Raw genomic sequence first — 72089 nt, forward strand, 5'->3', positions numbered from 1 at the left:
CGCGTTGCACATCTGATGCGGTCTGTCAGTGGCAGGTCGGTGTCTGAGAACACGGCCATTGCCATGGCTGGAATAGCCAAGGTCTTGGTTGGAGAGGTGGTGGAAGAGGCCCTGGACGTGTGTGAGATGTGGGGAGAAACGCCCCCGCTTCAGCCCAAGCATTTAAGGGAGGCCGTTCGCAGGTTAAAGCGCAAGGGCCTCTTCCCTAACAGCAACGACAGAAAAACCATGTTCTTTTAGGCCCACGGCCAGAGGGACAGGTCTGTTCGTGAAGGAAGAAGTATTGCATCCATCTTCCCATGACAGGACCGTGTTTGCTGGAGCTTCTGCATCTCAGTCTACCCTGGGTTTACCTAGGACTTGAACATCTTTCTCAAACTGACATTTGTCTTCCCCAGATGAGGACAGTGACTCGTTTCATAATCACTTTAACTAAATATTTCTGCTTCCTAGGGCATACAGAGGCATGTTTCCGTGTGTGCCTACTTGGAAGAAGATGGGTGCACGCGCCTTCAGTTGTTTGTGGGCAGGAAGATGCTTTCAGAGGGGGACATGTCTTCCAGGGGACTTCTATGGTTTTATGCTGAAGCCTGGAGTTGCTGTGTCTTAACATTGATGACTATGTCTGGTTTCAATCAATGCAGCCTGCGGAGACTTTTCTGTTGTGTTTTCTGCCCTGGAGGCTGTGCCTGATCAGGAGCCCTGCAATTGTTGTCCCTGTATGTCGTTTACATTCTTGTATGGATTTTTTTGACTCATCATTGAACTGTTTCCAAACTGAGGAAATAAAAACAAAATCACAAAATGTTATTTTCTCTTATTTGACTCTTCTCATACATGTTCCTCCCTCCTTTGCTTTATGTCGGCAAGTGGTCATCTACATTACCGGCAATTAACATAGTGTAGGAGAATTTTATAAGACTAGAGAGAGAGGTACAGAGTATGAACCACCTGTCTGTGAACACCCATTTGTAATGATCAACCGCACTTTAAAAGACACGTATAGAGAGAACTTGTTGATACTTCAGGTTGGCTTCATCTGGTCACATTACCAGTGCTTGTATAGGCACCCAAATTTAGTTTAAAACACTGTCACAGAGCATTCTTGATTTTATGCTTTCTAGAGGCCATTTGCTCAGGAAATCGAACCTGAGTACCGCAACATAGAAAAGAAATTATTGACATATGGAACAAAGTAGGTTCATCAGTAGTTATAAAGTCATCCCACAGTCTCCTTGTATATACTCTACCTTTATTGTGTTCCAGATTACCTTTATTATATGGAACAAAGTAGGTTCATCAGGAGTTATAAAGTTATCCCAACGTCTGTTTACACATTACCTTTATTATGGCAAAGAAGACTTTTCCATCTTAAAAGAAAGATCTGAGATTTATTATCAAATCATTGTGAACATTCGCAGCACACTTTGTGAACATTCCCATTCACTTTGGGAATCCAAGGGAGAGAGATCACTTGAAGTCAGCATTCAAGACCAGCCTGGCCAACACGGTGAAACCTTGTCCCTACTTTAAAAAATACAAAATTAACCCGGCTTGGTGGTACGCACATTGATTCCTAGCTACTCAGGAGGCTGAGGCAGGAGAATCGCTTGAGGCCAGGAGGTGGAGGTTGCAGTGAGTTGGGATCAGGCCACTGCAATCCATCCTGGGGTGCAGAGCGAGACTCTGTCTCAAAGATAAATAAGTAAATAAATACATAAATAAATAAAATAAAATTGAAATAATATTTTCCTATTCCCCTCACCCAGCGCAGTTTGTTTTCAGAGTATCTCATAAATCACTTGTTTCCCTATGAGGTAGACATTTTTTTCTGAGACATTTAAGTGTTCTAATGTGCCACTTCATAAAATGTCTCATTTTTACTCTAAGTTTTTGTTGTTGTTGTTGTTGTTGTTGTTGTGAGATGTGAACTTTGCGATTCTGTGAGGAAGACAGAATTCTGAAATGCCCCCTGCATTTCCCGCCCCTCAGAGGCTCGCCCTACATCTGCCCCTCCCTTGAGTGTGGGCGGAGCCATGAATTGAGGAGCCGCCCAAATCCCTGATTAGATTAAGGATACCCTGAACCAATAGCTGTTAAGGGCTGGGTCTAATTCAATCATCTGAACTCTTTATAAGGGACTGAACCTCCCTGAGATTCCATTCCCTGAGGGAGATTCCTCAGCACTGGCTGTGCAGACTCAGGGAGCCCCACAGGGCAGACCCGGTCAACGCCTGCAGGAGCTGAGAGCATCCTCCCAGCAGCAGGCAGAACCAATAAGTGGGCCTGGGTCTCACAACCCTAAGGCATTGAATTCTGCCACCAACTCGAATCGGATCGAAGTCAGACCCTTCTCAGGTGAAGGAAACGACCGCACAGTCAGACCCTTCCTGGAAATCCGTCGTGTGACTCTGAGCAGGAGGCAGTCACTTGGCTCAGGAGAACTTCTGACCTGTGAGTTGGGGTTTATTTTAAAGACTCAAAATTTATGAGAATCTATTATGCATTGATCTAAAACTGGTATACTCTCCATCCACAAGTTTCTTCACATTGCGGAAGTGGGAAAACCAGTGTGTGTGTGTGTGTGTGTGTTTGTGTGAGCGGGAGGCAGGGAGTTGTGTCCAGTTGTGGCTACACTGGGACTCAGCAGAAACCCAGCAGCTGAAATCTTTGAAAGGTTCTCATTGCAGATCCGTAATCAAACCACCCCAGCCAGAACTTCTGCCTCTACAGCGCTGTCAGAGAGCAGACCTGAATCCCACCCATGGAGACGGGCAGGCCAGCAGGTGTGTCTGCTGAGATGTTCGCCCTGCCCCGAGGTCTGAAGGGCAGCAACAAGGTTGGGATCCCTGAGGACCTAGATAGGAACTTGGAAGAACCCAGGGATCAGGAAGGTGAGCTCAGGAGTCAGGATGTCATGGACCTCACGAAAGGTGACAATGAAGCCTCAGCCTCAGCTCCTCCTGCAGCCAAAAGACTGAAAACAGACACCAAAGGAAAGGAGAGGAAGCCCACCGTGGATGCAGAGGAGGCTCAGAGGATGAGCACCCTGCTGTCCGCCATGTCTGAGGAGCAGCTGGCCCGCTATGAAGTGTGTCGCCGGTCAGCCTTCCCAAAAGCACGCGTTGCACATCTGATGCGGTCTGTCAGTGGCAGCTCGGTGGCTGAGAACACGGCCATTGCCATGGCTGGAATAGCCAAGGTCCTGGTTGGAGAGGTGGTGGAAGAGGCCCTGGATGTGTGTGAGATGTGGGGAGAAACGCCCCCACTTCAGCCCAAGCATTTAAGGGAGGCTGTTCGCAGGTTAAAGCGCAAGGGCCTCTTCCCTAACAGCAACGACAGAAAAACCATGTTCTTTTAGTCCCACGGCCAGAGGGACAGGTCTGTTCGTGAAGGAAGAAGTACTGCATCCATCTTCCCATGACGGGACCGTGTTTGCTGGAGCTTCTGCATCTCAGTCTACCCTGGGTTTACCTAGGACTTGAACATCTTTCTCAAACTGACATTTGTCTTCCCCAGATGAGGACAGTGACACGTTTCATAATCACTTTGACTAAATAATTCCGCTTCCTAGGGCATACAAAGGCATGTTTCCGTGTGTGCCTAGTTGGAAGAAGATGGGTTTATGGGCCTTCAGTTGTTTGTGGGCAGGGAGATGCTTTCAGAGGGGGACATGTCTTCAAGGGGACTTGTATAGTTTTATGCTGAAGCCTGGAGTTGCTGTGTCTTAACTCTGATGATTATGTCTGGTTTCAATCAATGCAGCCTGTGGAGACTTTTCTGTTGTGTTTTCTGCCCTGGAGGCTGTGCCTGATCTGTAGCACTGCAATTGTTGTCCCTGTATGTCGTTTACATTCTTGTATGGATTTTTTTGACTCAACATTGAACTGTTTCCAAACTGAGGAAATAAAAACAAAATCACAAAATGTTATTTTCTCTTATTTGACTCTTCTCATATATGTTCCTCCCTCCTTTGCTTTATGTCGGCAAGTGGTCATCTACATTATCGGCAATTAACATAGCGTAGGAGAATTTTATAAGACTAGAGAGAGAGGAACAGAGTACGAAAACCACCTGCCTGTGAACACCCATTTGTAATGATCATCCGCACTTTAAAAGACACATATAGAGAGAGCTTATTGATCCTTCAGGTTTGCTTCATGAGGTCACATTACCAGTGCTTCTATAGGCACCCAAATTTTGTTTAAAACACTGTCACAGAGCATTCTCGATTTTATGCGTTCTAGAGGCCATCTGCTCAGAAAATCGAACCTGAGTACTGCAACGTAGAAAAGAAATTATTGACACACGGAACAAAGTAGGTTCATCAGTAGTTATAAAGTCATCCCACAGTCTCCTTGTATATACTCTACCTTTACTGTGTTCCATATTACCTTTATTATATGGAACAAAGTAAGTTCATCAGGAGTTATAAAGCTATCCCAACATCTGTTTATACATATTCTTCTTTACCTTTATTATGGCAAAGAAGATTTTCCATCGTAAAATAAAGATCTGAGATTTATTATCAAATCATTGTGAACATTCGCAGCACACTTTGTGGACATTCCCGTTCACTTTGGGAATCCAAGAGGGACAGATCACTTGAAGTCAGCAGTTTAAGACCAGCCTGGCCAACACAGTGAAACCTTGTCTCTACTTTAAAAAATACAAAAATTAACCTAGCGTGGTGGTGCGCACATTGATTCCTAGCTACTCTGGAGGCTGAGGCAGGAGAGTCGCTTGAGGCCAGGAGGTGGAGGTTGCAGTGAGTGGATTAGGCCACTGCAATCCATCCTGGGGCGCAGAGCGAGACTCTGTCTCAAAGATAAATAAGTAAATAAATACATAAACAAATAAAATAAAATTGAAATGATATTTTCATATTCCCCTCACTCAGCCCAGTTTCTTTTCAAAGTATCTGATAAACCACTTGTTTCCCTATGAGTTAGATATTTTTTTCTCAGACACTTCAGTTCTCTAACGTGCAACTTCATAAAATGTCTCATTTTTGCTGTAAATGTTTTTTTGTTGTTATGGTTGTGAGATGTGAACTTTGTGATTCTGTGAGGAAGACAGAATTCTGAAATGCCCCCTGCATTTCCCGCCCCTCAGAGGCTCGCCCTGCATCTGCCCCTCCCTTGAGTGTGGGCGGAGCCATGAATTGAGGAGCCGCCCAAATCCCTGATTAGATTAAGGATACCCTGAACCAATAGCTGTTAAGGGCTGGGTCTAATTCAATCATCTGAACTCTTTATAAGGGACTGAACCTCCCTGAGATTCCATTCCCTGAGGGAGATTCCTCAGCACTGGTTGTGCAGACCCAGGGAGCCCCACGGTGCAGACCCGGTCAACACCTGTAGGAGCTGAGAGCATCCTCCCAGCAGCAGGCAGAAGAAACAAGTGGGCCTGGGTCTCACAACCCTAAGGCATTGAATTCTGCCACCAACTCGAATCAGATCGAAGCCAGACCCTTCTCAGGTGAAGGCAACGACCGCACAGTCAGACCCTTCCTGGAAGTCTCTCGTGTGACTCTGAGCAGGAAGCAGTCACCTGGCTCAGCAGAACTTCTGACCTGCGAGTTGCGGTTTGTTTTAAAGACTCAAACTTTGTGAGAATTTATTATGCATTGATCTGAAACTAGTATACTCTCCATCCACAAGTTTCTTCACATTGCGGAAGTGAGAAATCCAGTGTGTGTGTTTGTGTGCGGGAGCGGGAGGCAGGGAGTTGTGTCCAGTTGTGGCTAAACTGTGGCTCAGCAGAAACACAGCAGCTGAAATCTCTGAAAGGTTCTCATTGCAGATCCATAATCCAACCACCCCAGCCGGAACTTCCGCCTCCACAGCGCTGTCAGAGAGCAGACCTGAATTCCACCCATGGAGACGGGCAGGCCAGCAGGTGTGTCTGCTGAGATGTTTGCCATGCCCCGAGGTCTGAAGGGCAGCAACAAGGTTGGGATCCCTGAGGACCTAGATAGGAACTTGGAAGAACCCAGGGATCAGGAAGGTGAGCTCAGGAGTCAGGATGTCATGGACCTCACAGAAGGTGTCAATGAAGCTTCAGCCTCAGCTCCTCCTGCAGCCAAAAGACTGAAAACAGACACCAAAGGGAAGAAGGAGAGGAAGCCCACCGTGGATGCAGAGGAGGCTCAGAGGATGAGCACCCTGCTGTCCGCCATGTCTGAGGAGCAGCTGGCCCGCTATGAAGTGTGTCGCCGGTCAGCCTTCCCAAAAGCACGCGTTGCACATCTGATGCGGTCTGTCAGTGGCAGGTCGGTGTCTGAGAACACGGCCATTGCCATGGCTGGAATAGCCAAGGTCTTGGTTGGAGAGGTGGTGGAAGAGGCCCTGGACGTGTGTGAGATGTGGGGAGAAACGCCCCCACTTCAGCCCAAGCATTTAAGGGAGGCCGTTGGCAGGTTAAAGACCAAGGGCCTCTTCCCCAACAGCAACTATAAAAAGATCATGTTTTTCTAGGCCCAACACCAGAGGGAAAGGTCTGTTTGTGCAGGAATAGGTACTGCATTCGTCTTCCAATGACAGGACTGTGTTTGCTGGAGCTTCTGCATCTCAGTCTACCCTGGATTTACCCTCGATCTTGATGTCTTACAATGTGAAGTTGGCCTTACCTAGATGAAGACAGCAGATTTTCATAGTAGCCTTGGCTAAATGTTTGAGCCTCCGAGGGCATATTGAAGCATTTTTCTACGTCTTTCTAATTGGAGGAAAAAAGGTGCCTGGGCCTTGAGCATCCTGTGGACAGGTAGCTGCCTTCAGAGAGGCAAGGCCTTTCCAAGAGATTTGTATGGTTTCATTCGGAAGCCTGGTGTTGCTGTGTCTTAGGTTGTATGCTTATGTCTGGGTTTCAGTAAATGAAGCTTCCAGAAATATTTCCCAATTGTTGTCTTTCTGTGTGTTTTCAATGCTCATATGTATTTTCGTGACTCATCACAAGAACAGTTAAACTGTTAAACTGTTTTCCAAACTGCAGAAATAAAAATAAAATCACAAAGCATTTTTTTCTCTAAGTTGACTCTTCTGCTATTCCTGCCTACTGTGCTTTATGTCAGCAAGTGATGCTTTACTTTTTTAATATGTAATATAGTATCAATGCTTCATGGAAGTCTAGAGAGACGGAAACCAATTCCAAAACCACCTTTCCTCAAGCAGTCATTTGTAATGGTCGTATGTGCGGTTTAAAAGACACAGAGAAAGCCTATGGATACTTCACGTTTGCTACACATGGTGATATTACCAGTACTTCCAGAGACACTGAAATTTAGTTCAAAACATTGCTTTAGAGTATTCTTGATTCTATTATTCCTTCTACCGATGATCCACTCAGAAAATCAAACCTGAGTACAGAGACATTGGAGAAGTTATTAAAATATCAGACAAATAGGTTCATCACGCGTTACAAAGTTATTCCATCCTCTACTTGTACATACTCTGCTTTACATTTATTATGGAAAAGAGTAATTTTTCATTATAGAATAAAGACCTGAGATTTATTATGGAATCACTGTGAACCTTCCCAGCACAGCTCCCAGATATCCACGGTGCTATTTCAGTCTTTTTACCATTGCCATGTGCCCCCTGAATCACAGAGTATAAGCAAAAAGGATCTAAAATCCCCCAGGTTCAGATGTAATATTGAATGGAGAGTAACATGTACTCTTTCTTCCTGCAGCCAAAGATACCCCCATAAAATATAGTTTTATTTCCTCAGACACTCAGCTTTTGCTCTTAAACTAATACTTATTGTACATAGAATCTGTCTTTGGGTATTACACAAATTTCTAAACTTTACCCAAGTATGGGAAATTCTGTTTCATACCTCCATATTCTGACATTGTTTAGCTTTCCTTTTATTTTATCAACTTCCATGTAAAGGCGTATAACAAGTTAGACCAGTGTGTCTTAGAGAGACACAAGGAGGGTACAGGTTCTTGAAAGAACTGATGGAGATGGGAGGGCTCTCTCAGGAATTAAAGTGCTTGAGCAACCAAAAGAAGTAAGATCCAAGAGACTTCATATCTCCCAGTCTTTAGATTGCTGTCAGCTCATTCCTTTCCCATGGCATTGAGCAATCTTGGAAGCTGTATTCTTGCAGACGTGGCAGGCCTAGCACTTTCTGAACACTAGAGGAAAAGAGAACCTGGCCCAAGCAGCCTGATTTGGAGACAAGCATCTGCAGAGAACAGTACCAGTGATTGCACACGCAAGCTTCGAACATTTTTCTGGCCCCTCATAGAACTCAATACTTTGAGTGGGGTCTGAGTAAAGCTGACCTGAAATTCCCATCAAGGTCTCAGAGGTCAGCTCAGGAGCAGGAACACAGCGTTGTTTTCGCAGAGAGGAAAACTGGATTAGCTGAGAAGGTTCAGTGTAATTACACCTTTTTTTTTTTTTTTTTCCACTTTAAGTTTTGGGAGTCATCTGTAGAACGTGCAGGTTTGTTACAAAGGTATACATGTGCCATAGTGGTTTGCTGCACCTATCAACCCATTATCTAGGCTTGAAGCCCCACATGCTTTGGATATTTGTCCTAATGCTCTCCCTTCCCTTGCCTCCCTCCCCCTGACAGGCCACGGTGTATGATGCTCCCCTGTCTGTGTCCATGTGTTCTCATTGATCAACTCCCACTTATGAGTGAGAACATGTGGTGTTTGGTTTTCTGTACCTGTGCTAGTTTGCTGAGAATGATGGTTTCCAGTGTCATCCATGTCACCGTAAAGAACACGAACTCATTCTTTTTTATGGCTGCATAATATTCCATGGTGTATATATGCCACATTTCCTTTATCCAGTCTATCATTGATGGGCATTTGAGTTGGTTCCAAGTCTTTGCTATTGTAAACTGCTGCAATAAACATACATGTGTATGTGTCTTTATAGTAGAATGATTTGTAATCCTTGGATATATACCCAGTAATGAGATTGCGGGGTTCGATGGTATTTCCAGTTCTAGATCCTTGAGGAATCGTCACACTGTCTTCCATAATGGTTGAACTAATTTATACTCTCACAGACATTGTAAAAGTGTTTCTATGTCTCCACAGCCTTGCCAACATCTGTTGTTTCCTGACTTTGTAATAATCACATACTAAATCTTCTCGATATATAATATCATATAGCCACAGCTCTCAAGAAAGAAATCTGTAGAAAGTGGTTTCTTTCCAGGAGAAATCTTTGACAGCTTTCATGGCTGATTACATTACATGTTAATGACAATGAAGTTTTTCCTGGAGTATCATTACTATTCTTAAAGTCTATCTCATAATGTACATTTGGAGACTGCCTAGAAAAATGTGGTCTCTGATTGGTGCTGGTAAAGTGGTGACAAGATACCTAACAAATAAAGTGAGTATACTTGACTATTTTCCATCATTTACTATTTTGGGATAAGCTTAACATCCTCAGTGCCTGCCTTTGCCCCCCACAAGTAATTAGCGTATGCCTAAATAAAGTTTAAGCAAGCTAGTTCCACTATTCCCAAGCACATATTATCTAGGGTCTACTCTTTAGAAGTATAAAGTACAAAGCTTCAAAGTACAACTGACCAGGTGTGGTGGCTCACGTCTGTAATCCCAGCACTTTGGGAGGCCAAGGCGGGCAGATCACGAGGTCAGGAGATGGAGACCATGCTAGCTAACACAGTGAAACCCCATTTCTACTAAACAAATACAAAAAAATTAGCCGGGCGAGGTGGCGGGCGCCTGTAGTCCCAGCTACTCGGGAGGCTGAGGCAGGAGGATGGCGTGAACCTGGGAGGTGGAGCTTGCAGTAAGCCGAGATTGTGCCACTGCACTCCAGACTGGACGACAGAGCCAGACTCTGTCTAAAAAAAAAAAATGTACAACTACATAAAAAGATGTATCCAAACTAGAAAGGTTTAAGTGATAAATTGATGGATTTGTGTTTCCTATGGAAGAGGGTACAAAGCACAGTGCTAATATACATATACACGGGAGAAGAGGGCAGGGCTTTTATAAAATAAACGCAGTCAAATCTTGGGAACAGTTGCTTTAGTAGCATGAATATTGGAGAGATGATTCATGAAATTTCAACTTACTGCCATGTCTAGAAATATCAAGACATAGCTAGCATTTTTTAAAAAATAAATTTTTCCAAACAAAACAATTAATGAGATGAATGAGGTGTTTCCTTTTTTTTTTTCCCTAATTACTTAGTTTGAAGATAGGAAAGCGTGAATCTTTTTATTTTCTCTGTAGTTTGCCTTGTGACATTACCACTCAGAGAGATGTTGATACTTCACTTTTCTAGTGTTTACTGATTTGAAGACAAGGTGATGATATTGAATCTCCCTAGGAGCCACCCTGATGCTGGAACTCCATTTTATTGTGGTTATACATTTGTTACCGTTTATCTTATATTCACGGCATTGGATCAATTTCACATCAGTATAATTACAAATAATGTTCAAATACACAAAATATTTAAAGGTCAAATCCTACACTGAGAGGGAATTTTATTTTTAATCTTTGTGTTCTTATAGAATAATTTGGAAAATAAAGTAACAATTTTATCTTGTATGAAAATGTATTGTCATCATACGTATATCTGTTTTAGAGAGGCACAAAACAGAAACACACATGTTATTTTGGCCATAAACCTAGTTTACACTGGGGCCAATTCCTTGGAGGTGAAGGCGTGGAAAGGAGTGCCCAGATTAGATGGGGTATCTGGGGTCTGTGCTCTCAGTTTTCCATGCGGCTCCTAGAGTGTGTTACCATTCTAACATTATCACACATCACTCCCTGACATGAAACAGTCTTGGTAGGAAAGTAAAAAGAGTCATTTTCAAGAAGAAAACTGTTTTATAATTTCACTTTTATTTTTACAAGCTGGAAAAGAGGTGCTTGATTCCCCAGGAAAAGCTACGGAAAAGTGCTAAATGTTTACAAGGGCAACTACTCCAGTACTCTTAGAAAGCCCAGGACCTTCAGGATAGAGTAGTGTACGGGAAGACTTTGTTGTATCTCCTTAAAATCACATATGAGCAAAAATCCTAAGTTATATCCACTTCAAGATTCCGTGTGAATCCACCATAGTCCCCTAAAAGGGTTTCTTTCTTCTCTCTGAAAACAGTTCCCTGTCCACAGGAGGCTCAAGGTCCATGTACCTTTGTTCTTCCAACTAGGAAGCCTAGAACAATGCCTGCTCATACATGGACCTCAGGGACCCAAATATGATGATGATGAGGATGATGGTGATTGTTATTTTCTTGAGCCAGGGTCTCACTCTATCAGCCAGGGTCTCACTCTGCCAGCCAGGTAGGAGGGCAGTGGCTACATCTCAGCTCACTGGGATCTCCACCTCCAGAGCTCAAGAGATCCTCCTACCTCAGCCTCCGGAGTGGCTGAAACAGCAGGCACCAACCACCACATTTAGCTTTTTTTTTTCCCACTTTAATTGTAGAGAGGAAGTTCCGTCATGTTGCCCAGCATGGTCTGGAACGCCTGAGTTCAAGTGATCCGCCAACCCCGCTCTCCCAAAATGCTCTCCGTCGCCTGTAGTCCCAGCTACTCAGGAGGCTAAGGCAGGAGAATGGCGTGAACCCGGGAGGCGGAGCTTGCAGTGAGTCGAGATCGCGCCATTGCACTCCAGACTGGACAACAGAACTAGACTCCGTCTGAAAAAAAAAAAAAAGAGGAAATATAGACAATGAGATGTATCTATTTTAAATATGAATAAATAAATCAGTAGTTGAGTGGTTGCAAGGGACCAACGGTGAAGGAAAAGTGCAGAGAGTGGACACAGTGCATTTGTACGGAAGTGAAACTAGTCCATAGAATACAATAACGGTGGACACGTATAATTATGCCTTTGCTCGGATCCATGGAATATACAACAGCCAAGTGAATCCTAAGAAGAGATATGGTCTTGGAGTCAGAGTGACGTGTCAGTGTAGGCTAAATGATTGTAGCCAAAGTCCCAATCTAGGAGAGAAAGTTGATAACAAGGGGGCCTATGAATATGTTGGGGGAAAGGATATCTGTAACCTCTGTTCGTTTTGCCCCATTTTGGCATGAACCTAAAGGTTTTCTATGAAATGAGTTCTATTTTTAAAACAGTAATGTAAACTTATTTTGTGAGTGTTGATTATCCTGGAATTTCCTGTTTGGTGCGTGATATATGCATTGCATACATGGGCATTAAATTTCTACTACAAGTATCAGAGAAGCCTGTTAACCGTGTATTGAAATAGGGGCCTTTTGTTTGTGTGTTGTTTCTTCTGCTTTGCCTTTTCTCATGGAGCCAAAGGTATGAAGGTAGCAGCTGTGGCCTCGGTTCAGCAACAGCTCAGTAAACTCAGGGTCTTCACTGGGCCTCATGGCATTTCCAAAGTTGGCAAATAGAAACAAAGCTCAGCCCCAGTACCAAGGTAAGAAAAAAAACAGGCGGCCTCAGTGTACAGGCCCATAGGACCAGTTGATCAAAAAGCCACAGCTTTGCCTGAAGGCTACCCGCAGATTCCCATGAATGTCACATTGGGAGAGAAAAATGCCCCCAAGAGCATCCCTGTTAGAGGTTTTCTATCTTTCCCTCCCCGTTTCACCTCATCCTCCGGGAACCTGAGAGGCACCTCATGATCGCACCCTTGGTGTTTTGCAGTAGTCACCAATGTCGTGTAACATGCAACTTTACTCATATGTCTTTTTCATTGTAATGACTTCCATGTAAACTTTCAGAATCTCCTTGGAACCCAGAATTTTATCTAACTCGCACCTACCATCCCTCCCATGACGCATACAGTAGAGGTTCCTCCCTCCCTGGGGTGTGTGCAGAATCCGGGGACTTGACTGGGTTTTCACAGCCCTGATGAGGTTGAGGATCTAGTTAAGCAAGGAGTACAATGGAAAGTAGCTGGGAGGATCTAATGCAATCATCTGAGCTCCTTATGAGAGGCAGGGCTTTACCGAGACCACAGAGATCTCCAGTCAGAAAGAGACTGCCTGCGAGGGAGATTCCTGGCTGTTGCTGTGTATACCAAGGAAACCCACGACCCTCCAGGAAGACTAGAAGCCCAGCCTCCGACCCACAGACCTGAGAGCTGGTGAGTCTGGGGCTGGGTTTGCAGGGACTAAGTGTGTGGGAGAGTCATGCGCATCGACCTCAACTCACAGGCTCTCTGAATCCTGTCCACAGCACCACTGCTCTCGTTTTCAGACGCCAGCACTGCCTGCAGCAGGCCAGGCTCAGCCCAAGGAGAGCGGAGAGGCTAAGGCCCCGAAACATGGCGCGCACCAAGCAGACTGCCCGCAAAGCCACCGACTGGCAGGCCCCCAGGAAGCCCCTGGCCACCAAAGCAGCCGCCAAAAGGGCGCCGCCTAGAGGAGGGATCAAGAAGCCTCACCGCTACAAGCCTGGCACCCTGGCGCTGCGCGAAATCAGAAAGTACCAGAAGTCCACGCAGCTGCTCCTCCGCAAGCTGCCTTTCCAGTGCCTGGTGCGCGAGATCGCCCAGGCCATCAGTCTGGACCTGCGCTTCCAGAGCGCGGCCATTGGCGCCCTGCAGGAGGCCAGCGAGGCCTACCTGGTGAGCCTCTTTGAAGACACCAACCTGTGTGCCATCCATGCCAGGCGCGTCACAATTATGCCCAGAGACATGCAGCTGGCCCGCCGCATCCGCGGAGAGGGTGCTTAAGAGCCCACGCTCCCTAGAGGACTTCTTTTCTGTTTGGTTGTGTTTTCTTTTTTCTCTTCCCCCTGTAACTGGTAGTTGTGATGTGAGAAGTTTTGTTCTGTTTTGGTTTCTTTTCCCTCCTGGGGTCCAAAGGTAGCTAAGCATAGGATTGCCAGTGGAAACGTAGGCAGAAATCAGGTGGCGGTTCTGTCTGTGTGTGCTTCTGTTAGGAAACGTCTCATCTACCTTGAGGCTCCCGAGGCACTAGTGTCAAGCGGAAATGTGTCTGTGAGCGAGTTTCAGTTCAACTTTATAAAATTATAAAGAAATCTGGTTTTTTCTTTACTATGTCTGCATATGGGTTCCGTAAACAAAATAAATTTCTTATTAATGAGAGCTAAAAGATGTTTACTGCATTTTATGAAACAGTAGATTCCAGGTATACTTGGAGGTTTTATGTATGCAACTCTGTGTTTTCAATCTTCCCTGTCTCCTGTGATGTTTCCACTAGTTTGCTATGAAAATACATTAAACTCCATTGTCTACAATTTGAATAAACTCTCTATTTACAAATTACTGCACATTGTGGAACCAGTGTGAGTAGAATCCAGTGGAGTATATCTGTGTGTTGAAGGGAGTCAGAGGCACCCATTGGGAGTCGGATGCAGTCCATCTCTGGTGGCCTATATCCTGGAGTGTGGTCATTGTCATGGTTGGAATGGTCAAGGCCTTGGTCACGCAGGTTGTAGAAGAGGCTCTGGACATGTGTGAGATTTGAAAAAGAGATGCCCCTGAGAAAGCTTGCCTGCACATTTAAGTTTAAGGGCCACATTTTTATCAAGTACAAAAAATTATGTGATTTTCAGCCCAAGACTAGAAAAGTAGTCCTGTTCCTGAGGGACGAAGTACTGGCTCCGCCTTCCCGTGACAGAAGACTGTATGCTGGAGCTTCCGCATCTCAGTCTATCCTGGACCCACCCTCCATTTTAACGCCTTCCTCAAACTCTGACATGGTCTCACCTAGATCATGGAAGCAGCCTTTTTCATAATCACTTTGACTAAATATTTGTTCCTCCTTGAGTGAATTGAATCATTTTTCTACATCTTCCCCGTTGGAAGAAGAAAAGTGCGTGGTCCCTGAGAACCTTTGGAACAGACAGCTGCTTTGAGAGAGAAACACCTCCCAAGAGACTGTGATGGTTTCACATTGAAGCCTGAAGTTGCTCTGCCTTAGGATTATTTCTGGGTTTTCTTTTCTTATCATAATCAGTTACTAGTTGATATTTTCTGTTGGATTTTTTAGAAAGGGCTTACTGATAAGATTATGACTTTCTCATTAAAAATACTACTTTGGTGAAAGTATATTAAAATTAACAATACTCGAATTTCCAATACTTACATATACAATAGTTGAACATGGCATGGTAGGTGAAAGTGAGAAGTAGAATTTGACAAACACCATTTTACCAAACATTAGTATGTTCCCTTGAATATATGACTAAGAAAAACTAAGTAATTAGGGGGGGGGGAAAGAAACACCTTATGTATCTCTTTTATAGATTCGTTCAGGAAAAAAAAACACTCTTTACAATGTCTTACTATGTCTTGATATTCTTAGACATGGCACTGACTTAAAATTTCATGAATCGTCTCTCTAATATTCATGTTACTTAAGAAACTATTATAAAAGATTTGACTACATTCATTTTGTAAGAGCCCTGCCCTCTTCTCCCCTCCATATGTATGTTAGCACTCTGCGTTGTACTGTCTTCCGTAGAAAACACAAATCCATCAATTTATCATTTCAGCTTTTTTAGTTTGGGTACAACTTTCTGTGAGTTATACTTTTAAACTTTTTACTTTGTACTTTTAAAGACTAGACCCTAGATCATATGTGCTTCAGAATAGTGGAGCTAGATTGCTTAAACTTTATTTGGGCATATGGTAAGTACTTTTGTAGGGCAAAGGCAGGCAATGAGGATGTTAAGCTTATCCCACAATACTAAATTATTGAAAATAGTCAAGTACAGTCACTTTACTTGTTAGAAATTTCATCACCACCTTACCAGCACCAATCAGACACCACATTTTTCTAGGCAGTCTCCAAAGGCACATTATGAGATAGACTTTAAGAATAGTAATGAAGCTCCATCAAAAACGTCATTGTCATTAACATGTAATACAACCAGCCATGAAAGATATCAAAGATTTCTCCTGCAAAGATACCACGTTCTACAGACTCCTTTCTTGAGAGCTGTGGCTATATGATATTATATATTGAGAAGATTTTGAATGTGTAGGGAAACTGAAACTTCCCAGCTAATCCGTTTTTCCTCTTTGAGAAACAGCACTGTGTTCCTGCTCCTGAGCTGACCTCTGAGATCTTGATGGGAACTTGTTTCTGTCTTCAGCAGTTCAGCTTTACTCAGACCCCACTCAAAGCATTGAGTTTTATAGGGGGCCGGAAAAATGTTCTGAGCACATGTGTCCAGTCACCACTGTCACTGCTCTCTGCAGTGGCTCATTCCCACTTCAGGCTGCTTGGGCCAGGTTTTCTTTACTCTGTTAAGAGACTGCTCGGCCTGCCACGTCTGCCAGAACACAGCTCCCAAGATTCCTCAATGCCATGGGAAAGGAATGAGCTGAGAGCAATCTAAAGACTGGGAGATATTGAGTCTCTTGGATCTTACTTCTTTTGGATGATCAAGCACTTTAAGTCCTGAGAGAGCCCTCCCATCTCCATCAGTTCTTCCAAGGACCTGTACCCTCCTGTGTCTCTCTAAGACACACTGGTCTAACTTGTTATACGCCTCTACAAGGAAGTTGTAAAATAAAAGGAAAGCTAAACAATGTCAGAATATGGAGGTATGAAACAGAATTTCCCCATGCTTGGTAAAGTTTAGAAATTTATGTAATGCTCAGCCAAAGATAGATCCTATGTACAATAAGTTCTATTTTAAGAGCAAAAGCGGAGTGTATGAGGAAATAAAACATTTTGTGGAGGTATCTTTGGCTTCAAGAAGAAAGAATAGATGTTATTCTCCACTCGATATGAGAACTGAACTGTGGGGGCTTTTAGATCCTTTTTGCTTATACTCTGTGATTCAGGGGGCACATGGCAAAGGTAAACAGATCCTGAAATAGCACCGTGGATATCTGGGAGCTGTGCTGGGAAAGTTCACAGTGATTCCATAATAAATCTCAGGTCTTTATTCTATGATGAAAAAGTAAAGGTAAAGTAAAGGATGAACAAGTGGAGTGTGGAATAACTTTGTAACTCCTGATGAACCTACTTTTTCTGATATTTTAATAACTTCTTTTCCTCTGTTGCTGTACTCGGGTTTGATTTTCTGAACGGATCACTGGTAGAATGAATAAAATCAAGAATACTCTAGGCTGGGTACTGTGGCTCACACCTGTAATCCCAGCACTTTGGGAGGCCAAGGCAGTCGAATCATGAGGTCAGGAGATCGAGACCAACCTGGCTAACACAGTATAACCCCCTCTCTACTAAAAAATACAAAAAATTAGCCGGGCATAGTGGCGGGCACCTGTAGTCCCAGGAACTCAGGAGTCTGAGGCAGGAGAATGGTGTGAACCCGGGAGGCAGAGCTTGCAGTGAGCTGAGATCGTGCCACTGCACTCCAGACTGGGCGACAGAGCGATACTCCATCTCAAAAACAAAACAAAAAAAAAGCATACTCTAAAGCAATGTTTTGAACTAAATTTGGGTACCTATAGAAGCACCACAGCATACCTGAGCTATCAATGCGCTCTTTCTGTGTCTTTTAAACAGCTTAGATGATCATTACAAATGGCTGTTTGCAGAAAGGTGGTTTTTGAATTCTGTTTCTGTCACTCTAGTCTTATAAGATGCTCTTATATTATGTTACTTTATAATAAAGTAAAGGATCACTAGCTGACATAAAGCACAGTAGGTAGGAATATGAGAACAGTCAAATGAGAGAAAAAAATGCTTTGTGATTTTATCTTTATTTCTGCAGGCTGGAAAGCAGTTTAACAGTTTAACTGTTTTTATGATGACTCATCAAAATCCATACCAGAATTTAAAATACATACAAGGACAACAATTCCAGTGCCCCTGCTCAGGCACAGCCTTCAGGGCAGAATATCACAAGGGAAAATTTTTTGGAGGCTTCACTTATTGAAACCCAGACATAAGCATAAAAGCTAAAATACAGCAACTCCAGGCTTCAGTATGAAACCATAGAAGACTCTTGGAAGGGATTTCCCTCTCTGAAAGCAGCTATCTGTCTACAGAATGATCAAGACCCATAGACCTTTCTTCTTCCAACTAGGAAGACACATAAAGATGACTCAATATGTCCTAGGCAACCCAATTATTTACTCAAGGCGATTATGAAACAGTGTCACAGTTTGAAAAAGACGTTAAGATTGTGGCAAATCCAGGGTAGACAGATGCAGAAACTCCAGCAAACATAGTCCTATCATACCAAGACTGGATGCAGTACTTATTCCTGCACAAACAGACCTTTCCCTCTGGCCTTCGGCCTAGAAGAACATGATTTTTTTTGTAGTTGCTGTTAGGGAAGAGGCCCTTGCGCTTTAACCTGCGAACAGCCTCCCTTAAATGCTTGGGCTGAAGCGGGGGCGTTTCTCCCCACATCTCACACACGTCCAGGGCCTCTTCCACCACCTCTCCAACCAAGACCTTGGCTATTCCAGTCATGACAATGGCCGTGTTCTCAGACACCGAGCTGCCACCGATAGACCGCATCAGACGTGCAACGCGTGCTTTTGGGAAGGCTGACCGGCAACACGCTTCATAGCGGGCCAGCTGCTCCTCAGACATGGCGGACAGCAGGGTGCTCATCCTCTGACCCTCGTCTGCATCCACGGTGGGCTTCCTCTTCTTTCCTTTGGTGTCTGTTTTCAGTCTTTTGGCTGCAGGAGGAGCTGAGGCTGAGGCTTCATTGACACCTTCTGTGAGGTCCATGACATCCTGACTCCTGAGCTCACCTTCCTGATCCCTGGGTTCTTCCAAGTTCCCAGCTAGGTCCTCAGGGATCCCAACCTTGTTGCTGCCCTTCAGACCTCGGGGCAGGGCGAACATCTCAGCAGACACACCTGCTGGCCTGCCCGTCTCCATGGGTGGAATTCAGGTCTGCTCTCTGACAGCGCTGTAGAGGCGGAAGTTCCGGCTGGGGTGGTTTGATTATGGATCAGCAATGAGAACCTTTCAAAGATTTTGGCTGCGGTGTTTCTGCTGAGCCATAGTTTAGCCACAACTGGACACAGAAAGTGTGTCCCTGCCTCCCGCTCCCGCACACAAACACACACACTGGTTTTTCTGACTTCCACAATGTGAAGAAACTTGTGTATGGAAAGTATATTAGTTTTAGATCAATGCATAATAAATTCTCACAAATTTGGGGTATTTCAATCAAACCCCAGCTCACAGATCAGAAGTCCCGCTAGGCCGAGTGACTGCCTCCTGCTCACGGTCGCACAGTGAACCTCTAGGGTGGGCCTGGCTGTGTGGACATTGCCTTGACCTGGAAAGGTCTGGCTGTGATCTGATTCAGGTTGGTTGGTAGAATTCGATGCCTTAGGGCTGTGAGACCCAGGCCCGCTTGTCTGTTCTGCCTGCTGCTGTGAGGATGCTCTCAGCTCCCAAAGTTTCTCCCAGGTCTGGTCATGGGACTCCCCGGATCTGCAGAGCCCGCACAGGAGAATCTCCCGCATGGGGGAAAGGAGGCAAATCTCCCTCAGGCTGGAGAGCCCTGTCATTTCAGGGGTTATAAGCAGAAACAAATGGCAACTGAAAGAGGGGAAACCATCCAAAACTGGAAGATTAACCCCTGAAATAAAACAAACGGAGATATATAATCTGTTAATAAAAATCAACTCCTCTATACAGTTATCTGTCATTATGATAGCCCAGATGATTGAATTAGACCCAGTACTTAATGTCCATAGCTGCAGGGTATTCCTAACCTAATCAGGGATTTGTGGGCCTGTTAATTTCATGGTTTCACCCACACTCAGGGAGGGGCAGATGCGGGGCGTGCCTCTGAGGGACAGGAAATGTGTGGGACATTTCAGAATTCTGTCTGCCTCAGATATTCTGAATGTTTGCATTTCACAATAATAAAAAACGTATTTTCTGTGCAAATTTGACATTTTATGAAGCTGCGTGTTAGACAATTTAAATGTCTGAGGAAAAATCCCCAACTGATTTGGCAACGAGTCATTTATCAGGTACTCTGAGGGTAAACTGGGCTGGTAAGGAGAATATGGAAATATTTATTTCAATTTTTACATTATATACATATATGTATACATAGGTTGCAGAGAAGCACAGAAGAGATAAAGTTTTTCAAGCACAAAAATATGTATCACATTTGGAGAAAACTATGTTGGGTAAAAGGCATAAAATTAGTTCAGAAGATAAAGTAGACACTAAAATACCTGACTTTTAAAGAGCTTTCATATATTTTTAAATATTTGGTAGAAGATATTAAATTACTACATTATTGCCATTATGTTGAACATATTTAAAATAATGATCTAGTTATTTTATTTTTAAATAACAAAATTTGCAGTATGTCAAACATCTTTTGCAGCTATTTAAACTTGTAATGAACACTTAGATGTCTGCATAAAAATAAATGAGAAATATAAAAATTTAAAACCTTTTAAAGATTGAAGACCAATACCCCCATACTTTATTTATGCCATTAATTATTAAACTGAGAATTACTCAACTTCTCAGTTCAATAAATTAATATAAATATTAAACTTAAAATTACTCAAATTCTAAGCAATTTGCCTTCTCAACATTTCTTTCCTAATTCTGATTTTGCTGGTACAAAATCAAAGGTCCTAAAAGAATCTGAGAACTTGGCAGCACTTCACTGCATATGAAGATATGAGTCTGTACTTGAATCAAATACTTGAAGCATTCTTTTGATGGGTTTTCTTTATTTTTTATTGAAAAAAAATAAATTTAGTTTTTAATTAATTAACTAATTAATTAATTTAATTAATTAACTAACTAATTTCATTAATTAATTAACATTGACTGTTAATTAGCCTCTAATTAACATCATAATAAGTATTAAACTAGATTGTAATACTTCAAAGTAAAAATTGGCCCACATTTGATATGGGCCCATATTTGACTTGTCTTCTGGTATTTTATTGAATGCAGAACATGATAGCAAGACCTGGAACTCATGTGATAATGATATTGAATACAAGTTCATTTAATATTAACATTGTTGAAAATTTTTCCTTGCTGTAACATTAAGAATAATCTAATCACTTGGATTACTGGTGCTTCAGGAATAAAACTAACCATGAGAATAACATAGTGATAGTCTTCAATAAATAGAGCTTAAACTGGAGTCTATGACAGTCAATGAAAAGAGTGACTCAAAGTTCTGAGACCTTATTATACCTTGATACTGAATAGCCAATTTCACTTAACTCATCTGAGGAGGCATGAATGTGGTACAAGAACACCTGTGAAACTCATGCGTAATCCGACACCTTCACTTCCCCATCTCAGCAACACATATTTACATCAAAGCCTTTCCAAGCCACCCAAGGCTTTCCCTTTTCAATATTTACTAGTACTAAAGGCATGATCAGTAGGTTATAAGCAGAAACAAATGGTAACTCAAAGAGGGAGAACCATCCAATACTGGAAAATTAACCCCTGAAATGAAACAAACACAGATACATAATCTGTTAATAAAAATCAACTACTGTATACAGTTACCTCTCATTATACTCTAAGGAGAGACTGAATGTATCTAAGCTTTTTATATCCCCCATTTCTCTCTTAAAGACTATGTGGTTCTTTACCTACAGGCTAGAGAAAGGCCTGTATTTATGATTTTTAAAATGAAGTGGGGATGAAAAGGCTATATGCCCCAAGAAATACGCAAGATAATTGAGGCATAAAGAAAAAATTAATGTCCATTTATGCTTATTTTTATCTAAAAAGCAAGAATTAAATTTCTAATATTTAATAGACAAAATATAGCACATAAACAAAGTTTATAAATAACAAGCTATATGCTGGGTTATTCAAAAATATTTTACTGGCTCACACCTATAATCCCAGCACTTTGGGAGGCCAAGGAGGGCAGATCACTTGAGCCCAGGATTTGGAGACCAACCTAGGCAAGATAGTGAAAACCTATATTTATTGCAAAAACCTCAATTGTTTTTGCACCAAGCTAATACAAAAAATACTAAAATTATCCAGGCGTGGTGGCCCGTGCCTGTGGTCCCAGATACTTGGGAGGCTGAGGTGGGAAGATGGCTTGAGCCTAGGAGGCAAAGGTTGCAGTGAGCGGAGATCACGCCACTGCACTCCAGCCTGCGTGACAGAGCAAGACTCAGTCTCAAAAAAAAAAGTACATGATCTTCTGCACAGATTAGATAACCTTCCATGTAAACTATCACAGATCGGGAAGAACCAGCTCATATTTTATAGTGCTCCAGAGAAAAATTACAGACACTTTCTAAGCATCAGTGTCAGGATAATTTTTGAATTGCTTTTTAAAAAGATAAAAGCACTTAAAATTTTTTCCACTAAAAAGTGTCATCATTCTTCATCCCATTATGCTTATTTCAGAGCATTATTCTTACTCTGAAATCCCTTGTAATGTTTTTAAAGCATTTCTGCCATTTCTATTCTATGGCCAATTAAATTTTTAAAAAATTATGTCAGAACTGCCATTGTTATTTTGCAGAATGTTTGCAAAAGCATTCATGACAATCAGAGCCTTTCTGGATACATCTATAAAGGTGCTGGCAGAGGAAACTGGTAAAACTGTTATTCCCCCAAAACAGTGACGTGACTCTCGTTTTCAAATTAAAAATAAGAAAGAAACATACCAATTAGGTGGCTGTTTTTCAGATCCTTGACAGGTTCTTTTTAGACGTATCCTCTTTTTTGAATACATACTCAAAAAAATATTTTCAACAAATATCTATTGCACATTTTTCTACATGCTGTGTATTATGGAGGAAATGGTGTGAATATGTACAAAATTTAAACTTTTCCTTCCTAGACATGAAAGATCTGGTATTTTAAAGTTTTTTTTTTTTTTTTTTTTTTTCCATTTTACCCTGGCAGGGGAATTTCTTAACTGTCATGGTCTTTCAGAAAAGCAGTCAATGCTTTAGATGCCCTAAATCTACCAAGTATAGTTCCAGGCATTTATTTCCTACTTGGTTTATCCTGTTGTAATTTCTTTAATTATTACACAGATACTGAATTTAAACACATAATTGAAAGTGTTTATGATATTCAGAGAGCATAAGTGTTTCATTTTATTGTCGCAAAATTTCTTGTTGGGTATCAAATACGTACAAGCAGAAGTTAGGTCTCTGAGGACTCTAAAATGAATCTGAAGTTTACAAAAACCAGCACGGTGCTTACAAGCTATTTTGATGCTTCCTTTTTTAGCTGAACAATATAAAAAGGAACTGGAAAAGAAAGATGAGTTCCCTGCATGGTAGAACACAGAAGCTACATGGACTGGGAAGATTCATTCCAACTCTTCATCCTACCAGACCTGAATCGACTCTGCTCTCCCGTGAGCACCCCCATCCTTTAACTTCCGGGTATGGAAAGATCAAGACAGAAGAAAATAAAAGAAGAAGAAAAAAAGGGGCAAGGGAACAGAAAAGAAAGAGAGGTATGCTCTATAGGAACTGGCATTTCCTTAGAAGTGGAACAAGAAAATTCAAACCCAACTATGCCCCTCCGTCCCCTAACCCTTCCCTATCGAAGCAAGCTGGCTCCTCTGAACCACTGTACTGAGATCTCTAACAATGCTGTGCTAACTTTCCCCTGCCTTGTTCCTCTAACAGCTCTCTGCCCATCCTTGAATAATGAGAATCAGCTGACAGACTCTGGGTCTTAGAGATTTGTATGCTTCACTTGTTTTTAGAATTGGGCATGAGATCCAAGGGGGTGACAATCTCAGAGCATAGTAAGAAACACGTATTTATTCCTAAAGACTTTCAGGTTGACTGTAGTGTGCATTTATCTTGAATGATTTGATTTCTGGGGTGTGTGTGTGCGTGTGAGCATGTATGTGTTGTGTAAGAATTGTATTACCACTAAAACTCTCCGGAATATAGTAAGACCAATATAGATTTAACACTTCGGTTAGTTGGTTGATTTTATTATTTTTTCTCCATAAAAATAAATGATTATTTTATTTTATAATTTCTGTTTAGGTACCATCACTGAGTGTTATTAAAAAGGGAAAAAATGCAAGCTAAAAAGAAAATAAAAGGGAGAAAAAGATGATTACCAACAAATTGTTCAGAATACATCTGTTTTTTTAACATTGCTTATTAACATTTATTTTGTAAGTATTTAGTGTTCACTGAAATTATAGCAATAGTCTCCTGCTTCTCAGCAGACCACATTGTCACCTCCCTCAAAAAATTATATATATGTACAATATATATAGTATTTATATCTTTATATATTACACTTATATATAATTTTTATATATTGGTATGTATATCTATATGCCTATATAGATATATACACACCTATATATGTGTGTGTGTGTGTGTAAAAGCACATATATATCAGATGGAATATATAAAATCGGATATATAAAAGCACATATATATCAGATGGAAACGCATCAGTTCCTACCCTTAAAGGTACCTACATCTGTATCCAGATCAGATTTTTCAGATTTCTCCCTTCCCTTTCATCACAATGATGATTCCTCCCCCACCTATAAATTATTCTCTGCCTATGGTCTAAGTCCCACAGTAGCCTCTCTGAAAAGTCCCTTATTGATTTATTTCTGTCTTTCCTCTCTACTAACTTTATCCCAGAAGCAGTTAAATACTGTCAAATGTTTCCTGTCTTGAAAATAATTAACTTTGCTCTCCTCATCTACGCACTAGCTATTGGCTATTCTCCTCCCACGTAAGAAGTGGGCTCCTTCTGAGAGCTGTTAATCCGTCCTGTCTCCTCTTGGTCAACTTCTGTTGACTTCTCAAGTCTGGCTTCTGCCTTCATCATGCCACTGACACTCCTCTCATATGTCAAATGCAGGATTTGACAATGTTCACCACTCACTTCCTTTAAAAGAAAAATCCTCTTCCTGTGGCTTCTGGATCAGGTCCCCAAGCTATTCTAGGTTGATTTCCCAGTGTTGACATACTTCTTTTTTTTTTTTTTTTTTTTTTTGAGATAGAGTCTTGCCCAGGCTGGATGGAGTACAATGGTGCGATCTTGGCTCACTGTAACCTCCACCTCCTGGGTTCAAGTGATTCTCCTGCCTCAGCCTCCTGAGTAGCTGGGATTACAGGCTCACACCACCATGCCCAGCTAATTTTTTGTATCTTTAGTAGAGACGGGGTTTCATCATGTTGGTATCGAACTCCTGACCTTGTGATCCACCTGCCTCAGCCTCCCAAAGTGCTGGGATTACAGGCATGAGCACCACCCCAGGCCGACATACTTCTAAGTCTCCTACTGAGCTCATCTTTTCCTAGTTGCCTGAATGGTCATCAATTATCAGGGTCATTCTCTCAGTCTCTTGCTTTCAAACTCCTTTCTCTGGTTCTCCTGACAACCTCATCCATTCTTGCCTTTTACAACCATCTCTATGCTAATGAATGCACCTCCGATTTTCTCTCTTCATTTTCAGCTTATAGAATTTCAAAAATTGAAGAAACACAATGGAAAGAGGAATTAAAACATGTATTCCTTACACCATAGGTCTGGCGCCAACTTTGAAGTTGTTTTATTTCCCCAAAACTTTGTAGCATTTATGCATCTAAATGTTGCATCACAGGTTGTGAGGGTCTTGATAAAAGCAGAATTATTTGCACAGTATTTGTTTTTAAACTGGAGATTAAATTGTCAACAAACTGCTTATTACATGTTTAGTAATATGACAAGGGGGGTTAGATGATGTTAACTTTGAACTGAATTATTAAATGTTGAATCTGGGTAATGAGTGCATAGGGATACATTATCTAGCATGTGTTTAAGTTTTCCATAATAAAAAGTTTCTTTTTAATTTCTACCTTCATAGTGCTCACATGCTACTTTACAAAATACTCACAGAATTCTAGGTTCAAAGGAATTGAACCAAAAATTAACCTAATCCCACCACCTTTCAATGGGACTAGAGAAACTAAGTGACGTTTTCATGTTTCCTAGTTTCTTACACAAAGGTATTGTTGAAAATGACAGTATGTAGACCTATGTATTAAATATGAAATTTAACCAGAGCTGACTGTGTATTGAGCCCTTTCCAAGGGTCAAGAGAATTGAGATTAACCATTTGTACAAAATTTATACTACAGCCTTTGAACCAGTGAACAAGCTAGAATAATGTAGAACATTTAGGGCAGACATCTTTAAGGTTCACTATAAAAACTGCAGAGAAAGGAGCATACCACAAAAACTTTCCACTCTTGAAAACATGGATCTCTGAATCAGCTTTGAGAAGGTGACAGCTTTGGGTTTTGTGCTTTGAGGAACTCCTAGTTTAAAAATGAAGATACCTGCCTGTGCACTGAACACCTTCCCAAATGTTGCCATGTTGCCTGCTGGAAATTTGTGTGTGTGTGTGTGTGTGTGTGTGTGTGTGTGTGTGTGTGTGTGTGACGGAATCTCACTCTATCACCCAGGCTGGAGTGTGATGGCGCCATCTCGGCTCATCACAACCTCCACCTCCCAGGTTCAAGCGATTCTCCTGCCTCAGCCTCCCGAATAGCTGGCACTACAGGTGCGCATCACCACGCCTGGCTAATTTTTGTATTTTTAGTAGAGACGGGGTTTCTCCATGTTGGTCAGGCGGATCTCAAACTCCCGACCTCAGATGATCTGCCCCCCTCGGCCTCCCCAAGTGCTGGGATTACAGGCATGAGCCACCGCACCCGTCCTCCTGTTTGAATATCTTAAGCACTCCTATCAACATACATGCCTGTAGTGGGCTGAATGGCGGCACCCAAAAAGATGGCATCCAGTATCATCTGTTTGGGCTCTCAGTGCAATCACATGTTCTGGGCTCTCAATGCAACCTCCTGTATCCTTTTAGGAAAGGGTCTGAGTTTGGGGACAGACACACAGAGGAGAGATACACATAGAAGTGGTAGGTGACATGAAGATGGAGCACAGAGAGACACAGCCACAAGCCAAGGGACAGCTGCAGCCACGAGAAGCTGGAAAAGGAAAGGATCACATTCATCCCTAGAACCTCCGGGGAGTAAGGTTCTGCTGACACCTTAATTTCAGACTTCTCCAGAATTGTGAGAAAAGTAATTTCTGTTGTTTTAAGCTACCTAGCGTGTGCCGATGTGTTACGACAGCCCTGGGAAACTAACGCAGTGCTACGTTTCTTTCCTTCTGTTAAAGCTACTCAGCTATGCAACACGCTACTGGCTGCTACCTTAGAGTTGAAGAGAATTTGTGTCTCTAATAACATGATGACAGACTTTAAGAGGATTCCTTCGAGAACTTATTTGCATGAAGTAAAGATTCAGTCTCAGAGTTTTCAATATTCATCACATGCGGCTATGAGAAGGTCCCTTACTCTTCACTGCATGGGCCTCCGTGTGAGAGGAGGTGTGGAGTGAGTGCTTAACATCGGCAGACAGAGCAGCGTTCACTTAAACACGTACTGATCCGTATCATGAGCAAAGTGGTGTGCTGTCACTGCTACTGTAATGGGCACGGCTGAAGACTGGTCCTATGACTTTCTGCAGCTCAGAAAGATGCTTAATGGTGTTTAGAAACAGGACTGCCTCCATAATTGGCAGGAACCTGTGAAAAATAAAAATGTAGGGCTTCTTGTTCAAAAATTATCCAGAATATCAAAACAGCAGAAAATTAAGTCAAGTACAGGGCTCTTCGGAGAATGGGAGCCTGTGCAACTGCGCAGACACAATGTCTGTGAAACCAGCTGTGCTTGGACATATTCAGTTCAAGGAGAGCGTGTTGTCAGGGAAAAACCTTCAGAGATGACTCTCCCAGAAAAAAAAAAAAAGGGGGGGGAACCTGGAACAAGTTTCCCCTATACCTCAGTGTGGCGGAGACCCAGGGTTAGAATACTGTGGCTGGTGAAGACAGAGCCTCTCAGAGTAGAATGAGAGACAACGAGTCTCCCAGATAATTAGAGACAGTGATGGGAAATAAACTGAAGCTCGGCCTGGTGATGGCTATCAGAGGAAAGCAAGAGCGCCTTAGCAACATAATTAACAAAGACTCTAATCTAGCCTTGAGGAACCATATTTATTAACAAGCTAAATATAGGTAGATATTAGTACACAGTAACAATATCAAACATATTAATATGTATATGCTAATATATTGAAATTTATGTACATGTATATCTATCTTTTAGCCATTTACTCCTTATTATCTTTATCCCATAGCATTTAAATACTGCCAAATACTATATGTTACGTATGTATACAATTTCATGTATATTAGTATACAATACTATTTTAAGTAATATATTTAATATTTTATAAAATTAGCATATATAAATTATCTTATATATGATTGTGTATGTAATACATGTGGGGATTTTTTTTTTTTTTTTTTTGAGGCTTGCTCTGTCACCCAGGCTGGAGTGCAATGGCGTGATCTCGGCTCACTGCAACCTCCGCCTCCCAGGTTCAAGCAATTCTTCTGCCTCAGCCTCCCGAGTAGCTGGGACTACATGCACCCGCCACCATGCCTGGCTAATTTTTTGCATTTTAGTAGAGACAGGGTTTCACCATGTTGCCCAGGCTGGGCGAGAACTCCTGAGCTCAGGCAATCTGCCTGCCTCAGCCTCCCAAAGTGCTGGGATTACAGGCGCGAGCCACACTGAAGGAAGCATTTAGACCAATGCATTTTTTTTAACCTTTATCTTAGGTTTGGGAGTACAAATGAAGGTTTGTTATACAGATAAAAACGTGTCATGGGGGTCTGTTGTACGTATTATTTCATTACCTGGGTACTAAGCCCAGTACCCAATAGTTATCTTTTCTGCTCCTCGTCCTCCCCCCACCCTCCACCTTCAGGTAGACTCCAGTGTCTGTTGTTTCCTTCTTTGTTTTTTGGTTTCTCTTTTTTATGAGACACAGTTTTACTCTGTCACCCAGGCTGGAGTGCAGTGGCGCAATCTCGGCTCACTGCAACCTCCACTTCCCAGGTTCAAGTGATTCTTGCACCTCAGTCTCCTGAATAGCTGGGATTACAGGCGTGCACCACCAGCCTGACTAATTGTTGTATTTTTAGTAGAGATGGGGTTTCACACCATGTTGGCCAGGCTGGTCTCAAACTCCTGACCTCAAGCGATCTACCTGCCTTGGCCTCCCAAAGTGCTGGGATTACAGGAGTGAGCCACCATACCAGGCCATTGTTTCTTTCTTTGTGTTTATAAATTCTGATTATTTAGCTCCCACTTGGTTTCCTGTTCCTATTTTAGTTTGCTAAAGATAATAGCCTCCAGCTCCACCCATGTTCTCTCAAAAGACCTGATCTCATTTTTTATGGCTGCATAGTATTCCATGGTGTATATATACCATACTTTCTTTATTTAATCTGTCATTGATGGGCATTTAGGTTTATTTCCTGTCTTTGCTATTGTGAATAGTGCTGCAATGAACATTTGTGTGCATGTGTCTTTATGGTAGAATGACTTTTATTTCTATACACAGTAATAGGATTGCTGGGTCAAATGGTAGTTCTGCTTTCAGCTCTTTGAGGAATCACCATACTGCTTTCACAATGGTTATACTAATTTACACTCCCACCAACAGTGTATACGTGTTCCTTTTTCTCCACAACCTTGCCAGCATCTGTTATTTTTTGACTTTTTCATAATAGCCATTCTGACTGGTGTGGGATGGTATCTCATTGTGGTTTTGATTTGCATTTCTTTGATGATCAGTGATATTGAACTTTTATTCATATGCTTGTTGGCTACATGTATGTCTTCTTTTGAGAAGTGTACGTTCACGTCCTTTGCCCACTTTTTCATGGGGTTGTTAGTTTTTCTCTTGTGAATTTGCTTACGTTCCTTATAGATGCTGGATATTAGACCTTTGTCAGATACATAGTTTGCAAATATTTTCTCCCATTCTGTAGCTTGGCTATTTACTCTGTTGATAGTTTATTTTTCTGTGCAGAAGCTCTTAAGTTTAATTAGATCCCACTTGACAATTCTTGCTTTTAGTTGCAATTGCTTTTGGTGTCTTTGTCATGAAATCTTTGCCCGTTCTTATGTCCAGATCGGTATTGCCTAGGTTGTCTTCTAGGGTTTTGATAGTTTTGAGTTTTACATTTAAGTCTTTAATCCATCTTGAGTTGATTTTTGTGTATGATCTAAGGAAAAGGTCTAGCTTCAATCTTCTGCATATGGCTAGCCAGTTATCTCAGCACCATTTATTGAATAGTGAGTCTTTTCCCCATTTTTTTGTTTTTGTCAGCTTTGTCAAAGATCAGATGGTCATAGATGTGCAGCCTTATTTCTGAGCATTCTATTCTGCTCCATTGGTCTATGTGCCTCTTTTTATACCAGTACCATGCTGTTTTGGTTACTGTAGCCTTTGTAGTATAGTTTGAAGTTGGGTAACATGATGCCTCCAGCTTTGTTCTTTTTTCTTACGACTGCCTTGGCTATTCAGGCTCTTTTATGGTTCCATATAAATTTTAAAATAGTTTTTTCTAGTTCTGTGAAGAAAGTCATTGGTAGTTTGATAAAAATAGCATTGAATCTGTAAGTTGCTTTGGAGAGTATAGCCATTTTAATGATATTGATTCTTTTTATCCATGAGCATGGGATGTTTTTCCATTTGTTTGTATCTTCTCTGATTTCTTTGAGCAGTGTTTTGTAATTCTCTTTATAATTTGTAATTGAACAATATTTTGCCAATTCTTTCACCTCCCTAGTTAGCTATATTCCTGTGTATTTTATTCTTTTTGTGGTAATTGTGAATGGGATTGTCTTTCTGATTTGGCTTGAGATTTGGCTGTTGTTGGTATATAGGAATGCTAATGATTTTTGTACGTTGATTTTGTATCCTGAGACTTTGCTGAACTTGTTTATCAGTTGGAGGAGCTTTTGGGCCAGGACTATAAGGTTTTCTAGATATAGAATCATGTCATCTACAAACAGAGATATTTTGACATCCTCTCTTCCTTTCTGGATGCCCTTTATTTCTTTCTCTTTCCTGATTGCTCTGGCTAGGACTTCCAATATTATGTTGAATAGGAGTGGTGACAGAGGGCATCCTTGCCTTGTACTGGTTTTCCAGGGGAATGCTTCCAGCTTTCGCCCATTCAGTATAATGTTGGCCTGTCATAGATGACCCTTATTATTTTGAGGTATGTGTTTTCATTATCTAGTTTATTGAGAGTTTTTAACATGAATGGGTGTTGAATTTTATCGAAAGCCTTTTCTACATCTATTGAGATAATCATGTGGTTTTTGTCTTTAGTTCTGTTTATGTGATTAATCACATGTATTAATTTGCATATGTTGGAACAGACTTGCATCCTGGAGATGAAGCCTACTTGATCATGATGGACAAGCTTTTTGATGTGCTGCTGGATTTGATTTGCCGGTATTTTACTGAGGATTTTTGCATCAATGTTCATCAAGGATATTGGCCTGAAGTTTTCTTTTTTTGTCGTGTCTCTTCCAGGTTTTGGTATGAAGATGATGCTGGCCTCGTAGAATGAGCTGGGGAGGAGTCCCTTCTCCTCGATTTTTTGGAATAGTTTCTGTAGGAATGGTACCAGCTCTTCTTTGTACATTTGGTAGAATTCAGCTGTGAATCTGCCTGGTCCTGGTCTTTTTTTTTTTTTTTTTTTTCGGTTAGTAGGTTATTTATTACTGATTCAATTTCAGAGCCTGTTATTGATCTGTTCAGAGAATGAATTTCTTTCTGGCTCAGTCTTGAGAGAGTGTATGTGTTTAGGAATTTATCCATCTCTTTTAAGTTTTTCAGTTTTTGTATTTTATATGGAACCCTGTATTATATGTATAGGATACTAAGGAGGGACCTGACAGAAACACTGAAGGAAGCATTCAAACCAACAAATTTCAAAAAAAAAAAAAAAAATTTGAGACAGGGTCTTGCTCTGTCCCCCAGGATGACTGCAGTGGTACAATCACAGCTCACTGCAGCCTCAACCTCCCTGTCTCAAGCAATCTTTCCACCTCAGCCTCCCAAGTAGCTGGGACTATAGGCATGTACCACCATGCCTGGCTAATTTTTTTTTTTTTTTTTTTGTAGAGGCCAGGATCTTGTTATGTTGCCCAGGCTGGTCTTGAACTCCTGAACTCAAGCAGTCCTTCCACCTTGGCCTCCCAAAGTGCTGGGATTACAAGCGTGAGCTATTGCACCTGGCTTAAAAATAATTTTTTGTGTTTTATTTTTATGGGTCCATAGTAGCTGTATATAGTTATAGGGTACATGAGATATTTTGACACAGGCATACAATGCATAATGATCGCATCAGAGTAAATGGGGTATCCATCACCTCAAGCATTTATCCTTCCTCTGTGTTACAAACAATCCAAGTATACTTTTATTTTTAAATGTACAATAAATTATTGCTGGCTGTAGTCACCCTATTCTGCCACCATTCCGTCTAATTCATTCTGTCTAATTATATTTTTGTACCCATTAACCATTCCCACTTCCCCCTAACCCCACCCCCACTACTCTTCTCAGCCTCTGGTAACATCCTTCTGTTCTCTATCTCCATGAATTCAATTGTTTCAAGTTTTAGCTCCCACAAATGAGTGAGAACATGCAAAGTTTGAGTACCTGGATTATTTCAGTTAACATAATAACCTCCAGTTCCATCCGTGTCCTTGCAAATGACAGGATCTCATTCTTTTTTATGGCTGAATAGCACTTCATTGTGTATATTACCAGATTTCCTCATCCACTCGTCTGTTGATGAACACTTAAATTGCTTTCAAATCTGTGCTATTGTGAATAGTGCCTCAATGAACATGGGACTGTAGATCTCTCTCTAATATACTGATTTCCATTCTTTTGGGTATACATCTAGCAGTAGTATTGCTGGATCATATGGTAGTTCTATTTTTAGTTTTTTGAGAAACCTCCAAACTGTTCTCCATAGTGGTGGTACTAATTTACATTCCTACCAACGGTGTACAAGGGTTTTCTCCATATCCTTACCAACGTTCATTATTGCCTGTCTTTTGGATAGAAGCCATTTTAACTGGGGTGATATCTCATTGTACTTTTGATTTGCATTTCTCTGATGATCAATGATATTCAGCAGGTTTTTATATACCCGTTTGCCACTTGTATGTCTTCTTTGGGAAATGTCTATTCAAATCTTTTGCCCATTTTTTAATTGGATTATTATATTTTTTTCGTATTGAATTGTTTGAGCTCCTTGGGTATTCTAATTATTAATCCCTGGTCAGAGGGATAGTTTGCAATTATTTTCTTCCATTCTGTGGGTTGTCTCTTAACTTTGTTGTTTGTTTCCTTTGCTTTGCAGAAGGTTTTTAACTTGACATGACCTCATTTGTCCATTTTCACTTTGGTTGCCTGTGCTTGTGGGGTATTACTCAAGAAATCTTTGCTCAGACCAATGTCCTGAAGAGTTTCCCCAATGGTTTTATTTTACTAGTTTCACAGTTTGAGGCCTTAGATTTAAGTCTTTAATACATTTTGATTTTCTTTTTGTATATGGCAAGACATAGGGGTCTAGTTTCATTTTTCTGCATACAGATACCCAGTTTTCCCAACACCCCTTATTGAAGAAACAAGTCCTTCCCCCAGTGTGTGTTCTTGGCACATTTGTCGAAAATGACTTCACTACAGATGTATGGATTTCTTTCTGGGTTTTCTAGTCTTAAGCCAGTGGATTTTATCATGGCTCAAAACAGAAACAATGAGAGAAATAAGTAGTAGAGAAATACGTTCTAAATAACTTGCAGAACACAAGAAGTGGATTCTAGGATAAATCTGAACAGAAATTTGTCTATATCATATCCAACCGAGGGACTTTCACTGATTCTTTCATTAGAAGGCAAATGAGTTTATCATCACATGCACTAATGTTTTAAGGTTTTATAGCAATTTAAGCTTCCATTAACTTCCTAGTAAAATGAATGTAGTTTATATTACATGGTGTAATTCAGTCATACTCAATCAAACTTTTAGTCATCTCAAAATGCCATGAGGTTTAAAAAAATGTGTAATCACAGTTACAGAGAGTAATGTAGATCACTGTATAAATTCTGCCATCAAAGTCTAGCATTCCACAATAAGCAACTCCAGGAAACAAGAGTCCTTTACAGAATGTTATCACAATCGAAAGTGTATTTCTATCTTGGCACTGTATTTCACCAAGCACAGGGCAGGATAGAATGAAGAGTCAGACAAGACCTTGCCTCAGAGAGCTTACACTCCAGGAAGCAAAACCAAAATAGATACTTCTATATCTATATATCAACCTGTATCTGTATCTATAAGAAAAGTGCTAAATTCCAATTGAGCCTGAAATTTAGAAGTTGGAATAATCTCAATACTTCTTGAAACTCTCGAAATTGTCCATTTTCTCATTCCAATCCAAGTACTGTTAGTTGCCTGCATCCTTTTGTCTGTTCATACAGTGATATGTCTTCATGATGAGCCATCTCCTGGCTCGCCAGGGCCCAGTTACATTTTCAACAATCGAAATCCTTTTGCCTCTCATTCTCTCAGAGGAAACCACCATCTTACTAATAGCTAACACTGATTGAGCACTCTCCTGATTCCTGGCATGAATTATCTCATTTAGTACTTATAAAAATGCACAAGGGAAGTACTTTAATGTTTGCATTTTACAATTTAATAAACTGAGGTGCAGAGAGTTTAGGAAATTTGCCAAGTATCATGGGTAATAGGTGGAGGAGTCAGCGTTAGGGACTGTGCACAGCTTGAACTCTTATTCTGTCTCTTGTACTGCCTCTGGATTAGGAGAGCAGCTGCACTCCCGGTAGGTGAAATATTGTAACACATGTGCCAGAGTGAGAATTACAGCTTAGAACTGGGTCCCAGGTACAGTAAATTATCAGAGCTTGCATTCTGGATACAGCTTCTTTCAGTGATTTCTTATCCTCCCTTTTATGTATCTTATGTAATTCCTGTCTCATACAAACTGGCCTCTATATTTAGATTGCCCCTTCACTGTGTTGTAGGGTTTTCTTTTATAGAAAATTTGTTACTGATTATGCACTTTCGCAGGGTTTATTCAAAGCATTGACTCTTTCCCAATGAAAGAATTGCTTCAGCTCATATGCTGTATTTTCCTGGGAGTGGACTGGGAATGAGAGTTCTATTCACACAATCCTGCACCTTCCTTATTCTTGGTAGAGTGCTTGGTTCTGACTACCTGCCTCTGAGGCTGCATCTCCTCCATTCCCCATGCCTCTCCCCCTTCCAGGTGCTACAAACCACCATTCTAAAAGTTTGAACCTTTGAACTCCTGTGGCAGGTAATCAAGAGAGGAACTACTCATTTAGTCCAAGCTGAAAATAAATTCCCCTATTCTGTAGAACATAAACAGGGTTACACCTATATCTCACACTTAAATACTTCTGGTCTGAAGATTCCTGGAATTCATACTCTCTACTCATGTTCCTCCCAACATCACCTATGCTACCTTTATCATGTATATGTGTTCTTCTTGTTAAAATGAAGGTATATAAAAATGCTGCTTAAGTATAATCAACACACACACACACACACACACTAAAGATTCCCTCCAGAATGCATGTACTTATGCCAAGTAAGAGTTAGCAAAAAGAGAATAAAATGTGTAGAGTTCTGATATGTCAGAGGGCTTCTTCAAAGAATGGGATATGACCTCAAATTCCACCTATAAGCTGGCAACCTTGATTTACAAACAAGAGAACAGGGTAATATACTCACATAATTAACACTACCCAAAGACTGTAAAAAGTAAAGTAATATGTAATGTACCTAGTAAATCTATGAGTCAACCATCCTTTGTCCTTTCATTGCATTGGTGTTCTTAACCATTGGTGTTTGGGGGTCTTAACCATGGAAGATTTTGGGGCCTCAATATTTCAAATACTCTGTCTAGAAAACCTTTACATAAAAATATACTGTCATTCAGCTTGATCATCTTTTTTCTTAATTTTTTTTTTATTTTGACCTTCATTTTTGTTCATTTCTTTAAGTATTTCAAACACATCTTACTGAAGGTACCCTCTCCTCTGACTCCACATCTCAAAGCAAATGAATACAGACAGACAGACAGACAGACACACACACACACACACACACACACACACGCCAAGATGGCAAAGGATGAATCCAAATTCACAAGACCAATCAATAGCAAAACAGACACACTTAAGTACAAATATTTTTACATTCCAGTTCAGTCAGTGTTCTGTCCACTGAACCATGCTACTCTAGTAGGACGTCTAGTACATTGTTACTGATCAGCAATTGCCAAATGTTTAACTACCAGTAAAAACAGCTTTGTGTTCAATCTATGAATGATACCGAGGTCAAAGTCAAACGGCCTCCAACCACTGCATTATTATCCCATCTATTGTTCCCAATTCAGTGCTGCAGCCAGCCAACGCAAATCAGCCTTTCCTGGTGATTTATTGCCTTTCTATTGCAGCCATACCTCCCCCAGCAAGAATAGGAGCCATGACTAAAGCAAATCACAACGTTACCATTCTGGAAAGAGGGTCTTGAATGCAGGCAGCCACCAGTACCAGTATCTCCTGCCAGGTGGAAGCACAGCTCTGGGTCACAGGACTTCTCAACAAAGACACATTTGGTTACCTCCTGACACAGAGGGTCAGATGGGTTTTGTGAGCTATTCATTAAATTTTACCACAGTTCTTCATTTTCTCTGCCTACATCAAGCTTCCTCCATCTGGAATTTTCTCAGATGAACTGAGCTTTCAGCAGCATCCACTCCACTTCCAAATCATCAGTTTATTACAGGATTTATTCACCAAAATAGGTGCAGTTAAAAACATATTCAAATGGTAGATTTTTTACTTTTGATATTTGCATAGATGCCTTATTCTAGTAACTGTTCTACTGTTTTGAGAGAAAGCAGAGAAAGAGTATTTCAAGGAGGAAATAATTTGATAATTATAAAACATTGGAGCCAGAAGGGCCTCAATTCCAACTTCTGTCTTGGAATTGTCCCTTTACCTCAGTATAGAGAAGGTATGGAGAAGCTGAGTCACCTTCAGGTCACACTAGAAAACCAGGCTAATATCTCAAACTGAAACTGAGGCCTCCAGACTCTCTGTAGAAACGTTTCATAGCCCACAATGTGTTGCCCTTTATTGCACTATCAACATGAAGCAGCCACTATCAGCAACCGGTCATTAGGTACCAGCTAGTGACTCGCATGATGGGCTGGCTTTTATTCTCATTATTAGCTATTTATTTTCTTCATATTAAGTAACAAAGATAAAAAAGTAATCCAATAGGTCTTGTAAATTTTATTTCCTATTCTTATTCACAAAACAAGTGAGCAAGGATAAAGCTCTTATTACATAATAAATAGAAACAGTCACTACATTCATACACCTTATCATTCATATATAGATAACAGCAACTGGAACCCTTAGCAATGGATTGGTTTTTTTAAAAAAAACTAATTTGAGATACTCAAAAAGTCTTTCTTTCATTGTTAATCATTATGATATCAGAATAGTAACTATATAAAACATCTTTTTATTCTGTAATTATTTAGAAAGAAAAAAATTAAATTAGCATCAGCAGACCTGGTTACAGGATTTAGTTGGTATCATGGGAACATGGCATAGCACCATCGTTGTCAGTCTCAGCTGCACATTTGAAACATCTGAGGAACTTTTCAAATCTCAATAGCCAAGTCATAGTTACAACTGGTTTAAAAAAAAAAAAAAAATCTATAGAGTTGGGATCAAACCACCAGTACTTTTAAAACTCCCCAAGAAATTTCAATCTTCAGCCAAGTCTGATAATCACTGGCATAATTACAAGCTTTACATAAAATATATACAACATTGGGGCCTGGTGTGATGCCTCACACCTGTAATTCCAGCACTTTGGAAGAACTATATATAGTTCTATATAAATATATAAATATATAAATATAAATATATATTTATATATTTGTATATTTGTATATTTATATATAAATATATAAATATACACATAATATTAATTTTAATACTTTAATAATTTAATAAACTATTGATTTATTAATACATTTATTAATTTATTAAAATAAATATTAATTTAAATAATTTGATAATTTAATAAGATTAATAAATTAAATTATTTGATAATTTAATTAATTTAAATAAAATAAATATAAATATATATAAAACATATATATATTTATATATATGTACCCACACACAACATTGAATCCTGCATCTGTCCCTTACTTTGTAAACTTGGGCAAGTTTGTTATCACTCTGTGCCTCAGTTTCTTTTCAGTAATGCGATGGTGATGATTGATGATGATGACAATGATACCTTGTAGTGTTGTTATGTGGATCGTTGCTAAGGTACATAAATCTCTCCCACAGCACATGACAAAGGACTGGCAAGCAACTAATATTAGACATTAGTTTATGCAAAAATTCTGTTTCCATTTGTAGTAGAATAGCTTGTATCAGACTAAATCTCCTATAATAAGCATTATAAACTCCAGACAAATTTTCTTTAGACTGTGTGAAGGCACTGGTGTACAATCCAAAGCAGGCAGAAACTGAAGGAGCACAGTAGATGAGTTCCGTAATTAGTTGACTTTTCCCCTGATAACACATTCAGGCTCACAGCAGTACAAGGAGAAAATGAAAATCAACCAAGAAACGTCATCCTATTGGGAAAAGGACAGGAAGACAAGTTCAGAGATTCTAGCAGAACATGAAATTGGAAGAAAAATATTCAGAAAAAAGGAAGACACAGAGTGGATACTGCCAAATCGGCATACAAACTCTCCTCGAATCCTTGGCTTTTACCTAAACTGTCTATTTTCATGGTGACAATCTAAGTAATCCAGAAGAAAGCAGCACCTGAAAGGATGAATAACTGAGAAAATATATCAGCAGCTACCTTGTCTCTCCAGCGTACAGCTCAAGTCTGGCTAGGTTAGAGGAGCTTGATAAACACCGTTGCTGTTCATTAAGACTCTACAAGGACCACACATTAGGAGTAAGAAACACATATCATGACTAAGGTCTATGGCACAGAACTAACGGGAAAGCTAAAACAGATGCTCATTCAAAAACTCTAAAACCAAGCCTCCAAAAGATCAAGAGAATATGCTAGTAACTTAGTCACCATCCAAAGCAAAATTTAACACTCTATAAAAAGATAACAAAAGGTTTATCATCTTAAGTGTTTATCACACAATCAAAAATTACTAGGCCAACAAAAACAAACACATAGAAATAGGACCCACAGCTAACAGGAAAAAAAAAAAAAAAAGTAAATAGGAGCAGACCCTCACTGGTGATGTTGACATGTTGACTTTGATGTTGAAATCAGCAAAGGCTTTAAAACAGTTAATAGAATTCTGACTAAAAATTTGGGGGAAAAGGTGGACAAAATAGATGAATAGATGTGGAATCTCAGCACAGATGTAGAAACCTAAAATAAAAAAAAATCATAAAAATTATGAAACTGAATATACATCACCATAAATAAAAAGTTTGTTTAATCAGTTTAATTGCAGGCCAGACTTACAGAAGAAAGAATAAGCAAATTAACTTAAAAACAGGAATATAGAAACAAAGAATAAATTCACACACAGGAACAGAGCATACAAGACCTCTAGGGCAATATTTTGTCATCTAACATATGTAACTGAGGTCCCAGAAAGAGATTAGAATGAAAGAGTAAATACTTGAAGAGATAATGGCTAAAACCTAAAACCGATAAAAATACATCAACAGATCCAAAAAATTTGCAAACTGCAAGCAGGACAAACACAAAGATAAACCCATCTAGGAACCTTTTGGCCAGACTGGTTAAAACTAATGATTAAAATAAAATATATTAAAAACAATCAAAAAAAATTATGCATTATATTCAGGGTGATAGGAATAAATATGATGATTGACTTATGGGAAGAAAGATAGAAGATAATGAAATGATATCTTTAAAATGCTACATGAAAAATGTTAACTGTTCATCTTTCAAAAATGAAGGTAAATTAAAGCCATTTTCAGACAATGGCTTAGAGAATTTTATTGTAAGGAAAACCTCACTACCAGAAATGTTAAAGCAAGTTCCTCAGGCTGAAGGAAATGACAACATATGAAAAGTCCAATCTGCAGAAAAGAATAAAAGAATGACTGGGCGCCGTGGCTCATACCTGTATGGGAGGCCGAGGTGGGCAGATCATTTGAGGCCAAGAGTTCGAGACCTGCCTAGCCAACACGGCAAAAACCCGTCTCTACTACAAATCCAGAAGTTCAAGGGGCCAAGATGGCCGACTAGAAACAGCGGCATTGGGTAGCTCCCATAAAAAAATAATAATAATAATAATAAGTGTGTGACTCCTTCACTGGCAACCAAGGTATCCAGGTTCTCTCAACAGAACTGACTAGGAAGCTGGTGTGACCCTTGGAGAGGAGGAAGAACAGTGTGGCGCTGCAGCCACATGGGGCAGGGGAGCACCATGCCCCCAGCCAAAGGAGGTGGTGAGTGAGTGTGTTACCTAGCCACGGAAACCGTGCTTTTTCCACAAAACTGTGCAACCTATGGATTGGCAGATCCCACTTGTGATCCCATGCCACCGGGGCCTAGTGTCCCAACCCCAGAACACACAGATTCTCAACAGCTGGAATCTGCTTAAACCCACTGAACCTCCTCTGGGAGGAGGGGCAACCAGCAACACAGCTGACGCTGCCTGCTGTCTAAGCCATTTGAGCTCCTTGGAGGAAGGGCAGCAGCCAGCACTAGGACTTGCAACTGTCTAACACACAAAGCTCCCCGGGTGGGGGAAGAGCGGCATCCATCTCTATATAGCTCCAGGCTGCTCTTTTCCCCTGCTGGAGCCAAGGAGACTGGACAGCTTGCTCCCAAGACTTGTATCCACAGCCTAACACATCAGTTGTGGCAGTCAGCGGCCAGAGTGCCTCTTCAGGCCTGACCCGGACCCATCCTTCCTCACTGGGTGGAGGGCTTCCCTGCAGAACTCCAATAACTCCAGCCGGAGGCTCAGGGAAATAGCTGAATCTCACTGGCCCTAGCCCCTAGGGAAAGGGGTGCCCACAGTCTCTGCGATCCTTTCCTCCCAGTAGTTCTGAGGAATCCGGGAAGCCTAGACGAGTGAGTGTCACCCAAGAGAAGCACAGCCCCTCCACAAAGACACAAAGTGCTTTGTTAATGGGTCCTGCTCCCCGTGCCACCAAACTGGATGAAACCCTCCAACAGGAGTTGTCAGATACCCTATACAGAAGCGGTCCTACTGGCATTAAGTTAGTGCCCCTCGAGGTCAGAGATCCCGGAAAAAGGAGCAGGCACCCATCTTTGCTCTTCTCCAGCCTCCTTGAGTGACATCTCCAGGCACCGGAGTGAATCAGATAAATAGAGCCTGAAGTGAACCCCCAGCAAACTGCAGCAGCCCTACGGAAGGACCTGACCATTGAAAGAAAAGCAAACGAGCAAAAAACAACAACAACAGCATCAATAACAACAAAAAGCCCCCACCAAAACCCCATCTGAGGGTCAGCAGCCTCAAAGACCGAAACTAGACACACTCACAAAGATGAGAAAGAATCAGTGAAGAAATGCTGAAGACCCAAAAAGCCAGAGTTCCTCTTCTCCAAATGATTACAAAGTCTCTCCATCAGAGGCACAGAACTAGACAGGGGATCAGATACACGAATTGACAGAAGTAGGCTTCAGAAGATGGGTAATAAAAAATTACACTGAGCCAAAGGAGCATGTTCTAACCCAATGCAAAGAACCTAAGCACCTTGATAAAAGGTTAGAGGAATTGCTAACTAGAATAACCAGTCTACAGAGGAACATAAACTAATGAAGCTGAAAAACACAGTATGAGAACTTCGTAAAGCATACGTTAAGTATCAGTAGCCAAACCAACCAAGGAAAAGAAAGGATATCAGAGTTTGAGGACCACCTAGCTGAAATAAGACATGCAGACAAGACTAGAGAAAAAGGAATGGAAAGGAATGAACAAAGCCCCCAAGAAATATGGGACTTCATAAAAAAAAGCGAACCTACAATTGATTGGAGTACCAGAAGGAGACAGGCAGAATGAAAATAAGCTGGAAAACACACTTCAGGATATTATCCAGAAGTTTCCCACCCTAGCAAGACAGGCCAACATGCAAATTCAGGAAATACAGAGAACACCATTAAGATACTCCATGAGAAGATCACCCACAAGATACATAATCATCAGATTCGCCAAGGTCAAAATGAAGGAAAAACTGTTAAGGGCAGCCAGAGAGAAAGGCCAGGTCACCTACAAAGGGATGCCCTTCAGACTAACAGTGGATCTCTCAGCAGAAATCCTACAAGCCGGAGGAGATTGGGGGCCAATATTCGACATACTTAAAGAAAAGAAATTGCAGCCCAGAATTTCATATCCAGCCAAACTAAGCTTCATAAGCGAAGAAGAAATAAAATCCTTTCCAGACAAGCAAATGTTGAGGGACTTCGTTACCACCAGGCCTGCCCTACAAGAACTCCTGAAAGACACACTAAATATGGAAAGGAAAAACTGGTACCAGCCACTGCAAAAACACAACAAAATATAAAGACCAATAACACTATGAGAAAACTGCATCAACTAGTGTGCAAAATAACCAAATAGCATCATGAAGACAGGATCAAATTCACACATAACAATACTAACCTTAAATGTAAATGGGCTAAATCCCCCAATTAAAAGACAAAGACTGGCAAATTGGATAAAGAGTCAAGACCCATTGGTGCGCTGTATTCAGGAGACCCATCTCATGTGCAAAGACACACATAGGCTCAAAATAAAGGGATGGCAAAAAATTTACCAAGCAAATGGAAAGCAAAAAAATAAAAAGCAGGGGTTAAAATCCTAGCCTCTGACAAAACAGACTTTAAACCAACAAAGATCAATAAAGACAAAGAAGGGCATTACATAGTGGTAAAGGGAACAATTCAACAAGAAGAGCTATTATAAATAGATATGCAGCCAATACAGGAGCACCCAGATTCATAAAACAAGTTCTTAGAGACCTACAAAGAGACTTAGACCCCACACAATAATAGTGGGAGACTTTAACACCCCACTGTCAGTATTAGATCAACAAGGCAGAAAATTAACAAGAATATTCAGGACTTGAACTCAACTCTGGATCAAGTGGACTTAGTAGACATCTACAGAACTCTCTACCCCAAATCAACATATATAGATTGTTCTCAGTGCCACATGGCACTTATTCTAAAATCGACCACACAATTGTAAGTAAAACACTCCTCAGCAAATGCAAAAGAACTGAAATCATAAGAAACAATCTCTCAGACCACAGTGCAGTCAAGTTAGAACTCAGGATTAAGAAACTCACTCAAAACCACATGATTACATGGAAATTGAACAACCTGCTCCTGAATGACTCCTAGGTAAATAATGAAATTAAGGCAGAAATCAGGAAGTTCTTTGAAACGGATGAAAACAAAGAGACAATGTACTAGAATCTCTGGGACACAGTGAAAACAGTGTTAAGAGGGAAATTATAGCACTAAATGCCCACATCAGGAAGCTAGAAAGATCTCAAATCAACACCCTCACACCACATTTAAAAGAGCTACAGAAACAAGAGAAAACTAATCCAAAAACTAGCAGAAGACAAGAAATAACTAAGATCAGAGAAGAATTGAAGGAGGTAGAGACAGGAAAAACTTTCTAAAAAATCAGTGAATTCAGGAGCTGGTTTTCTGAAAACAATAACAAAATAGACAGACTGCTAGCTTGACTAATAAAAACGAAGAGAGAGAAGAATCAAACAGACACAATAAAAAAAAATGATGTAGGGGATATCACCACTGACCCCACAGAAATACAAACTACCATCAGAGAATACTATAAAAACCTCTATGCAAATAAACTAGAAAATCCAGAAGAAATGGGTAAATTCCTGGACACATACACCCTCCCAAGACTAAACCAAGAAGAAGCTGAATCCCTGAATAGAAAATAACAAGTTCTGAAATTGAGGCAGTATTTAATACCCTACCAACAAAAACGAGCCCAGGACCAGATGGATTCACAGCTGAATTCTACCAGAAATGCAAATAGGAGCTGGTACTATTCCTTCTGAAACTATTCCAAACAATTGAAAAGGAGGAACTACTCCCTAACTCATTTCATGAAGTCAGCATCATCCTGATACCAAAACTAGGAAGAGACACAACAAAAAAAGAAAACTTCAGGCCAATATCCCAGATTAACATGATCCAAAAATCCTCAATAAAATACTGACAAACCAAATCCAGTAGCACATCAAAAAATCTATCCAACATGATCAAGTCAGCTTAATCCCTGGGATGCAAGGCTGGCTCAACATACACAAATCAATAAACATAATCCATCACATAAACAGAACCAAGGATGAAAACCACATGATTATCTCAGTAGTTGCAGAAAAGGCCTTTGATAAAATTCAACATCCCTACATGTTAAAAACTCTCAACAAACTAGGTATTGATGGAACATACCTCAAAAACAAGAGCTATTTATGACAATCCCACAGCCAGTATCATATTGAATGGGCAAAGACTGGAATCATTCCCTTTGAAAATCAGTACAAGACAAAGATGACCTCTTTCACCACTTCTATTCAACCTAGTATTAGAAGTTCTGGCCAGGGCAATCAGGCAAGAGAAAGAAATAAAGGGTATTCAAATAGGAAGAGAGAAAAACAAGTTGTCTCTGTTTGCAGATGACATAATTTTATACTTAGAAAACCCGTCATCTCAGCCCAAAAACTCCTTAAACTGATAAGCAACTTCAGCAGTCTCAGCATACAAAACCAATGTGCAAAAATCACAAGCATTCCTTTACACCAATAATATACACTCACAGAGCCAAATCATGAGTGAACTCCCATTCACAATGCTACAAAGAGAATAAAATACCTAGGAATACAGCTAACAAGGGATGTGAAGGACCTCTTCAAGGAGAACTACAAACCAGTGCTCAAGGAAATAAAAGAGGACATAAACAAATGGAAAAACATTCTATCCTCATGGATAGGAGGGATCAATATCATTAAAATGGCCATACTGCCCAAAGTAATTTTTAGATTCAGTGCTATTCCCATCAAACTACTGTTGACATTCTTCACAGAATTAGAAAAAAAAAACTATTTTAAAATTCGTAGGGAATCAAATAAGACCCTGTATATCTAAGACAATCCTAAGCAAAAAGAACAAACCTGGAGGCACCATGCTACCCGACTTCAAACTATACTACAAGGCTACCGTAACCAAAACAGCATAATACGGGTACCAAAACAGACATATAGACCAATGGAGCAGAACGGAAACCTCAGAAATAACACCACACATCTACAACCATCTGATGTTCGACAAACCTGACAAAAATAAGCAATGGGGAAAGGATCTCCTATTCAGTAAATGGTGCTGGGAAAACTGGCTAGGCATATGCAGAAAACTGAAACTGGACCCCTTACTTATGCCTTATACAAAAATTAACTCAAGATGAATTGAAGATTTAAATGTAAAACCCCAAGCCATAAAAACCCTAGAAGAAAACCTAGGCAATACCAGGACATAGGCATGGGCAAAGACTTCATGACAAAAATGTCAAAAGCAATTGCAACAAAAGCCAAAATTGACAAATTGGATCGAATTAAACTAAGGAGCTTCTGCACAGCAAAAGAAACTATCATCAGAGTGAACAGGCAAACTACAGAATAGGAGAAAATTTTTTCCATCTACCCATCTGACAAAGGTCTAATATCCAGAATTTACAAAGAATGTAAACCAATTTACATTAAAAAAACAACCCCATCAAAAAGTGGGCAAAGGATATGAACAGACACTTCTCAAAAGAAGACATTTACGTGGCCAACAAACATGAAAAAAAACTCATCATTACTCATCATCAGAGAAATCAAAACCACAATGAGATCCCATGTCATGCCTATCAAGAATGGTGATTATTAAAAAGTCAGGAAACAATAGATGCTGGTGAGGCTGTGGAGAAATAGGAATGCTTTTACACTGTTGGTGGGAATGTAAATTAGTTCAACCACTGGGGAAGACAGTATGGCAATTCCTCAAGGATCTAGAACCAGAAATACAATTTGAACCAGCAATCCCATTACTGGGAATATACCCAAAGGAATATAAATCATTCTACTATAAAGACACATGCACATATATGTTTATTGCAGCACTATTTACAATAGCAAAGACATGGAACCAACCCAAATGCCCATCAATGATAGACTGGATAAACAAAATGTGGTACATATACACCTTGGAATACTATGCACCCATAAAAAATAGTAAGATCATGCCCTTTGCTGGGACATGGATGACGCTGGAAGCCATCATCCTCAGCAAACTACCATAGGAACAGAAAACCAAACATTGCATGTTCTCACTCATGAGTGGGAGTTGAACCAGGAGAACACATGGACACAGAGAGAGGAACAACACACACCAGGGCCTGCTGGGGAGTTGGGGGTGAGGAGAGGGAACTTAAAGAATGGGTCAATAGGTGCAGCAAACCACCGTGACACACATATACCCATGTAACAAACTTGCACATTCTGAACGTGTATCCCACTTTTTAATAGAAGAAATAAATAAAAATAAGAAATAAATAAAATAAAAAATCAAAATCAAAATACAAAAATTTGCTGGGTGTGGTGGTGCATGCCTATAATCCCAGCTACTCAGGAGGCTGAGGTGTAAGAATTGCCCAGGAAGCAGAGGTTGCAGTGAGCTGAGATCTCCCCAATACACTCCAACTTGCATAATGGACTGAGACTCTGTCTGAAAAATAAATAAATATATAAAAATTAAAAAATTTTAAAAAGAATAAAAGAGCACAGGAAATGGTATTTGGGCAATAATGACCAAATAAGGGTCAGTTTTTCTTTTTCTTTTTTTTTTTTGAGACGGAATTCGCTCTTGTTGCTCAGGCTGGAGTGCAATGGCACCATCTCAGCTCACCGCAACCTCCGCCTCCCAGGTTCAAGTGATTCTCCCGCCTCTGTCTCCCAACTAGCTGGGATTACAGGCATGCTCTATCACACTTGGCTAATTTTGTATTTGTAGTAGATACAGGGTTTCTCCATACACTGGTCAGGCTGGTCTCGAACTCCCAACATCAGGTCATCTGCCCGCCTCAGCCTCCCAAAGTGCTGGGATTACTAGAGTGAACCACCTCGCCCAGCCAAGGGGCAGTTTTTAAAAGTCAGTTGGTTAGCCAGTCCATTAGCTGGCTGGTTAAATAATACTACCAGAATCCCAGCACACTCAGATGCTCATGCCATGAATAACATCCAGAAATTGAGGCTGAGATTATAGCTTTACATCACCCATCTCATTCTCATGGCAGAGCACATGTTCACTGGGTGACATGAAAGGCATAGTCATTTTCTATATGTAAATTCTTATTTTCTTGTCAAGCTATAGTAGAATTTGCGTGTCTTAAATGGGCATATAACATGAATCCATTGTGTCAACAGAGTTCATTCTTGACAGCATAGCTTTAGCATTCACTGGTTCCTATAAATCAGGAAAAGGTCCATGTATTCATGAACAATTAAGGACAATAACAACAAAGAAAATATAGGTAAATATTTCGTATGAATTTTTCTTTTTTTTTTTTTTTTTTTTTTTTTTTCTGAGACAGAGTCTCACTCTATTGCCAAGGCTGAAGTGCAGTGGCACAATCTTGGCTCACTGCAGCCTATGTCTCCCAGGTTCAAGCAATTCTCCTGCCTCAGCCTCCTGAGTAGCTGGGACTTACAGGCGTGTGCCATCATGCCTGACTAATTTTTCTATTTTTAGTACAGTGGGGTTTCATCATGTTGGACAGGTTGGTCTCAAACTCCTGATCTCAGGTGATCCACCCACCTTGGCCTCCCAAAGTGCTAAGATTACAGGCATGAGTTACCAAGCCCAGCCATGAATTTTCTTTGTTTGTTTGTTTTGAGACAGGTTCTCACTTTGTCACCCAGGCTGGAGTGCAGTGGTGTGATCGCAGCTCACTGCAGCCTCAACTTTCTTGGGCTAAAGTGATCCTCCCACCTCAGCCTCCCAAGTAGGTGGGACAATAGGTGTGTACCACCATGCCTGGCTAATGTTTAGTATTTTTTGTAGAGATGAGGTTTTGCCATGTTGTGTATGCTAATCTCAAACTCCTGGACTTATGTGTTCCATCCACCTTGGTCCCCCGAAATGCTGGGATTAAAGGTGTGAGCCACCACACCCAGTCATAAATTTCTCAAGTTCTTTTAGTTTTAGTTTGTTTTTCCTCTTGTCTTTTCCTCTTCTCTTCCCACCAAATGGAGAAGAAGATAGGGAGTAAACCCATCAGAAAAAAAGACTGGGCTGAATTAACATGGTTCTGGTATAAAGGATTAGATTGAAGGACACCAAAATGTATAAATACAAATCTCCTCATAATTTCACTTGGAAAGAAGAGTCAGTGTGTAGTGACACTTCAGTTCCAAGGAAAACATGAATCCTCTCACTTTCCCTTCTGAAACCTTCCACTTCCCTTCCCTCTTCTTTATGGTTCTTCCTATTGCACATCATCATCTTGCCCTCTTGCTGTCCAAAGTCCTTCATGTTTACCAGAACAAAACAAAAACAAACAATGCTTATCTTTCCAAATCCCTACCTTATCTCCTTTCAATAAAATTTTTATCTGATGAATAATTCACATTTAGTTTGGCCAAGAAAAATACTACAATACCACCTGGGTGGAATTTGTAGTTTAAAATAATTTGCTACTCAAAATAGCAAATAGTCTTTGCTTATAGAGGAGCATGCCTCAGTTCTAGGTTTATTCCTTGCAACCCCAACACATCCTATGCTGTTTTCATGCACACTAACACACACACACTGTGGTAAAATCAGAACTGAATAATAACAGCCATTCTTTCAGGAGAATAAAATAACTGGCTCAAAAACCACAAGTCACAAATATGACAGTAAGGAGAGCCTTTTAGACTTTATTTCTGGCAAATCACTTGAGCCAGAGCCCAGAAAAAACTCCATTACATTTTTTAGTCTAGTATTCCCTGCTAAAATTATTTCAAATAACAAATGTAAAGGAAGCCACCAAATTGATTTCTTCATCCAGTTTGGGGATTTTGACCAACTTCTATATGACTATACAATCAATTATGACTCCCATTATGGATGTCCAACCTTACTATTATCATAGCTAAGTGGTTCAGTTAATTCATTCTCAAGTCAATATTTTAGTTAAAAACCATCACCTCAGGCTCTTACAATTTTATCCTGTTTCTCTCCATTGTCATCAATGTTTTCTGGTAAATTTCATAATTCCCCAGAGCTTGAACTTGCTTCAACAGTGGCTCCATTTTTAATTGTTAACATTTATTAGAGAGATGGACTTCATTATTGAAAATTCAAACAGACAGATAGTGAAAGCTATTAAAGTGATTTGCAAGATGTTAAACATATCAACATGTAGTAGACATTTAATAAACATTTGATGAATGAATAAATGAACTAATGAATAAATGAATGAGAAAATATTTCTAGACTTTAATATAAATAAATGATACTTTGAGGAGGATTACACCTTTTTCTTACCTGAGTATAACCATCTATTTTGACAGTGCCCCTCTGGCTTTCCTTTGTAATTGTAAATATATTCCAGTTTGAATTATGCATGAGATGTTTTCTTCTCTCCATTTGTTCGAGCACCACACCTAGGTCAGGCAGAACTTACTTTCTGCAAACCACATGCTCAGGCCTTGTCAAAATTGCACATCAGTTCTGTGCATACACAGAAAAGAGAAGATCCTGTGGCACTGAGCTTGGAATCAAGCTTCATTCTTGTACCTGACACCCCACAACTCAGGACCTGTGCTGAGATCCAAATCTTTCCTTCCTGGAATCTTTGACCAGGCATATTGATCTTTTCTTCCCAGACCTAAAGGTCTAGACTCTGGTTTCTCCACACCTCTCCTCTGGGTTTCTGATCCCTGTTGCCTGACTTCCCTGTTGCCTGCCTTAGTTGCTGAGACCCATTGTGAACGTTGACTGCTCCATGATCAACTAACTCCTATGAGCCAGAAATCTTGACCTAGTCCAAATTTCAAAACCAACCTCCTCATCCTATTATTATGCGCTTTTACTATGTCCAGTGTCACCTAGTATTTTAGCTGTTCATGAAAGGAAAATCAGGGCAGATGCACTGCCTTTATGAGTTAGTGCCTGAAGTGGCCTTTCTGTTGTCTACAATACAGTTGCATCTCTTTCAACCCCATTCCCACCCCCACTACAATTTCTCAGTAGTGAACTTTGCTTTCTCAGTAGTGAGCTTTGCTTTCCCTGAGCTTTGCTTTCTCAGTTTTCTCAGTTTAATGAACCACTTATTCAGGTCTTTCCAGTTCCCGCCAGCCTCCTTTATTTCCTAATTATAAATTTGTCCTCCTTTTTGGCCAGTGATTCCTTGAACTGGTACAGCAGTGAAAACAAACAAGTAAAAATAAGCAAGCAAACAAAAACAAGAAAAAGGCAAAAAATGCTTTTTTTCTTGGATCAAAACATCTCATACTTATAACCTGCATGGATAATACCGACTAGGCATAATTCAACAGAGATCTCCAGTGTAAAAAAATCCTTTTGCTGCAAAAGAGGGGAAGTGTGATTGTCTTCAATACCTCATTTTCTGAGAGCATGTACTGCACTTTAGTGTAAATTAGAAAATTTCCCTGTTCAGGTGGATGATTCCCAAAAAAAATACTCGCTCTGAGTGTTTGGTGCATCGCAAGTGACCCAATTCAATTCTATCAAACAGAGCCCAAGCTACCCTGCCTCACCCTAAGCTAAGTAATTCCTAATTACAGTTGAACTTTCATGTGATATCTAGAAATCCAGAATCCAGTGGAATAATGTTCTAAAGTATAAGAGAAGTTATAAAATATGTGTGTGTTCATGTAAAGCAGGCCTCTTGAGTTTTCCATTTTCCTCCCCCTTAAATTCTGATTACTTATTGCTCCTTGTGGCAGACTATTTTTGGAAAAGGCACAACAGTTGCTTCATGTTTAATACTGAACAGGAAAAGTGAGATGTTGACCTCAAATTTTTATTTTTCTGTGTACATGTCATTATATATTTGTCTAAACCCCTAGGATATACAACTCCAAGGGAACCCTAAAGTAAACTCTGGGCTTTGGGTGATAATCATGTGTCAGTATAGGCTCATGGATTGCAACAAGGGTACCACTCTGGTCAGAGGTGTTGATAATAGGGGAGGCCAGGTGAGGGGGACAGGAGGGATATATGGGAAATCTCTGTTTTTTTATCTGAATTTTGCTATGAACCTAAAACTGTTCCTAAAAAAATAAAGTTTTAAAAAAATGTTTTAAATTATTCTCATTCAGACCATCTAATTCATAATAAAAGACAAGCATAGCTGGAAAATGGTATGGAATATGCAGACACACAGGGAGAAAGCGTGCATACTGCAAGTTTCCATGTGTCTACTTGAGAATTTCCAGATGCAAACGAAAAGAGAGAGATTGCAGACTAATCAGATGAACTCGCTTTATTTTACAGTTTTACAGTTGCTATGTATTCTTCCCCCCAAAGTAAGAAACCCTCATCAGTGAGAAGCGGGAGGTTGGAAGAGGAGTGATATAAAAATCCTAGATAACTGACATCAAGTATTCCAATTTATAGTGTTTCAAACTGTTGCAAACATTTTTCTCTTTTCAGACAGAGCAGACTGAAGACTGATTTCCATCCAAATTTTGAAAAATAAAGCTGATCCTCCAACCGGGTGAGAGAAGAGAGAAAATTATTGTTTTATAAATTAGAAGGCATATGACAAATGGAACAGTTCTAACCAGAGACTTTTTTTTTTTTTTGCACTATTTTATGTTTGGTATTACATTACAATATGGAAGTGTCTTGTCCTTCACATGCAATTAGTGCCGTGGGAAAGTTGCTCTGCAATTTCTACTCACATTCCAGTCTTTGAAGGGACTCAAGACAAATGTGACCCATGTGACTCATTTTACACTGCTGAGAGAAATCGACTGTTCAAAATCCATCCTTCGATTTTGAGAGCCATGATTATAAAAAGTCAGATGAAAACAAATATTTGAGAAAGCCTTCCCTAGAAAATGTATCAATAATTGAGAGAAGGAAAAACTCTAAAATCAAACATCATAATTAAAGTGAATAAAGTACACATTTTAAGCATAATTCATAACTGAATTACAAAAGTAATTGTCATCATATTTTTATTGCTTAATCAATTTCCATACTCAATGTACTAATTCCCACCTTCTTTTTGGTGTGACTTTTTTTTTCCTTCGAGGCAACTTAGTCTTGATGTTTTTTCAAATGTATTCTATTTATCTCATTTATGTGAGGTCACGAAAACATGATTTGGTCTTTCTGCTCCAACAGATAAGAAAGAGAAGGAAAGACCAAACAGAGGACCCTTAATGGGAAAACATAAATCAAAGCAAATAACCAAGGAAAAAAAATAAGATATTAATGCTTATGATAATTTAAAAAGTAAATAAAATAAGGAAACTAGCAAAAACTCCTTAGCAGAAATTATTCCCAAATTGCTCAGTATCAAGGGCTTACACACATTATCGAAATTCATTTAGTCAAAGGGTACATGTAAGCCTTTGGGGTGATGGAAGTGTTTTGTATCTTGATGGTGATGGTGATCTTACAGGCATACTAAACAGTCAATAGTCATCAAAGTGTACACTGGATACAATCTGTTACACATAAATTACACCTCAATAAACTTGATTACAATAAGAAAGCAAAACACTTGTTTATGATCCCTAGATAAAAGTTAAGTGCACTGAAAATAAATGAACTATGAGTGATAGTAAATATTCACATTTCACAAAAGTCATTGCTTTAAATGTACACTTACACTCCAATATTTCTCAGTGAGGTTTCAAAAATCGTGATATGTAATAAATGTGAGGTATCACAGGCACCATATTCATTTGCAATCACAAGGAAAAGCAGATGTAATAGTTTTTGACTTTTTGTTATTTCATTTATGTATCAGTCTGTTTTCACACTGCTGATAAAGACATATCCGAGACTGGGAAGAAAAAGAGGTTTAATTGGACTAACAGTTCCACATGGCTGGGGAGGCTTCAGATCATGGCAGGAGGCAAAAGGCACTTCTTACATGGTGGCAGCAAGAGAAAAATGAGGAAGAAACAAAAGCAGAAACCCCTGATAAACCCATCAGATCTTGTGAGACGTATTCACTGTCACAAGAATAGCACAGGAAAGACTGGTCCCATGATTCAATTACCTCCCACTAGGTCCCTCCTACAACACTTGGGAATTCTAGAAAACACAATTCAAGTTGAGATTTCGGTGGGGACACAGCCAAACCATGTCAATCTACAACTTAGAGTTCCATCCTCTCAGTGCTGGAAAAGTTGGAATGTTTCATATTTTATGGTAGAATAAGGTCTACGGATTGGAAGATAAGACACTGAAGTGCATTAACCATCAAAAACTGTGAAGAAGGCCAGGCGCCATGGCTCACGCCTGTAATCCCAGCACTTTGGGAGGCCGAGGCGGGTGGATCACGAGGTCAGGAGATCGAGACCATCATGGCTAACACAGTGAAACTCCGTCTCTACTAAAAATACAAAATATTAACTGGGCGTGGTCGCACACACCTGTAGTCCCAGCTACTCGGGAGGCTGAGGCAGGAGAATCGCTTGAAACCAGGAGACAGAGGCTGCAGTGAGCTGAGATCACACTGCTGCACTCCAGCCTGGGCGAGAGAGTAATACTCCATCTCAAAAACCAAAAAACAAAACAAACAAACAAACAAACAAAAAACTGCGAAGGGGCTGAGAGTTCACCCTTCTTGCAAACTAACCAGTTAGCATGACAAAAGTTTCATGACTGCTGGTAGAAGACACAAGACTCCTGGGTCACAGAAAAATAACAGTTTAGTGCTCATGACAATAGCAGTAGCCAAAGTATTAGCATTTTTTTTTTGTACCAGTTAACTAGGCCTCCATTTTTGCAAGGTGATGCAAAGAGAACCAGATGGTACCTACATGTTCAGTGATTGTGCTATAGAAGAGGAATCTTGAATTCAGGGAACCCGAATCCTTTATAATGGGCAGTGAGCATGCCTGGCCTTTTCTCCAGAGAGAGACACTGTCTCTATGTTCCAAGACTGTTCACAACACAAATATCCCTGAAAAGATAGTTCAGAATGAAGGGCAGTTAGCTGCTTACTCACAAGAGATGCAGAAATACAAAAAGTCTGTGGAGAATTGACCTCCAACAATAACAATTTAATCATTAGGAAAGTACTTCAGGGTACCTTGAATTCTTCAAAGAAAATGTTGGCTAATTTATTAGAAACCTCTGCTTTTCCAGATCCAAGTTTTACACTAACATGTGTATATAAAAGTGTATACACTTTCTCAATTTGAGTCAAAATACCAAAAACTACACAACAACATTTGTATTAATTAACAGAAAACAGACATGGCAAGGAATAGCACACTACATGCATGTGCTGGACCTCCTTGTAAATCACCTCATGTAATCAATGACAATCCAACTGTTACCATCTATTTCAAATGATGAGTTCTTGTCCATGAAATTTATTTCTTATTTATCAAGGTAACAGGAGTAGAAATTAATCAATCTTCAAATCAGCTGCTCATAATCACAAAGTACATTTTATTAATGTGCTAGAAGAACAAATATTGGAAAGTTTTATTTGGCCTCAAACTTGACCCTACTTAGAAATAAGGTAATAGTATACTGCATTTCAAAAAGTATACATTCCTTATCAGCTCAACAGCCCAAGCCAAAATATACATCATCCTAGATTCCACTCTCCTTGTCACTCTTCTCACATGCGGTCAGTTGCCCACTTCTACCATCTTTGTTTAATAAATAGTTATCATATCTGCTTCCGAGCAAGCCTGTGCCTTTTATTTGTATCAACTGCACCTCCCATTATGCTGATGCAGAGTCAGCACGCAATAAAGGTTTGTGAAATGAATAGATCTTTATCAACTTCAGAGAACAATGCACATGGGAATGTAAATTAGTACATCCATTATGGAAATCCATATGGAGATTCTTCCAAAAAATTTGGAAAGAACTACCATATGATCCACCAATCTCGCCTCTGAGCATACCACATATATCCAATGGAAACGAAATCCATGTGTCAAAGAGATATCTGCATTCTCATGTTCATTGCAGCATTATTCATAATAGCCAAGAGATGGAATCAGCCTAAATGTCCAACAATGGAGGGATGGATAAAGGAAATGTGATATATACGCACAATGGAATACTATTCAGCCTTAAAGAAGAAACCCTGTCATTTGTGAAACATGGCTGAACCTGGAGGACATTATGTTAAGTGAAATAAGCCAAGCATAGAAAGACAAATATCACATGTGGAATCTAAAGAAGTTGAACTCACAGAAGCAGAAAGTAGAATGGTGGTTACAAGGCACTGGTGGGGAGAAAGGTGGAGATTGGAGAGATATTTGTTAAAGTATACAAAATTTCAACTGGACAAGAGTAATAAGTCCAAGAGATCTATTGTGCAATATGGTGACTACAGTTAATAACATTGGACAGTATTGTATTCTGGAAAATTTCTAAAAGAGTAGATTTTAAGTGTCCTCACCACAAAAATCATAAATATGCATAGGATAATTAGCTACATTTAACCAATCCAAATGTACACATATTTTAAAATATTACACTGTACACAATAAATGTATATAATTTTTGTTTAATTTTTTCAAATAAGCTTTCTAAACAGAAAACACCATTAAAAATGAAATTTTAAAACCACAGTGCACAAAGAGAGATATGGAAAAAAATTGATTTTCTTGGCAAACATGGATTTTATCTTTCTAACAATTATAGATATTTTCACATAATCGATATTACAAGCATACATTTTGTGTACTGGTAAACACAAACCCCATTCAAAATGGTGACATTTTTTCCTCCATCTCCTGTTAGCAATCCGGTTGCACTTACCTGTTAAACATTAGTTTCCTAGAGAAGATGATACTATCATTTCAAACTGCAGCAAACAAAATATTCTACAGGACATATAAATCTTGTATAAAACCTGAACTTTGAGCTATGAAATTCTGGTGACTTTCTCAACCCAGTCAGTATGACACTGTGAAATCTAAGACTATACTAGAAATGCTCATTCATTTTAAGGTATGTGTGTTTATTTAAGGCTATTTTGCTTTTAACTAAGTGGTTATCCTCAAAATATACAGCTTCTGTTGGGGAGGATAAAAGGACAAAAATCAAAGTTTAATCTCCAGTTCTCATGGGAAAAATCTGAAGAGTAGTTGTCCTCCTTTTAAAAAAAGTTGATGAAAAATGTTTTCATGAAAAGATAAGATCCTGGCATGTTAAGACAATTTAACCATTTTAATCCGATGCAATCATTTTCTCTAAAATAGATATTGCATTTGCTATCCAATGGGCAGTGGTTTGGGAGAGCGTTTCTGAAAGATCCTTTGGTTAGTAGCCAGGACAGAATTTACCTCAGGAACAACGATATCCACACACAGTGACCATTCCCACTATTCTTTTGACTACACAGCTTACACTAAGGTAATAAAAACACCAGCTATGTTTTCTGGATGCAGTCAAGACCCCATCCAAAAAGAAAATAAAACTTACATTTTAAATTAACTTAAGTGGTATGCATTAGAAGAAAGTGATTTTGCAATTGCTGGATCAATCAATCACAGTCACTTCACTGTGACTTGAGAGGAGGTTTCTAGAAGAAATTCAAAGTTTGGATGAATGCCTGAGGGTAGTCTCTTCTTACCTTAATCCACATGTTTCTAACCCATAATTATCTCAAAGTTATCGCACAGACACACACACCACACCCTTTCTTGACTTCACTGAAACCCACTGTTCCCTAAGGATACCGCTTCTCCTCTCAAGCAGGGGCTGGGAGATGTTTTCCATCAAACTCGAAATATCCCAGTATCAGAACCAAGGCAGTGTCCTCCTAACTACCCAATGCCACTTGCAGACAAATAACTGCACTCTCTTTTGTAAGCTGCTCCTTTGAGTAGTTGACAATAAGAGCCTCTTCTCCCTCCAGTCCTCACTTAATCATTTGGTCACTCCTTAAAGTATTTAGCACCCAACTCATCGTCTTCTTTTCACCCAACCTTACCATCATGCTAAGCAGATTTAACATCACTTGGATGTACCATCAACACCTTGACCAGCAGTTCCTTACCCTGATACCCACTGATAGTTGTCATCATTCACCCCAAGCACCAACTTCCACAGTCACACCATGAATTTGGTCAACACTGGAAACTGCACTTCAGATAATTCTGCAATAATATGAATACCTTCACAAACACCACCACCACCACCTTCAACTTCCCTTTCTAATGGCCTTGTTTTTGTCCTCTCATACAACACTTCTACCTATCAAGAACTGCAATCCAGTGACACTTCTACTTTCTCTACATTCATCAGCCTCCTCAGCTCTCTACACCTCTCTATCAGTACAATGTCACCTCCCTCCCCCGTGTCCACCTCCAACTCCTGGCTTCATATTTTATCTGGCCTATTCCTATTCATCCTTACTCATACCGCTTTCTTAGAAAGGGGCTATCCAGACTTGTAAGCTAGATGAAGTTCTTCTGTTAAGCCATCTTGTAAGTTCTTTGTGCTTTTCTTAGCTATTCTTCAAACACAACAATGATCATATTGCAATTAATGTCATTGTGGATTTGAACATGGAAGGTCTCTTTCATCCTAGATTGTAAATTGGTTAAGAGCTGAGATCATGACTGTTTTACTCTCAATTACATATGTTGACTAACACCATGCCTGGCACATAGAAGGCACTCCAGAAATATATGTGGAGTCTCACACACATACACACACACACACACACACATACTTATGCATACACACTCATACACTTGCCCACAAAGATTTCTTCCAGTAAATGGGTATTATGCAAGCAATGTGAAATCAAAAAGAACATTTTGGGGTTTTTGCTGCCTAACACCAAAACTAATTGCAGCCACTCTTCAAAAAAAATGCAATAACTTTATAAACAGCCACATCCTGATTCTTACGGTAGAAAGCTCTCCATTCTCTGCTGAATATTCATCTGTTGGGAGGGACACTCGCCAAGAAGCTCAGCACTTTCTGTAAAGAGAAGTAGCAAGAATAGAAGATGTGCAGAGAGGAAAGAAAGTCAAAGGCAGGCTCCTGCAATGCAAAGGTGCCAGGAACAAGGGTGCAATCTCAAGCTGTGCAACACAGGATGGAGGAGGGAGATCTCACTTTTATTGTAAACAGCAGAATTCTTTAAAGGTAGCTCCATTAGCAATCAGATCTCAAAGATGGTGGAAACGCAAACACCTCCTTTCTCGTTAAGGCTAGGGGGCTCCAGCATAATTTCTCTGGACCAGGAAGATGGAGGAGTCTTACTTCTCTTCCCTTCCAACTGCATCCCGCACTCAATCCTACATTGCACAAGGAAGTCAACACTACCTCCCCCAACATGCTCCAAATACCTCTCTTCACAGCGTTGTCAATAGATTCGCTTCATCCAGTCTCGGAAGCAGTCTGGAAAAAGAAGCAGAAGAGAGAAGAAAGGGGAAAAGTTCAAAAGTACTTTAAACTCTGCCAAAAAAATCATTTAATACCAATATACACAGAGAAATGAATGACTGAAGTCACCACAGCAATGTATCTCCTCATAACTCCTTCAACTGGCCAGGGCCAAACCAAGGTGTGCAAATAATCTGGGCAACTGTACACTTTGGCACACCTTTACTATGTATGCATATCTTCAACATTTATTTAGAGAAGAAGCTGGAAATTGCACAGGGCAGGGCCAGGAAAGAACTGGCAGAAATGTTCAACTGCATGGCCAATGCCCTGAGCTTTAGCCCCAGAGTTGTATATCCTACTCCGAAGCCCTACAAGTCATAGGACCCATTCACCCCAGAGCCAGTGTATCCTATGTCTTTTTTTTTTTTTTTTTTTTTTTTGAGACGGAGTCTCGCTCTGTCGCCCAGGCTGGAGTGCAGTGGCCGGATCTCAGCTCACTACAGGCTCCGCCTCCCAGGTTTACAGTGTATCCTATTTCTTTGAGATCTCAGTCCCATCCCTCTAGTGGTATCAAAGTACCCTCCATGTACATATAGTGCTGTCTTTGAAAGGAGCCATGATAGACTTTAATCCAAATTTACAAAGAGAAAAACTGGAGTCCAAAGAACTATACAATTAGCATAAATACTGGGACTACACACTGCCACATAATAAAACAGACAGCACCAAAATATATAATTAAGTATAACACCTATACACTAGTATAGGTCAAACAGCTAAATGATTTAAAGGAGTTTTGTTTTGTTCTGTTTTGTTTTGTTTTAATCAACGAGGTACTTCTTAATGCAGTCACTTTGGCATGATAGAAACAAAATCTTTCGAACTACAACACATCTTAGAAACAACAAATACTACTGCTGTTCATGTAGCAAGGAAAGTTACAAGTAAATCTCCCAATAGCTCAGGTGTAAAGAATTGTTCTAACAATGTCTATTTGTATTAAATCGAATCACCAGACTAAGGCATCTATTTTGTACCATTTACTCAAAGCAACAGCCAAAAAGACAGGACTTTGGGTTTATTTATATAAACATTCTTCCGCAGGTAGTCAGAGGAGGAAGGAGTACAATGGAATTTGACGGTGGATGAATCTGCACAAAAAGGAGACTAAAAAAGAAAGGTTTCTGTGACCCAACACTCATGGTTTACTTTTTAAAGTTGTGAGGAAAAGAAATGGCAAAGCTTTCTATTTCTGTAAGTTTTTGTTCTAAAGAATTGAATCAAAAATAACAATACCTAATCATCTCTAAATTACTTCAACTAAAAACACCACTAAAGACCTTACAATTTTTTTTTTTAAAGAATTCATTTTTCTTCCCTGGCCCTGAAAAGGATGGTTTAAAAATAGCTTGATTTGCATCTTATTCTTTTACTGCCTTTCTACAAATACATTTTGAAATGCTTACTTACGGGAAAGCTGTTGCCTGCTTAGCTTTCATCATATATGAGATCGCACTACTTCGCTCACCTGGAACTGTGGTGTTCTCTGTTCCCAGCAACGTGAAAGACCGTCCAATAAGGAGCATCCTTGCTAAATCGTATGTTTAAAGTATGTATAGCTACACGTAGTTTCAAATGCATAACTGATTTCTCAAGAGAGAAGGGAACTCATGCCAGAAGCAAGGAAAAGATTGAAAGGCAGGCCTGGAAACAGAGCTGGCCCAGTAGCAGCTCCAAATATGGCAAAATGCTAGTGTTATTTAAGACACCAATACAACATCCCTGATGATGAAACAGGAGAAGTTCCCTTGCCCCCTCGCAGGGTGTGCAACAGCAGGAGGGGCTCGCTTCTTCCGTGCCCCACTGCTCAAACCTCTAGAGGAGCACGCAGACGGCTGGGTTGTGGGGCTCTAACCCAACAGCAGTGTCTAGGGGTGAACGATTGCAGTGGAAGCCCCAGTGGGCATGTGTTACAGGGTGCTCTTTCAGTTTTGCCATCTGTAGGAGACTTGTGTTAGTCAGCTCAATTAGAACCCTGGCTTATCTCAAGGACAGAGGACTTTCTGTATCCTAAGGTCCTTGCCTTGTTGTAACGGAAGAATCAGATCACACGTGAGCTTGGAGAATGAGAGCAAGATTTTATTGAGTGGAAGTAGCTCTCAGCAGGCAGGGGAGGTAGAAGGGAGATGGAGTGGGAAAGTGTATTTCCTGGGGTCAGGCCACTTAGCGGCCTGGATCTCCTCCGACCGCCCAGCCGAACTCCACGTCCTTCCGCCAGTCAGTGGCCTGCCAGGGTCTGCCGGTGCCTGTCCACGTGCTCTTCTTGACGTCCTCTGGATGTCCAGCCGCTTGCCTGACTGCCCACTAGGGTTTCGGGGTTTTCATAGGCACAGGATGGGGGCGTGGCGGGCCAGGGTGGTCTTGGGAAAAGCAACATTTGGACGCAAAGGCAGGAGTGCCTGCCCTCACCCAGGTCTGTGGGCACAGGCCCCAGGGTGGAGCCCTGGCCAGAGACCTGCCTTTCTCCTCCCAGCACTTCCCTGCCCCCCTCCCTTATCAATAACATCTGCATTTGTGGCTGGGTAACCAGGGTATTCTTCATATAGCTGCAAGCGTCTGGCCAATATATCGATAGGGTTTGGATCTGTGTCCAGGCCCAAATCTCACGTTGAACTATAATCCCAGTGTTGGGGATAGGGCCTGGTGAGAGGTGATCCGATCATGGGGGAGGATTTCTCCTGGATGGTTTAGGACCATTCCTTTGGTGCTGTCCGCAAGACAGTGAGTGAATTCTCAAGAGAGTTCCGGTTGTTTAAAAGTGTATGGCACCTCGGTCGCTCTCTCTTTCTTGCTCCTGCTTCAGTCACACGAGGTGCCTGCTCCCATTTCACCTTCCACCATAAGTCAAAGTTCCCTGAGGTCTCCACAGAAGTAGACGAAGTAGACCCAATATGCTTCCTGTACAGCCTGCAGAACCATGAGCCAATTAAACCACTTTTCTTATAAATTCCACAGTCTCAGGTATTTCTTTATAGCAATGCAAGAACAGCCTAATTGATACATTATGTCTTCTAGTGGGGGTGAAGACGTGCTGAACATTTACTTCTTGAAATATCCATTATATGATAGGGTGTTGTATGTTGAAAGCATGTATGTGTATAGCTTACATTATTAAAAATTATTGCTTTAGAATAGAAAAAGGAAGAGTGATAAAATATTAGGCTGAACCATATGAAATTGCTGATATTTTATAATTTTTAGGCAACAAAATTCTCAAATGAGAGCTTTGGGTCCAATAAGTTTGCTTTGCCCGAGGCAACTTGCCTCACTAGTGTAACTCAGGGTCAAGCCACGTCCGAGACCATCAGACGTTTTGCACCTCCAAGCATGACCACTCCATGCTATATTATGCTAAGACAGTCTCTATAACTTTCTCTGCTTTAAGTTACATAAGTCCCCTTTCTGTTACCCAACCTTTGTGGGTGCCAGGTCCCTGAAAGGAAGCTATAGGAGCAGGTAAAATTTCTTTCCGTATTTCTTTGTGTGGAACTTTTACTCTTCAACTGTATACCAGATGTAAGGAAGTGTTCTTGCTCTAAGGCCATCTGTCATTGCAGAGGTAGGATAGATACACGTAACGACAGAGTAGAAAAAAAGAAGTACAGTGGGCCAGGCGCGGTGGCTCAGGCCTGTAATCCCAGCACTTTGGGAGGCCGAGATGGGCAGATCACGAGGTCAGGAGATCAAGACCATCCTGGCTAACACGGTGAAACCCCGTCTCTACTAAAAAATACAGAAAACTAGCCGGGCGAGGTGGCGGGTGCCTGTAGTTCCAGCTACTTGGGAGGCTGAGGCAGGAGAATGGCGTAAACCCGGGAGGCGGAGCTTGCAGTGAGCTGAGATCCAGCACTCCAGCCTGGGCGACAGAGCGAGAATCCATCTCAAAAAAAAAAAAAAAAAAAAAAGAAGTACAGTGACCCAGGTTTAAATCCTGTCACCTGCTGTTATTGGTTGTGTTTCACTTCTTGACCTGCAGAATCCTTGTCTATAAAACTGAACTGGGGACCATGCCTAGTCACGTAAGTTCATTGTAAAATTCAAACAAAACGAAGTCTGTTAAGTATTTTGAAATGCCAAGATACAACCATGTGATCAGGGAAATTTACATAGAGAACAGAGTTGGGATAACATGATGCTAGAAAAACCAGAAAGCGATCGGACACAACGGTTCACACCTATAATCCCAGCACTTTGGGAGCCCAAGGCAGATAGATTGTTTGAGTCCAAGAATTCGAGGCCAGCCTGGGCAACAAAGCAAGACCTTATCTTTACAAAAAAAATTATTAAAAAAGAAAAGAGAGAGAGAGAGAGAAAACTAGAGTGGGCCAAAGTTAAGAGCTCTAGAAGTTCAATTCCAAAAGGAATATTTATTCAGAATACATCAAAGGGTCTACTGGAATTGGAAACATAGTCATCATACTTAAGGATAAGGACAGCCAATTCCTTAGATGCAGGTCTTCTGAGTCAGTGGACTCCACACTCCTGGACTTGCATCCAGATTATCATCGACTTCTGTACTGATGCTTGCAGGGGAGGCTCTGTGGACTCCCTGTATCTCTGGATGCACAGAAAAAAGGACAGTCATGTTTTTCATGTTGGACAGTACGAATTTAATTTGTAATCTCTATTTGTTACATACATCCATAATGTTCTTTGTGATAGTCTCATTTGAAGCTTCTGGAAAAATAGGGGAAGATCTTATGGACTGTTAGACTGGAAAGACATAACTGCCCAAGACTTCTTAAAAGTTGACCCTAAGGGGACTTGTGGTTATGAATAGAATGCCATTGGTTGCAGGAGAACACAATCCTGTTAGACTAACTAAAGAAGACAAATTAATTGCAAAAAATCCATTTAAAGAGATGAGTGAATTATGGAAACAAAAAGAATTAAAAGAACAAAAATTCCAGAGAGCAGAGTGTTTTGGCAAGGTTAGCTACCTGTCACAGGCTATTTTCTTTCTTGGGATATTTGCTGATTTGAAACACAGATCAGATCTGGTTCATGCAGAAGCACTGTAGGAAGGAAAGAGGAGTGAGCAAAGCTTGTGGCATTCATAGAAGCAACCACAACAATTTGGAAACAAAAGTATCCCCACATGCCTTGCCAATTTTCCTATAGCACCCTTGCTAAATTGAGACTGAGTAAAAGGTTAGGAGTTACTGCAAAGTAAGTTAAAATCTTCAGAAATCCCATAATAATTGGGAGGAGAAGTTCCACTTGAGGAAAGGAGTCTGCTCAGAACATGGCTGGTCTCCCCAAGATGCTCATCAAATTTGGATGGAGCATACGGCAAGATGCTAAATAGCCTGAACCTTCCAGGCTCTGTCTTTCAGAGCTCTCAATCAACAGTGTAGAAGAGACAGGCCTGAGAAATAAAAACAGAACTAGAGGTGGAGGGGATCTTACTAAAATGTCAACCCAGTCTTGATCTAGCTCAGCCTCTTGGATTGGGGTGATGACCTCCTCACCTTATCTGCTCCACAGAGAAAACACGGATTCCTATCTGGTCAAAGTAGCATCATACAGAGTTTTGACTTGTGCTTTGTCCACAATGTCTGGCATACAGTCACAAATTACTAACATAAAAAGAGGCAGGAGATTGTGATCAACTACCAGGTTAAAAAAAACAAACAATATAAGTAGATGCAAAGAAAGAAAATGATATTTTATTTAGCATCTTAAGATTACATTTTGATACAATGATCAATATATTAAAGAGATTGAAAGACAATATGAATGAAAGTTATGAAAAGATGTGGGGTTTAATCATTGAATCAAAATCTGTAAAAGCAATCATTCTAAGACTGAAAAATATAATACTTGAAATGAAGACCTCATTGGATGAGTTGAACAGTACAGCTGAAGATTGGCTCAATGATCCCAAAGACAGATCAACATGAAATATTTGACTAGGGCACAGAGAATGCAAAGAATACACATATCAGTCACATGCAAGTCATAGTGCAAACCCCTTTATTCCTATTGTTGGAGTTACTAAAGAAAAAAGAAAGAATAGGGTGGGACAAATATGTAAAGAAAACATAGTCAAGAATTTCCCAAAACTCTTAAAGCTAGCAATCTTCACATTCAAGAATCTCAGCCAACTCAGGATAGCTATGAAGACTCTTCAAGGATCTAGAACTCGAAATACCATTTGACTCAGCCATCCCATACTGGGTATATATCCAAAGGATTATAAATCATGCTGCTATAAAGACACATGCACACGTATGTTTACTGTGGCACTATTCACAATAGCAAAGACTTGGAATCAACCCAAATGTCCATCAATGACAGACTGGATTAAGAAAATGTGGCACATATACACCATGGAATACTATGCAGCCATAAAAAAAGATGAGCTCGTGTCCTTTGTAGGGACATGGATGCAGCTGGAAACCATCATTCTCAGCAAACTGTCACAAGAACAGAAAACCAAACACCGCATGTTCTCACTCATAGGTGGGAATTGAACAATGAGATCACTTGGACACATGAAGGGGAACATCACACACCGGGGCCTATTGTGGAGTGGGGAGAGGGGGGAGGGATAGCATCAGGAGATATACCTAATGTAAATGACGAGTTAATGGGTGCAGCACAGCAACATGGCACATGTATACATATGTAACAAACCTGCACGTTGTGCACATGTACCCTAGAACATAAAGTATAATAAAAAAAAAAAAAAAAAGGAAGGAAGAAAACCATCACTAGGCATTTCACAACTAAACTGCTGAAGACAAAAGACTTGCTGATTCTAATGGGCTAGATGATCAATGTGCCACAGTCCTTATTTTAAACTCATATAAAATATTTCACAAATTATCTGAATATCGCTAGTTTAAAAAGGAAATTCATTTCAACAAAGTCAAAACAAGGGACAAATGAAAGATGGATAAATTGTGTTTATCATTTAAAGGTTGTAGCTGCTTTTCAAACCAGATAGAAACCATTTGTTTCTAATTGTCTCATAACTGAGATAAATAAAACCAATTTTAAGGAGAAACTTTATGCCTGACATGCATGAGTCAATTGGAACATTGAGAAAACAATTCAAAAGAAGTCGCGTTTAGAACTTTACATCTGAACTCTTACTTTGTTTTGTTTTGTTTTGTGCTTTGTTTTTTGTCTTTTGTTTTCTGTTTTTGAGATGAAGCTTCGCTCTTGTGTCCAGGCTAGAGTACAATGGTGCCATCTCGGCTCATGGTAACCTCTGCCTCCTGGGTTCAAGCAATTCTCATGCTTCAGTCTCCTGAATAGCTAGGATTACAGGCATGTGCCACCATGCCCAGCTAATTTTTGTATTTTCAGTAGAGACAGGGTTTCACCATGTTGGTCAGGCTGGTCTCAAACTCCTGACCTCAGGTGATCCACCCGCCTTGGCCTCCCAAAGTGCTGAGATTACAGGCGTGAGCCACCTTACCTGGCCTTAACTCTTACTTTGTATGTTGACTTTAGAAAGCACAGATATACACTGTAGACAGCTTGACTGAGATTGCTCACATACCAGAATAATAGAGAATCAGGTGTCATTGTGGGTAGAAACTGAAGTAAGAAATCAACATTTACTGAGCCCTTAACAGTGCCAGGCGTTAGACTACCTTTCTTACAGAGAGCATTGCAGATATGAGATGAACTTCACATAGATCACACATGGATGTGGAAATGAACTCATTCATTAGCCTGAATGCCCATAAGGTAAATCATTTCAGACAGTACAATATCTTCAGCTCCATCTCATTTCTTTTTTCATTCTATTGAGAAATAAACACTCATTCTAGCTGCCAGCTTCTGGATTTGTCTGGAGTGTTGCAGACCCGAGTGGAATCAGCCTGGGTTCCCATCAATTTCTTTCTTCAGGAACTAAGCTTGTGTTCCTCTTCTCCTTCCTCCTCTCAGAAACTACTGAGCCCTCTCTCTCTTCACTTGCACCATCCCCTCTCCCCACCCACAAGCCCGACTATGAAATGGGATGTCACCCTACTTTTGCCTCCCCTTCCAGCACATATATTCATTTCATCTTATGAATCACTTTGGGAAACAGAGATAATTAAAATCATAAGCATGAAGGGAAAAAAATGAAATCATAAACATGAAAGGATTCAAAATCTCATCATTGGCCTGGAGCCGTGCTTCCTGGAGCACTCTTTATTCTACATCTGAAATTATAACTAAGCACAGTTGGGATTCTGCCCCTCTTCCCCCACTGTCTTGGTTAATTTAATTCTGGGTCCTATTCGTTGATTGAATTGCATCCTACCCATGTCATGAAAACATCCAATGTTTCCCTGCTCCAAGTGCTCAACTCACACCTCTGAGGCCCACCAAGAGGTCTCTGCTGAGGTACCTCTTACTCCTCTGTAAGGTGGTAATCTCCAAGGTAAACAATCCACCAGCACCTGGTACCTCTCCTTACCCTGCCTCCTTGGAAGAAAGGAAAAAGAGAATTTAGCAGAAAAAAATTCCTAAAACCTAACGAAGTGTCCCAGCCCCTTTGGACAGACCTATGTACCCATCTGTCATAAGTAAACCCATACAACAAGAATGTCGCCATGTCTTTAAAAATTCGTGAGTTCCAGCCAAGCGCAGTGGCTCACGCCTGTAATCCCAGCACTTCGGGAGGTCAAGGATCATGAGGTTCAAGAGATTGAGACCATCCTGACCAACAAGGTGAAATCCCATCTCTACTAAAACTACAAAAATTAGCCGGGCATGGGGCGCATGCCTGTAATCCCAGCTACTTGGGAGGCTGAAGCAGGAGAATTGCTTGTACCCGGGAGATAAAGGTTGCAGTGAGCCGAGATCAGACCGCTGAACTCCAGCCTGGCGACAGAACTACACTCCATCTCAAAAATAAATAAAAATAAAAATTCCTGAATCCTCAATTTGTCTCCCCTGTTCACTCAATTGAGTCATTATCTTTCCAAGCTAGACACATAGGAGCTATCTTTTCCTCCTTCCTTATCCTTTCCATTTGATCTATGGTCATCCCTCATTCCCCAATTTATTTTATCGCCACCTTTTATCCTCACTTTTTTCCTCTTGTGTGTTGAATGTATTTGCTAGTTACATGTTAATCACCCTTGAATTATCTTGAAAGAAACTGATACCAGCTGATGTTTCAAAGATTGACTTTCTATACCTGTTCTGTACTTTCATTTTAGTGATCATTTATTCTATTGTTTTAGGTTAATACTGTTGTTTTCATACTTTAAATAACTTTACTTCCCACAAAGTAGAGGGTTTTTTTTTGTTTTTTTTTTTTTAGCATTTCCTATTTAACGCTTTATAAACACAATAACCTAGGAAAAGGGGTTACTTTACATCTACCTTCCACTCCCGCAGCTTTGATTCCTGGCACACAGCATGAAAAGCAAGCAGAGGAACACAGCAGTTAGCAACTTTCACCACTTTTCACCTGTTCTTCCCCATTATTGAATCTATCTAAGGAAGACATCACTGTGACTGCCGGGAGATGTCAGGCCTCAAAAGGGAAGTTGAAAATTATGTAAGAAATGAGCCCAGTGACCTCCATTTCCTTGCCTCCTTGGTAAATAATTTGTGGTTTTCCAAAACTGGAGGCATATTTTAGAGTTCAAGCAAGCTTGGCAGTAAATTGTCCCAAGGCTCATAAAAATGTGCACACGGGGTTTTGCAGACACCAAATCAAATAACTAAAGTGAAGTGAAACCAAAACAGAGCAGATGCGTGTATGCACAGGCATATCCCAGTCCCAGAACTGCAGACAGAGTTGTCTGTCTTTTACTGTGTAACATAAATTCTAGAATATTAAACAGTTCAGTGGTAGGGAGGTGCAAGTCGCTCTTCCTTTAACCTCCAAAATATTTCTAACATCCAGTTTTGACTGCTTTCATCAAAGAGATAGCTCATGGGTTACAACTTCGAACTTTGGAACAGTTCAGGGTTTAGCAAAGCCATTGTCCTCTGCTTCTTGTCTTCTGCATGTGCTGAGAGGATTGGGAAGGGCAGTCAGCGCTGTTAGTAAAGAAATGGAGGACAGAGGTGGGGCAAGCAAAGACAAAGAAAAACAAACTTGAGGATCCTAGCAGGCTCCAGATCACAGGGATTAAGAAGAAATTGGCTCAAACTTAAATACTAAGTGTTCACTTCTATTGCCCTTCTGAATAAAACAGTAAGGGGATTGTGCCAATACCCTCCAGCAGTTAGCAGAAGAGTCCCAACTAGAATACAGAACTTGAGACGGTAAGTTCACTGCTCAGTGGACATATACCCAGATCACAAAGCCTTACAAATAGGACTTTCTACATCCTCCCAGACCCTCCTATTTTTTTTTTTTTTTTTTTTTCTCTCAAAGCGCCTACCTGAATGATCCTCTTCAAGAGCAACCAGGTCATAAGGCTTGTTGTCTTCTCTGCTGCAACCACGCAATGGACCTTGAAATCACTCAGAGGGAGAACCAGAGCCTCACAGTGGCCTCCAGGGTGTCCACCATCTGCTGAGCTTACACCTCCACCCGCCCTGCCACCCTCACCTCTCAGGTCCCTCCAGCTGAACCCCTTTTTCACTCTGTCCCAACTGAATGGGGCTCATCGCTGCCTGTGTCTTTGCACTTTCTACTCCTCCCCCAGAGATCTTCTCACCCTGTTCTCTCTCCGCCCGTAAGTCTCTGCTCAGACATTACCTTTTCAGGGAGGCCACTCTGACCATATCATCTAAATGGGTAAATGACAACTCTTCAAGACTCTTATACCCCACCTGGCTCTGCTTTTGCATATGGTACTTATCCCCTCCCCCCTTTTTTTTTTTTTTTTTTTTTTTTTGCTTTGAGATGGAGTCTCATTCTGTCACCCAAGCTGGAGTGCAGTGGCGCGATCTCGGCTCCCTGCAGCTTTCACCTCCTGAGTTCAAGTGATTCTCATGCCTCAGTCTCCCAAGTAGCTGAGATTACAGGCATGTACCACCACACCTGGCTGATGTTTGTATTTTTAGTAGAGATGAGGTTTCACCATGTTGGTCAGGCTGGTCTTGAACTCCTGACCTCAAGTAATCCATCCACTTTGGCTTCCCAAAGTGTTGGGATTACAGGCATGAGCCTCCATGCCCGGCCCTCACCTTCTTATATTCTATATAATTTTTGTCTTCCTCACCAGAGTATGAGCTCTGTGAAGCCGAGAGCTTTCCTTCCTTTTCTTCACTGATGAATCCCAGCATAAAAAATTATGTCTTGTACACAGTAGGATTCAACAAGGAGATCTATGTATTATTTATATGTTTTTATATATCTCATTGACATATATGTTGTTTACATATATATCTTATTTACATATATCTCATATAGGTATATACACAAATGGTCCCTAACTTACAATGTTTTCAACTGTACAATGGTGTGAAAGTGAAACACATTCAGTGGAACCTGTACTTCAAGTTCCCGTACAACCATTCTGTTTTTCATTTTCAGTACAGAATTCAATAAACTACATGACATATTCAACACTTTATTATGAAATAGACTTTGTGATGATGATTTTGTCCAGCTGTAGACCAATGTAAATATTGCACATTTACAAGTTAAGTGTCTAAGCACATTTGCAGTGGACTAGGCTAAGCTACGGTGTTCGAAAGGTTAGGTGCATTCAGTGCATTTTTGACTTGGAATATTTTCAGCTTACGGTGGGTTTATCAGAACATAACCCCATCGTAAGTTGAGGAGCATCTTTCTCTCTCCTCTATTTTCTCTCTCTCTCTCTCTTCATATAAATGTATATACACACATACACACATATACATATATATACACACACACATATATACATGCTCTGTGTGTGTATATAGAGACAACTGTTCTCTGTGTGTGTGTATATATGTGTGTGTGTGTGTGTGTGTGTGTATGTGTGTGTGTGTGTATGCACAGAGAGAGAAAAGAGAGAAAGAGAAATCAAATCATCCATGGCTACATTTGAGAATAGATTTGTGTAATGATCTTTATTTTACCAATCAAAAAGGTAATGAAGAAATGGAACGGACAAAAACAAGTACCAAGCAATATTATACTTAATTAAGGTTTTTCTCTTTTGATTTAATGACTAGACTTATTATAACTTCTTCTTACAAAATAAATTGTTGAGCAGAACACAGGTTTGTTGAGGACCAGGAATTTTCAGACATTCAGAAGTCTACCCTAGTCCATCCTCTGGGTCTAATGGAAAGTTACTTGCTCAATGTTTATGTGAGCCAGGAACCAGCAGAAGTGGGTGCATAACTTCAGTGAAAACACAGGGAAATTTTAGAGGGTGATGGCTGTCGGAAGTCGAGTTGTATATCTGGAAGCCATCTCTTCCTTGATTCATGACTTTAAGGACAAGTGGACATTTTTGAAAAGGTACATGGTGGTTTCTTTATAGTTTGGCACAGAGTCACTATGGACTCAGGGTGTCCCAGACACAGGGAGCAAAGTGGGTGGCAGAGGAATCTAAGGTTAGTGCTGACTGCTGGATCCAGCAGACATTTTTTAGACTTCTAAAAGGTTGGCATTTTATGGCCTATTTAGTCATTTAAATCCTCATGGGCCTTTGACCAGCAGAAGTGAGTGAATAACTACAGAGCAGTTCAACCTGAACTTCCAATTGCAAAAAAGAAAAAGTGAGGGGGCAGGGGTTTGCTGGTGAATGACAGTCTCTTCGTGAGCTTCCCTGAAAAATAAAACAAAATTAAAGTTAAAATAAAACAAAATTAAAGACTACTGAAAACTAATCTAACAATATTGACATTTCTTCCCCCAAAATATCAGCTTTAAAGAACTGAATAGAGGGTGATGAAGAGACTGAGCTTTCCTTTGTTATTGTTCTCTTTTGATCATTTCACTGCTCCTACTTTATTTTAATAATGCGTCCAAAGACTGATTCACCCTCTGTCTCCCACTTTAATAAAGGTTCATTAGTGGATTAGGAGAGATTTGAAACCGAGCCCAGTGGAGTCAGCAGAGACAAGTTCCAAACAGCCATTCAGCACATTTTGAAAAGCGCCAAGCTAGCAACTTGGAAAAGAGCCACCAATAAAATGTGGGTGTACTTGTGTCCATGGAGCCCCAGTGGACAGACAAAGCACCCCCACTTCCAGGAGGGGCAACATGGCTCACTGAAAATGTTCAAGGCAAAGACTGTTGTGTCTACTTTGAGCCAACCCCAAGAAAATAAATATAGCCCATCCACATGGAAAATCAGGGAGAAACTGATGACCACATATATTATTATAATCAAAATAAGTGAATAAGTGCAGCCACTTGTGCTACTCTGGAATCCCAGCATCCTCTTTGAAATCTACAAGCCCTTCTCAATCGTAGCAGGTCCCACACTCCTACCTGGCCTACAGAGGGGGTCAATCACTGGTGTTTGTAAGCACACCTCAATGCTTCACTTCCTTCTAAGCCTTCTCCGAGGGTGAAACTAAGGAGGGAGCTGTTGACTTCGTCCTTTTTCCCTGTTTCC

The 72089-nt window shown here is 40.4% G+C and overlaps 2 protein-coding genes and 1 long non-coding RNA gene across 4 annotated transcripts; 2 read left to right on the forward strand and 1 right to left on the reverse strand.

Moving 5' to 3' along the window:
* Nucleotides 1-5283: 5283 nt before the first annotated feature.
* LOC140711590 (TATA-box-binding protein-associated factor 11-like protein 12) lies at nucleotides 5284-7027 on the forward strand. Of its 2 annotated transcripts, none has more exons than XM_073014914.1 (2): nucleotides 5284-5577; nucleotides 5806-7027. In XM_073014914.1, exon 2 carries the CDS (start codon nucleotides 5880-5882, stop codon nucleotides 6477-6479), a length of 600 nt encoding a protein of 199 aa, XP_072871015.1. In that variant the 5' UTR covers nucleotides 5284-5577; nucleotides 5806-5879; the 3' UTR covers nucleotides 6480-7027. The 2 variants fall into 2 exon arrangements, with proteins under 2 accessions (XP_072871015.1, XP_072871016.1); XM_073014915.1 differs by having other exon boundaries at nucleotides 5284-5487.
* A 6190-nt stretch (nucleotides 7028-13217) lies between these two features.
* Nucleotides 13218-13674, forward strand: LOC140711591 (histone H3.X-like). Its single transcript, XM_073014916.1, has one exon. It carries the CDS (start codon nucleotides 13264-13266, stop codon nucleotides 13672-13674), a length of 411 nt encoding a protein of 136 aa, XP_072871017.1. The 5' UTR covers nucleotides 13218-13263.
* A 7470-nt stretch (nucleotides 13675-21144) lies between these two features.
* Nucleotides 21145-60316, reverse strand: LOC140711592 (uncharacterized). The gene is made up of 3 exons (XR_012092861.1): nucleotides 60083-60316; nucleotides 27328-27469; nucleotides 21145-21358 (listed from the first exon to the last, which is right to left on the reverse strand). It is a non-coding gene; the product is annotated as an uncharacterized lncRNA (long non-coding RNA).
* Between the last annotated feature and the right edge of the window lie 11773 nt (nucleotides 60317-72089).

The sequence above is a fragment of the Chlorocebus sabaeus genome, chromosome 4 (assembly GCF_047675955.1).
Source record: "Chlorocebus sabaeus isolate Y175 chromosome 4, mChlSab1.0.hap1, whole genome shotgun sequence".
In the NCBI taxonomy this organism is placed as follows: domain Eukaryota; kingdom Metazoa; phylum Chordata; class Mammalia; order Primates; family Cercopithecidae; genus Chlorocebus; species Chlorocebus sabaeus.

Excerpts from the sequence above, each read along its gene's own strand:
- LOC140711590 (XM_073014914.1), top strand. The coding sequence starts at position 5,880 with ATGGAGACGGGCAGGCCAGCAGGTGTGTCTGCTGAGATGTTTGCCATG.
- LOC140711591 (XM_073014916.1), top strand. The coding sequence starts at position 13,264 with ATGGCGCGCACCAAGCAGACTGCCCGCAAAGCCACCGACTGGCAGGCC.